This window comes from Vicugna pacos, unplaced genomic scaffold (genome assembly GCF_048564905.1).
Source record: "Vicugna pacos unplaced genomic scaffold, VicPac4 scaffold_20, whole genome shotgun sequence".
NCBI lineage: Eukaryota > Metazoa > Chordata > Mammalia > Artiodactyla > Camelidae > Vicugna > Vicugna pacos.
The window spans coordinates 31,418,592-31,490,680 of record NW_027328741.1 but is presented as its reverse complement, the minus strand read 5'-3'; the positions used below and the strand labels follow the sequence as shown (position 1 = coordinate 31,490,680).

Here is a 72,089-nt window from a genome sequence, read left to right as displayed (position 1 = left end):
TGAAGCTCTTAACTTGCAAAAGCTATTCATCTACCTCAAAGAGTTTGAAGCAGACTATTTCATGAAACTAGAAAATGAGACTGTGTATGTTCCCTTTCAAATGTTTACTTAACCACAATAAAAGGTTAGATAGATTTCCCAAGGGAACGAAGTTAGGGTACCTGCTACAATGTGAAAATTTAAACATGCTTTCAACCTCACTTATACTCATTTATCATGTTTGACACAAAAGTCAAAAGCCCTTTTTAAAGTACTAGTTAAGCTTGGCTTAGAAAATATGGTGTTTTTCTTTTTTTAGGCAGGAGTAAGGTATGAATGAAAACCCTGAACCAAAGGAAGGCAAGGCAAATAAAGGAACAGAAAAAACATTAGTGCAGTTCACCCTGGGCTGAGAATGCAAGGAAGGATCTTCAGTCTGGCATATCTCATTTGAAATTCTGGTTTCCTGCTTTCAGGGCTTCAAACTCATCTAAGCCTCATTAAAGTTATGTCATGTGACTACAACTTGGTGTCATAAATTCTCCAAACGAGCAGAATGTCTAGGCAGCAAAGAGACAGAGAGAAAGAGGGATCATGTACCAACACATACATTTAAAAATAACTAAAATATTTTGAAGTTTCTTTCTGCAAAATATTTGTAAAGTAAAACTTAGCCTTCAGAACTTTTATTTCCTTTCCATAACTGTTCCCTAAGACAGTACATGCATTAGCCTGTCTTTCTGAAGAAGGAAGATTTGCAGCCTGTCATCAATGAAGACTTATGCTTCTAATGTGTATTTTCTTGTTCAGATGCAGAAGTATTGCAGGTTTTACTAAAAAGGATAATACTCATTGAAAAAAATTTATGATCACATTTTACTTTGTTCGTGTTCATTCTCTTAAGATAGTCAGTTCAAAGGTATTCTATTACTATAATGCAATCTGAGGGTGGTCCTTCTATGATGAATGTGGTAACACTGTGATATGTTTATTCTGTGGAAAATCTATTTCAGTGTTTAATTAGAAGCTTTTAAACGTTTTACTCCTGGTTCCTTTGTAGAAAGACTCTTGGGAGGGGAGTTGGTTTTGTCTACATAGATGTTATCTCACACCTGTGTTTTAGTTTATGTAAAGTTCTAAAAATTTACACTGCTTTTCTCACACTTACTGCATGCTTAAAAATGTTAATAGCTTTGGCAAACTGCAAAGGGCTTCAATTTGGAAAGTGTTCAACAAATATTTGAAAGATCTGATGAGGTGGGTGCTGGACCTTTTAAATAAAACATGCTAGCCACTGGCCAAACCCTCACTGAGCACCCAGAGCAGAGAGAGATACAGGCAAAAGAGGCATGGCCTGAGGGGAGATTAGCAGGCTTGAATCCCTAGATCAGCTGTCAAAAAACTAGATCAGAGCTCAGAAGCCTGTTCACTCCCTCTGCTTCTTACAGATCTGCATGAAAATCTACTTCAAATTTGCTCACAAAAGCTCTATTCATGGTGTTTCAGCTAGCCTTGCAGGTCTGCATTTTTTCCCCTGTTCCTGAGTGGGAGTGGAGGGAAGTGTTGTTCGTAAGTTATTCATCAAGATCAAATCTTATAAATATGTAACAGCTTTCAGCATCTGGACAAGATTCAGCTGCCTATGGACTTGAACCGTGATTCCAAATATCGCTGAGGGAAACAGCCAAATACCGTGGCTGGGCAAGTCGGAACAGGACCCACGGAGCTGAAAGTTCCTGGGGCAGAAAGGCTGCACCTCTAAGCAGGAAAGGGCAAGAATTCGGTTTCCTTTTAAAGAAGAACACGCCTGATGCAGTCTGCCCTTGTGAGTTGCTGAAATTAACACTGCTCTTTCTACAGCCACTCTTCAGACTGTCGGTCCCTTCTTTAAAGTGACCCTGGGTAGATTTCAATGTGTCTGACAGACTGAAGCAGATTTTTGCCTTCTAATTACCCAGTTAACATTTTCATCTGTGTCTGACCGGGATGCTTTCCAGTTCCAATGGTACTGGGAAGATAAGCCAGCCTTTGAGCAAACTCGGCTGGCATTATTTCCAGTAAATTGACCATGTGGAATTAAGTTTAATTATCAATGCTTTCACTGTTGAAGGGAGATGAGCTCAAACAGTCAGAAGTGATCATTTCGGAAGCATCTTCATGCAGGGAGCAATTACCACCATGTGGGCTCCTCCAGCCCATTATTTTCTTACAGTGCTCCCTAATCTTGGAAACTACTAGTTCTAGTTTATAACAAGCCACTGTTATTTTTCACATTATTCTGAAAAGTTTCTAGGCTTAGGAAATGGGAATTGATATAATCCTATCTCACAGGGACATGTGGACAATGATTTTTATTGAATTTTCCACTTTTCTAGCCCCAAACTTGGGTTAGCAGCTACAATAATCTCCCTTGAGTCTCCAAGTCCATTTACCTCCCTATATTAAATTTGAAGATGCAATGATTCTGGTGAAATGTAACAGAAGACTTCATCAAAATATTTTTGCATGAAAGAAATGAGAATTCTCAGCAAAAGCATCTCTTTAAATCTTCCAAGCCCTTCTGTAGGTTTTCTTATTTCACAGGTAAAGAGTCTCACGTGTTATGACAATGGATTGTTTAAATATCTCACGGGAGAATTTCAAACTCGACTCATCCAAAGTTGGGGCAGAAGAATCTGAAACATTAGCTGTGGAGAAAATTAAATGGGGTTCTAACCTGAAGAGGGTGCTTAACTCTGGACTTCCTTCCAAAAGCAAAAGCTTTGCCCAGCAGTCGCCACGTTGGCCTGTACAGGTCTTCCAAGTCCAACTGCCATCTGTCTGGTTCAAGATACCGAATCAGGTCTTCTAAGGTACTGAAGGCAGTGACCGCATTATTAAGGAGGTCCAGGGGCAGGGCCATGGTGGGCAACATTGAAGGACTCACGGTTTCTGTGAACTGCTGAAAGGAAAACGGACCTATGTCAACTGTTTTAAAAGGGACAATGGGCTCCTTCCAGGCTCATGTGTGAAGTTAAGTAGGTGGCTGAAGACCAGGCTGAAAACCCCCGGAGGTGAAATTATGTTCAGCCCCAGTGAGCAGCCATTCCTTCACAAAGACTTCATGGAGATGAACTTGGACAGGGTCTCTGTGGGAAAAGATTTTCAACGGGAAAGACGTTCACTTTCCTCACCACAAGCCATGGTGGGTGTGGGTCTCTGGTGTTTGAACAATAAAGAATACATCTCAGTGGTTCAGGTAGGGACTTATACAATGGAAGCCCGTATAGAGTCTACCCAATATTTTTTGTTTCCACTTTTCACTTTCCTCATTCTGGAAAATAACCTGGTTGTTACACAAATGAGTGTCAGTTGAATTAAAAATTTATTATAAAGCAATTAACCTGTAAAGAATTACAAGAAAATACAGCTGAGAGCCTATGACACTGGAGAACTTGGCAATCAAGTTAAAAAACACCCAAAACATAAGAGATAACTTTAATAAATTTGCCTAAATTTTATGCTATACAAGAATCAAAATCCAGATACTGGGAGAACACTTTGGCAAACCATATACCTGTCACAGGATAGACTATGTATTAAAAAAAGACAAATAACAGAAAATGGGCAAATTTCAGGTAAGAAGCTTGAATGGCCACTGGATGTACAAAAACATGCTAAAATTCATTAGTTATCAGAGAAAAGCAACACAGAGATATTTTAAAAAAAGGAGATACCATTTCACTTCCATGAGGTTGGCAAGCACATAAAAGAAAGGACTGCCAAGGATGCAGGTAAATTGAATCTCTCTGCTCTGCCTGCAGAAGTGAGTGTAAGTTGGTACCACTTTGGTGGATGTAACTGATGGACACAGGATGCTAGAGTTGAAGGTGCATCTGTCCCAGGGCCCAGTAATTCACTTTGGACGTTTGTATCCTTTTATTCATACCCTTGGAAATACGTGCATGTGAATATCAAGTCATCACAGTATTGAAAAGGAGAAAAAGTGAAAACCCCCTAAATGTCCAGGTCTAGAGCAATAGACTAAAATACACCATTTGAAACAGCAAGCGCCAAAAGGAGGTGATAATTTCAGGAAATGTTCAATTAGAAACATTAGAAACTGCCTCCCAATTTTTATAGTGGACTGTGGAAGGGGAGTGGGAGATACAAACCAAAATCAAAACAGGACAAAAAAATAAGAAACAAAGGCTCCACTGAGTTTTTTTTTTTAAATTAATTAGTTTATTTGCAGGGAAGGGAGAAAAATCATATTAAATAAAATATTTATGTTGACTATGTTGACTGGTGCTTATCAGAATAGTATTTACAGTAACAAAACATTGATAAAGATCAAAATTTACGATAGTGGAATAGTTAACAATGCTGTACTCTTAAGGTGAAATTACTGTACAGGCATTAAAAATGAGGACTTCTAGGATATTTTCTTTATTAAAATAAACAAATTTCTTCCATACAGCACAGGGAAATATATTCAATTTCTTGTAATAAATTTTAATCAAAAAGAATATGAAAAGGAATATATGTATGTATATGCATGACTGGGACATGTTGCTGCACACCAGAAACTGACACATTGTAACTGACTGTACTTCAATTAAAAACAACAACAAAAGAACAACAAAAACAGAAATGGCCACTAGGTAGTAAATTACAAGAAATCCAAGCCATATAAAACAGAACACTAATATACCATGATTCTTTGACATACATTAATTGAAATAAAACAAAAAATTCAAAAGTGTCAAATATACCAAGAGTATTCATCTCTGGTTTTAATGAGAATGGGTGATTTTAATTTTCTTCCATATACTATCCATGTTTTCAGCATTTTCTGTATAATAAGTCTGGATTCTTTTTGAGGACCAGGTAAAAATGATAACATTTGCTATAATAAAAAAAAGATCCTATTAGGTCCTCCCATTTCTTGGATGTCAGGTAGAGACCGACAACCATGGATGACACAGAGCAGCCTTGAGCTGTTCCTTGCTTCAGTCTGTCCTTACTGCTTTTATTTCGTGCTGCACAACCTTGGGTTAATCTACCTAAAACAAGTTATTGCTGGTCATGTAATGAATTTGGACAAATGCCTAGAGTGATCTCTCATCTGGAGGATAAAATCCAAATTCCTTTCCCTGCACTCGGGATCCTCACTCTCTGACCTCGCTCGCCTTTCCCACCTAATCCTCAGATCATCAAAGACAAGCACGTTGTGTCCCGATCGGTCTAGTCTGTTCACGAGCTGCCGCACAGGTCACATGTGTCTCAGACCTTGTACCTTCCCCCCTGCCCCTGTGGGCAAGACTCTCTCTCCCTCTTGTGAACTACAGAAGAAATCTTTACACTTGCAACAGCCTTTCTTGAAATGCAGTGTATCCCTGAAACCCTTCTCAGTGCCGTCACCATCCCCTACATCTCAGCTGTGTCAAACTGGAAACACCTCTTCTCCTCTCCAGGCTGTCCCAAGGGGAAGAGGCTGGAAAAGCAGAAGCTGGTCTGTCAGTCAGGAAGAAGGACACCTGTCCTCTGGGGCAGACCCTGCCCTTGCTGGGACTCACGCTCTGTGGGCGTGGGGCCCCGCTTTGCCATGGTGGGGAAGCGGGGCAGTTTTATAGAAAAAATAATTGGCAGAAATTAATGCTGCAGTCTTGGGTCAACACTGATTTTATCGTTATTTAAATTTTTTTAATTTAAATTTATTATTTATTAATTTTTTTTTACAATGTTGTGTCAATTCCTGGTTTCAGTCATCCATGTACATACATATATTTGTTTTCCTATTCTTTTTCATTCTAGGTTACTACAAGATGTTAAATATAGTTCCCTGTGCTCTACAGTATAAACTTGTTATGTATCTTGTATATAGTCATTAGCATCTGCACATCTCAGTCTCTCAACTTACCCTGTCCCACCCCATTCCACCCTGGTAACCATAAGTTTGTTCTCTATGTCTGTGAGTCTGTTTCCATTTTATAAATGAGTTCATTTGTGTCTTTTTTTAAGTTTCACATATGAGTGATATCATATGGTATTTTTCTTTCTCTTTCTGGTTTACTTCACTTAGAATGGCATTCTCCAGGTCTATCCATGTTGCAGCAAATGGCATGGTTTTATTCTTTTTTATGGCAGAGTAGTATTCTGCTGTATAAATGTACCACAACTTCTTTCTTATTTTAAATCTGTATTTTCAAAAATGTTAAGGTTCTGGCTAAAATCTTAGCACTAAGCTATTTCCAATTATTCTCTCCAACCTGTAAGAGTAGAAACCAAACTGAGTATATTTGTCTTCACTCCTAGTAATTTTCTCATTGTCCAAGAAATGCAAAACTGCTTTGATAGGGAGTGCTATTATGATTGATAACTACAATATAGCTGTAAATAAGCAATTATCTAATAAAAGTTTTCATGATGAATTTAACCATTCTGGTTAATATTGATTCCACTTATAATCTGAAAAAGTTACTGCAATTTCTTTTGCAGATTTTTAAAGTATAAGCCAAAATGTATATGTTTATATAAAGGGAGAATTAAGGCTCAGAGATGCTCAAACAATAACTGAGTTACTTCTCACGACTATGATGATACAAAATAAAGGGAATGTGTTGATTTGCATGAAGGGAGTAAACAGCACACAAAGCCAATACAAAATGTGTATATTCAGTTATATAGTGATTAACTGAATCACTTTGCTGGACACCTGAAACTAACACTGTTAATCAATTACATTTCAAAAAAAAAATTTTTAAGTATATATTGTTCATTGAGGCATCAGAGTGCAGATGTGTATTTCAGACATGATATAACATTGTTATTAAAGGTATGGATTTGGCTTATCTGCTTCCACATCTGCTGGAAAGGTACATAGCATTCCTTCAGAAGCAATGAAATGTTCCAACTGAAGGCAGTATTGGGGAGAGAAGGTTGAAACAAGTTCTACAAAAGGAAGCAAAACAAAATTAAGTCAGTGATGTGGGACAAAAAGAATATGCACATCTTGGGTTCAGTGAAGTATCAGACATCAATCCCCTCCAATGACAAAGGCTGGAAAAAAATAACTCAGCAAATGCTACTGCAGGCATATACTAGTTGCTGCCATTAACCTCGATGCTTTTAAATATTTAAATTAAAATAAGATACAGTTTTAAGAAGATCACCACACACCCACACATTTCAAGCACACCCAGCAGTCCCCACCCAAAAAAGCAGGAGCGGAGAATAAACTCACTTCCCCTGGATTCAAAGATTCAACCTTGGGACAGAACAGAGAAAGACAGTCCTTTTATTTTTTAAGGGTTTTCTTGTGACTGTCACCCCACCCACTTGTTCAAGGAACAATCGAGTTGTTCACTTGTGAAGTTCTGCTTTTTGAAGCTGTGTACAGGGATTTTCAGAGAAAAAGAGGAGCAATGGAACAAAAAATAAAAAGAAGTTGGAGGAGAAAAACACCGTTTACTATTTTATGTTTTAATTTTTCCTCTAACCAAAGCCTCCCTGCCCTCCTTTACTTACTGTCTAGAAAATTCCAACAATGTCTTAGCTGTATAAAAACGCTGACGATTGGGCCAAGTGCCTCCAAGTGAAAACTGGATTTGTACATCCCCCACCCCGTATCTCAGTTGCCATGAAAACTGATGTGCATTCTGAAGTGATAGATTGCTCTGGGGCTACTGAGTGAGTGACCGTGGTCAGCGATGGAAGGCAGAGTCTAGGTTCTATAACATACATCACTAACTTAATCCATGCCCCTGCTTAGTAAGCCAGAAGGAAGCTTTTCTGCTCTGATGTGCAGGGTGGCAGCAAGCCCCTGGGTGGATGACGCGTGCAGGCACAGCACTTTGGGAGGACAGACGGTGGAAGACCAGAAGAGAGATCTGAAACCTTGATGCAGCTGAGCTGTCCTGCCCAAGCACGCATTTCTAAACCGTCAGGGGCACGTGGCCATGATCCTACACATGGTGAGGCCATGTCAGTTCCTTGGGGAGAGTCACCCTGAGTGGCAGCTCGATATGAAAGAAGCCCCTGGTCGGGAGTCGGGGAGGCTGCAGGGACCCAGAAACTGCGGCACCAGGAGAGGGACCTGAGCCAATCCGGAAGCCCCATCAGCCTCCATTTCCTCCTCTGTAAAGCATGGCTGCTAAACTCAGTCACCTTTAAGTTCCTCTTCAGCTTTTAAATTTAAGAATTCTAGGTAATCGCCAGATACAAGAGGGTCTGTTTTCTCCACTTCCTTGCCACCACCTGCCATCTCTTGTCTTGATGAAGAAGACATTCTAACATGTGTGAGGTGGTATCTCAGGGTGGTTTTGCTTGGCAGCTCACTTGTTATCAGTGACGTTTAGCATCTTTTCCTGGACCTGTTGGCCATCTGTACATCTTCCTTGGATAAATGTTTCCTAAGTTCCTCTGCCCATTTTACAATCAGATTTTTGTTTTGTTCTGTTTTACTGGTTATTGAATTGTGTGGCTTTTTTGTGCATTTTGGGTAACAACTCCTAATCCGGTGTTTGGTGTGCATGTGTTCTGTTCCATTCCACAAGTCGCCTTTTCAGTTTTGCTGATTGTGTCTTCTGATGTGCGGAAGCTGCTCAGTTTGATGAAGTACTACCAGTTTGATTTTTGCTTTTCTTGCTGTGCTTTTGGTGTCATTTCCCCGAAATCCTGTGCATCATTGGCGGGAATGTAAATCTGTTGAGCCACTATGGAAAACAGTATGGAAGTTCAGCAAAAAAAAAATTACAAACAGAGCTACCATATGATCCGGCAACCAGCAAATCCCACTGCTGGGTTTGTAAGAAGAGGAAATTTGCAAGCAGAGGTCCTTGTAAGAGGGAAATTTGGGCACAGAGATGCACAGAGGTAAGTCCCCATGAAGACTTGGGGAGAAGGTGACAGTCCCCAGCCAAGCAGAATGCACCTGGAGGAAACCAGTCTTGATCTCGAACTTCTAGCCACCAGAACCACGAGAAAATAAATTTCTGTTGTTTAACCCCTGCATCTGGCGTACTTTCTAATGCCAGCCTTAGCAGGACTAAAACATGCTGTCATGGAATTCTCAACTCAGTATCTATTACAGGAGCAAACAAAGGTTAATGGTATACCACGTCCATTAAATCATTGAACAAATATTTATTAAAAAGTCCATCACGTGGGTACGGCATGCAAAACAGACCAAAATTCTTGCCCTTGGGCAGCTGAACCTTTACAAGACAGGTACTTGCATCACAGGAGAGGTTTTGCCCTCGCCCAAACACAGCCAGATGGAGAAGTTTTACCACAGATCACCTAAGCAACTCAAGATGTATGCAACAAATCCTGCTGAGTGTGACCCATTAAAAGTGACCTTAATCTGAAAGAATAACTGAAACGCCAACATATTTCTGCTTTTCTTAGTGAAAAATAACTGTCAGCCCAGGTGATTGGACCCTGTAATAACCACGTGAATCCCTGTTTACAGCTCAAGACAGCAGCCTACAGGAGGAAGTTCCCCTGCTGACTTCTCCCGTGTTCATTAAAAAAAAAAGCAGTCTCTCAGCGTGTTTGTACTTGATCGTGGCCACCTTAAATATGTTACGTGTGGATTATTGTCTCTGCGTAGAAAAAGGAAAGCCTACTTCCTATTTGGGGAAATGCTCTCAGAACTGCCTGCCTTTTCACAATAAATCCTTATCTCTAAAAACACCGAGCTTATCTTTTTGTTGGCATTTCTGTGTTGAGGGCAATCTTAAAAATACAGCCTTTACAATGAACCTTACCTGGGCAAACACACTCACATACACAAATGTTTACCCTGAGTAGCATTGTCTGTCACCAAATTTTTAGGGCTTATGAATATTGATGCTGCTTCTTCCTTTCTTGTTTTTTTTTAATGTTTTAAATTAAAAAAATTTTTTTAATTTTATTTTTTTAAATGTTGGGGGAGGGGGAAGTAATTAGGTTAATTTATTTATATGTATTTTTTCTTCTTTTAAATTAAAATTTAATTGAAGTGTAGTCGATTGACAATGTTAGTTTCAGGTGTACAGCAAAGTGATTCAGTTATACATACACACACATATATATGTTTTTCTGAGACACTGGGGATTGAAGCCAGGACCTCACACTGCAACCACAAAGCTATACACCCTCTCCCTAAAGCTGCTTCCTTTTTTTTTTTAATGTTTTAATTTATTTTATTTAAAAAAAACTATTATTTTATTTAAAAAAAACAAAATTGTAGAACAGATAAACAAGATTACACTGTATAGCACAGGGAAATATACACAAAATGTTATGATAAAACACAGAGAAAAAAATGTGACAATGAGTGTGTATATGTCCATGTATGACTGAAAAATTGTACTGAACACTGGAATTTGACACAACACTGTAAAATGATTATGAATCAATAAAAATGTAAAAAAATAAAAAATAAAAATAAAAAAATAAAAAAAAACTAGGGGGTGATTAGGTTTATTTTTATATATGTATTTTATTTATTTAACAGAGGTGCTGGGATTGGACCCAGGACCTTGTGTATGCTAAGCATATGCTATACCACTGAGCTGTACCCTCCCCCCAAAGCTTCCTCTTTTTTCTTTTGATGTTTTAATTTTTTAATTTTATTTTTTAAAATTTTGGGAGGAGGGGTAAATAGGTTTATTTATTTTTATTTATTTATTTTAATGGAGGCACTGGGGACTGAACCCACGACCTCAAGCATACTAAGCACACGCTCCACCACTGAGCTCCACCCTTCCCCCTGAGGCTGCCTCTCTCTTAGCCAGCTGGACACAGGCCACTTCAGACTGATAAGCAACCTGCCGCCTCATTCATACCTAACAGCAGGGTTAAGTATGCTGATTAGGTTTTATTGTGGTTACTAAAAACAAGACAGCACCACAAGAATAAAGCAGTAACAAACCGAAGAGGAGGAAAAGTCTACCCTGAAAGGGTCTCCCATCTCAGCTCCCTAATGTGAGCTGATATACTGAATGCACGTCTGACTTCTTTAAAGAGGCTGAGCAGCAGACGGGGCACGCAGACACCAATTTCCGCCAGGAAGTGCTGCCGGGAGGCGGTGGAAAGACACCAGCATGCCCTGGAACAGTCGAGTTAAACACACTTCTTGGTCTTCCCCTCTGTTCTTATCTGAAACCATCCAAATAGTCATCTGGGTTACTGTCTGAAATTACTTTTAAGCCAGCAGAGAAGATGGAAAGCTGGCACCCCTACTCAAGGATGCGTTAGAACTGTGAGTGCTGCAGCTTGAGTGTGTTTAAGTGAGAAATCCCAGGGAAGGAGGCAGCTGTGTCACATCGCGTCTCAAGACTGGGAGCATCTTCCTCCCAGTGTGTGGCAACTGAATAAAACCTGGCCTGTCTAAACAGTCCTCTCTGGTGGCGGTCCAGTCTGAGCAGGGCGCGGTGTTTACCCTTCAGCACCGAAAAGCAGGCATCTTATGGCTGGAACCTAGAGCTGACCTCCTAAGGCCACGAGCATCGGGGTTGTGCCTGGGCTCAATTATGGAAAAAGACGTGCCCGCTTTGTGGAAAATGTTGCCCCCCTCCCCCCTAAAATGAATGCTTTGTTATAAGCACAGTCTTACTGAATTAGTGGATGAAACAACCGTGTCTAAAGGCATGAAACTCCAGCACCACCATGATCTGATGACACTTACAGACGACAACACCATTACCTCATCACCTAAAGTCCAAGGTCTGCAGTCACCCCGGTTAAAGCACTTCACCCCGACACCAGCGCCTCAGGGTGGAAGTTCTCGAAGCCAGCACCCTCCCAGGGCCGGCTGGACTGCACGCCGGTGCAACACACAGACATCCCCCTTCCTCGGTAAAACTGTGGATTGGACATCCAAATCTTTACGGAAAACTGGGATTCCAGGGGTCAACTCAACTATCTGGTCCCAAGGGCATCTTCCACGTTGGCATCTGCGGGAAGCCAAAATCAAGGGGTTGTTCCTCCTAAGACTTTGAAAATTATTCCTTTGATTCAAAAAATGTGACAAGCCATGCGAAGCTGAAGCGAGATGTCGCCGCTGCTAGAGTCTGACAACAGAGCCCACCTCATCACACAGAGGGCTTGGGATCTTCCGCGTGACAGCGCTCGGTAAACGCCCCCAGTGAGGGGCCGCAGGTGCAGGAGAATGCAAACCAAGAATTGCTGGAAGGAAAACGCACCTCCCCCGACACACCGCAACGGCCGTGCACCTCAAACCAGGATCCTCAGGGCTCTTGCTTGCAGAATCTTCTCTTGTTGTTCGGTATTTATTCAGGTATCGCTTAAGGGCTGTTCAGGGAAATTTGCAGGAAGTTTCGTGGGGATCGAGCTGAGAAATGGCACCTGTATTGGTAGGTATTTTCGATTTTCAGTTCAGTAAGCTTAATGGTCATAGAAGACCCTCAATCTCTGTGGGCAGAAGACTTTATTTTAGAGAAGAAACACTACTACTGAGTTTTTTATTTAAAATAGCTTGACAACACAAAAAGTGTGAGTGAAGTGCTGAAACTGGGAAGGATAATAAAAATAATCCCTCAGGACATTGCTTTGAGGGGAAAAATGAGATACACTCTAATGGGAGGTGAACGTCTGCCCAGAATTCTTTCCCGGGGTGGGTCCCGTCTTCCTTTGTTTTATCACTGCTCCTCCAGGAGGTGGTCACAGCCAGACTTCAGTCCACACCGCCCTTCCTCAGTTGGCCCATGACACTGACTTGAAATTAATGCACATCTCTCTCCCACGTGCCTGCATGCTCCTTCCTCCCTGGCGGAGGACAGGTCTCCGGTCTCCTGGACACTCTGGATCCCTAACGCTTTTTGGGATCTGGCCAGAAAGTATTCACGAGGCTGCAGGAGTACACTTGATGAGGTGATGACCAGCACAGAGTCAGACAAAGGAAGGGCGTGTGTCCAAGTGCCTGACTGTGGTAGCATCCACGGGAGTTGGGAGATGACGTAAGAGGGTGTAAGGGAGGGAAGGACCCGTTGGGGGGTTGAACACCGGCTCATGGGAAGGGCTGCCCGGGACATAATCGTCCAGTGCGTGCACAGCAGGCAAGGATGGGAGGAAAGGGAAAGTTCAGTCTGGGGCATTCTAAGGAGGAGTCGTGGGGCATGGACATGCAAACCACCCCCTCCCGTGCATTAAATATAGAGAGTTACTCACGTACACCGTGAGTCACGGCCACGACTGAGACACAAATAACATGAGAAGAAACCAGGACCAAGGAGCGGAACCCGGGTGTCCCGACACTCAGGTGCGCAGTGGGGGCAGCAGAGCCAGTGCTGGGCCTGGGCTGAACCAGAGGACCTGCGTGACTGTGATGATGCAGCCGGAGAGGGCAGTGCTAAGCAGTGAGACTGAGGCAGCCGTAACGCGGCGGGAAGACAGAGGAGAGGGATGCAAGAGGCATGGAGTCACCACCAGGGGCCTTCTGTGTCCTAGGATCTGCTGACTTTCATTGAAGTCGTGAGGAAGAAAGAGTCCCTTGAGGAACGGGAGCACAAATGGAGGACGGGAGGGGAACAGGTGAAGTCTGACTGTGAGAAAAAAGAACAAACAGTGGATTCCTGAGAAGGAAGATAAGGAGGCTTAACAGAAAAAGGAGAGAAGTCTGTGTGTGTCTGCAGTCAGAAAAGAAGAGCCCTCCACTAGGGAAAACAGCATGGAGAGCCCTTAAAAACCTAAAAGTAAAGCTGCCATGTGATCCAGCAGTCCCACTCCTGGGCACATACCCAGACGGGACTTTAATTGGAAAAGACCCCTGCACCTCAATGTTCATAGCATCACTATGTACAACAGCCAAGACATGGAAACAACCTAAATGTCCATCAACAGATGACTAGATAAAGAAGCTGTGGTATATTTATACAATGGAATACTACTCAGCCATAAAAAAGAATAAAATAATGCCATTTGCAGCAACATGGATGGACCCGGAGATTGTCATTCTAAGTGAAGTTAAGCCAGAAAGAGAAAGAAAAATACCATATGATATCACTCATATGTGGAATCTAAAAACAAAAAAGATGAACTTATTCACAAAACTGAAACAGACTCACAGATATAGAAAACAAACTTATGGTTACCAGGGGGAGAAGAGGGTGGGAAGGGATAAATTGGGAGTTTGAGATTTGCATACACTAACTACTATATATAAAATATATAAAAAACAAATGTATACTGTATAGCACATAGAACTATATTCAATATCCTGTAGTTACCTGTAATGGAAGAGTATAAAACGAATATATGTATGTTCATGTATGACCGAACTATTATGCTGTACACCAGAAATTAACACAACATTGTAAACTGACTATACTTCGATTAAAAAATTAATAATAGATCAAAAAAAGAAAACCCAACCTGAACTAAGATTCAACAAGGGTCTGTAGAAATCTGTTTTAGAGGTTTTTAAAGACAAACTAATACAACAAGTTTTTATAAAGAGAGGTAAATTTCCATGTAAGAAACTCCTTAACTGAGTCGGGCACTTGGCTAACTTAGTCATCACAGTGAATTCAATGTCACCTCTTACTCAATGTGAAAAAATTCTGACATTAAAATTCTACTTTTATATACTTTCTGAGCACTTAGCTTCCAGGAAGAATACTGGGTTGAAACTACTCACTTCGTGGGGAACTGGAAACTTCGAATGCAAGCAGTATAATTTCAGAAAAGTCAGTTAGAAAGAAGCTCATTTAAGTCTGAGAATATGAATATTCATGCAGTGGCTATGACGCCACTTCCCCAACTCCCCGTTTTTCACAAATGGTTGCTTTATAATAATTTATCTTTCTAAACGTCTTTCCTATTCACTGATGTGGAAATACTTTCTGTCTTCTGATGATTTTCTGCAGAATATATGGAAATAATTACACACTAGTCCCGTCAAAAGTGTGGTTTTAGCTGCTTTAATCAACTGTGGTTTCAGCTCTCGCTACTGCTCCTCACCATCTAGGAAGTGGTTAGTTTTGTTCTGGGGTTTACGGTGTAGAATTATATAATTGTAGACACTGGGCTAACCTCTTCCTTTGATATTCGGAGCACAGTCTAATCCCCTACCAAATGGGTAGAGCACTTCCCCAGCGGACTTTGGAAATCCTTAGGTTTTACTGAGCCCACTGTTACAACCCAAAAGCATTTATTTCCTGAGCCAGCCAAGCTGAATGAAGTTGCTCAGATGGGAGGTTTTCCCTGCAACCAAACACAGGGGGCAGAGAGAGACACTGACCCACGTTAAACAGCTGTTGAGAAAAATACGATTCTCTGCTTTTACTAAAGACTAATGTACAAAATCAGGAGGAGGCCCATAATTCTTCAGTTGGAAACTATGGATTCTGAAATGGTACATGAGTTCCACATTTGTTTTTAAAATTATTTATATAAAATTTTACATAAGATAGGAGACTCAGATAAGTCAAAAGTATCTTTAATTTCCTTCATCAATGGTTTATAGATTTCTGTGTATAATTCTTTCGCCTCCTTGGTTAGATTTATTCCCAGATATTTTATTAATTTCGGTGCTATTTTAAAGGGGATTGTTTCTTTACTTTCTTTTTCTGTTGATTTATCGTTAGTGTAAAGAAATGCAACTGATTTTTGAACATTAATTTTGTAACCTGCTACCTTGCTGAATTCTTCGATCAGCTATAGTAGCTTTTTTGTGAACCTTTTATGGTTTTCTATATATAGTAACATGTCATCAGCATATAATGACACTTTTACCTCTTCTTTTCCAATTTGGGTCCCATTTATTCCTTTCTCTTGCCTGATTGCTGTGGCTAGGACTTCCAGGACTATATTGAATAGGAGTGGTGATAGTGGGTATCCTTGTCTTGTCCCAGATTTTAGTGGGAAGCTTTTGAGTTTTTCACAATTGAGAACTATGCTGGCTATAGGTTTGTCATATATAGCTTTTATTATGTTGAGATATGTTCCCTCTATACCCACTTAGGCGAGAGTTTTTATCATACATGGATGTTGAATTTTATCAAATGCTTTTTCTGCATCGATTGAGATGATCATTTGGTTCTTGTCCTTTCTCTTGTTGATGTGATGTATTACATTGATTGATTTGCATATGTTGAACCACCCTTGTGTCCCTGGGATGAACCCCATTGGCCATGATGTATAATCTTTTTTATGTGTTGTTGGATTCTATTTGCTAAAATTTTGGTGAGGATTATGGCGTCTATGTTCATCAGTGATATTGGCCTATAATTCTCTTTTTTTTGTAGTGTCTTTGCCTGGTTTTGGTATCAGGGTGATGGTGGCTTCATAGAATGAGTTTGGGAGTATTCCCTCCTTTTCAATCGTCTGGAAGAGTTTGAGAAGGACTGGTATGTGTTCTTCTTTGTATGTTTGGTAGAAATCCCCGGTGAAGCCAGCCGGTCCTGGATTTTTATTTGTAGGAAGGTTTTTAATTGCTATTTCTATTTCCTTTCTAGTGATCGGATTGTTCAAGTGTTCAGTTTCTTCTTGATTCAGTTTTGGTGGACAGTATGTTTCCAGAAACTTGTCCATCTCCTCTAGGTTATCCAGTTTGGTTCCATATAGTTTTTCATAATATTCTCGTATGATAATCTGTATTTCTATTTTGTTTGTTGTAATTTCTCCATTTTCCTTTCTTATTTTGCTAATTTGTGCTCTCTCTTTTTTCTTCTTTGTGAGTTTGGCCAGAGGTTTGTCGATTTTATTTACTTTTTCAAAAAACCAGTTTTGCTTTGGTTGATTTTTTCTATGGTCTTGTTAATCTCTATTGTATTTAATTCCTCTCTGATCTATATTATTTCCTTCCTTCTGCTGCTTTTGTGGGTCTTTTTGTTCTTCTTTTTCTAATTGATTCAGGTGGTGGGTTAACTTGTTTATTTGAGATTGTTCTTCTTTTTTGAGGAAGGCTTGTATCGCTATATACTTCCCTCTTAGCACTGCCTTTGCTATGTCCCATAGGTTTGAGTGGTTGTGCTTTCATTATCATTTGTCTCAAGGTATTTTTTAATTTCAGCTTTGATTTCCTCATTGATCCATTGTTTTTTCAATAACATGTTGTTTAATCTCCATGCTTTCCTTTTTTTCTCCTTTGTTTCTCTGTTGTTGATTTCCAGTTTCATGGCATTGTGGTCAGTAAAGATGCTTGAGATAATTTCTATCTTCTTAAATTTGTTGAGGTTTCTTTTGTGCCCAAGTACATGATCAATCCTGGAAAATGTTCCATGTGCACTTTAAAAGAATGTATATCCTATTTTTGGGGGGTGTAAAGCTCTGAAAATACCCACCAAATCTAGTTTTTCTATTGTAGTATTTAATTTCTCTGTTGCCTTGTTTATTTTCTGTCTGGAAGATCTGTCTAGTGATGTTAATGCAGTGTTAAAATCTCCAACTATGATTGTATTCCCATCAATATCCCCCATTATCTCTGTTAGTAGTTCTTGTATGTACTTAGGTGCTCCTTTATTGGGTGCATATATATTAACGAGTGCAATATCTTCATCTTGTATCACTCCTTTAATCATTATAAAATGTCCCTCTTTATCTTTCTTTATGGCCTTTGTTTGAAAGTCTATTTTGTCTGAAATCAGTACTGCAACACCTGCTTTTTTGGCTTTTCCATTTGCATGGAATATCCTTTTCCATCCTTTCGCTCTCAATCTATATGTGTCCTTCTCCCTAAAGTGGGTCTCTTGTACGCAGCATATTGAAGGTTCTTGCTTTATTATCCAGTCTGCCACTCTATGTCTTTTGACTAGAGCATTTTTCCCCACGGTTAACATCTGTAAATATTTTCCCTCAGTCCCAAGGGTTAAGAAAAAAGTCTGGCTTCTTTGTCTGCTTATAACAAATGGGACAACAGGCTGAAATTCTCAAAAGTAGGCTGGTGGGTGGGTAGGTAGGAAGATTCTTAAATAAGTATTAATAGCTGTATATTTACAAGTATATAAAAGAGGGAAAACATACAGATTTCATTGGCGCCATAATCCAAATAAAGGAAGGAAAAATACACTTGTATTAATATAACTTATTCAGAATACGAATAAAATGGAAATATTGGTGGGAAATTTGAACCAATATGGAATTGAATTAAGACCTAAGTGTTGCCCACTCCATGAGAAATGCTTAGCTCTAATTATTTAGCATCACGTTTATCCCAAGGAAATTTTTCTGAAGGTACTGAAACACATCAGCAGCAGTCACCTTACACAGATGCAAAACAAAGTAAAGATCTCAGAGCGGATGTTTCACAACAAAAACCAGCGTGTCAAAATCAGAACACCTAAGATGAGCAGAGAAATGTTGTGAAACGAAAATACCTTTCAAGCAAAACGTCTCCATTGAGTGACAAGTTATTTATTTATTTTTTACCCCAAATGCTCTCTCTTCAGGCAGAAGTGTCATTCATACACAAAGAGTAAATGCCACTAAGGGCCCCACTTCACAGTGTGCACAGTTTAGGAAGCCTAGAGACCTGTCTAAACAATGAAGGATTGTGCTTTCCAAAACCTTACATCTGTGTTTCCAGTTCTGCCACGGAGCGCACAGAGAACAAGTTCACACTCCCGTGTTTTATGAGCACCACCCTGAGACCTTCCACAGCAGCGCCAGCCTCTTCTTTGCTTTCCCTGAACATGTGCAGAGGGCCGGAGAGTCTGCAAGAACAGACCTTCACCTGTGCTCACAGCCCCGAGCACCAACCAGTTCCGGGGGTGGCTGGACTCTGGACTGTTGACTCTGACACCACAAACTGATCCCTAAATTCCTGCACTAAAAGGCGGATGAGTTCTTCAAAAGCCAAGTGGGAAAGCAAACTAAACCAACAGTGCATCACCACAAACAAGTTGTCCATTTTAACATCGTATAGGGAGGCATTTAATCAGTAGTTCCTATCATGACTGAGGTATCAGTACAATCCTGGAAAGTGACCCCCAGGGACAAGTTCCGAAAAGGAGTTACGTTTTCAACAGGTCAACATGGATGGCCAACATTCAACCCAACACTGAATATGGGCTTCCTAAAATCCATTGTAGGTATTGTAGGTTATAAAGGAAGGTGTTCTTTAATATCAGTTTGGGGATTTTAAGAATGAATTCTTACATATTTTAGCATAATATGGTATTTTCCCAGAAAAGCAAGTAAAATGGTCAAAAGTCATACACTTTCATGGACAAATGGTACACCTGTTTATACGCTAGGTCAGATTTTTCAAACTCAAGTTGTGACATGTTTAGTGGGTTGTGAAATCACTTGAGTACATTGCACCAACATTCTTAAAAAGAAGAAATGAAAAAGAAATTACAAGACTGAATTCATATGTTAACGTTAAGTATTAATTCATAGTACATACATGTACACATTCACATATATTTTAAAATGCAATTGTGTGTTTGTGTGTGTGCATGTGTGTGCCCATGTAGATATGGCCAGAAATTTTAAATATGCCTATTTAGGGAGAGAGTAGCTTGGACCCAGATCATGCCAGTGAATCTGACTTAAAACAAAACAACACGTTTGTTGACTACTTCACTCCAAACACTGGGCTAAGCATTTGATATTTTATCCTCAACAAGGCTGTAAGGCAGAAACTTTGGTCATTCACATTCTGGGGGTAGGAAAACTTGCCCAGGGTTACAAAAGTAGTTTAGAGGAAGAGTGAGGATTCCAGACTCAGGGCCACAGGCACATAATCCCCTCGCAGTGAGACCTCGGGAAAGAGTCTAGGACAAGGTCAGTGATCCTGAGGTCAAGGGCACCTTGGCAGTAGCCACGACCTCAGAGGAGTAAATACTCCTGCTGAGACAGGCTGGGGGGCAAAGTTCAACAAATACATTACCTCTGTTTTCAGGTCAGATTCACAGGCATGATCTGACTCCAAGCTACTCTTGCCCTAAATCAGTATATTTAAAAATTTTTGACCATCTCTACAGTAGCACACATGTCTGCAAGATGTAACAAACCATGGTTTGAGCCAAGCCTTCACGAAGGTGTGTTCTGTGTGGGTCACGATGGTTCGTGAGGAAAATGAACCGTAGCTCATTTGAAGCTGGGTGTCTTCAGCTGATCTGTTCACCATACCGGGGAGGCTGGCACGGGGCTGGAGGGTGGTGAGAACTGACAGACTCAGCACTCTTCTCTCGCAGCACAAGGAGACAGGCAAGTCAGTGCACAGCCTGTGTTGGAGGGGCAGGTGGTCGCTTAGAAAGCAGGACACCTGGTTCGAAATAAGGAGTTGGTTTAACTTAAATGGCCAATAAGCACATGAAAAAAATGCTCCATATCACTAATTATCAGAGAAATGCAAATCAAAACTACAATAAGATATCACCACCTTACACCAGTTAGAATGGCCATCATTTAAAAGTCCACAAAAGATAAATGCTGGAGAGGCTGGGGAGAAAAGGGAACCCTCCTACACTGCTGGTGAGAATGAAGTTTGATGCAGCCACTGTGGAAAACAGTGTGGAGATTCCTCAAAAGACTAAAAATAGGTGTACCCTATGATCCAGGAATCCCACTCCTGGGCATATATCTGGAGGGAACTATAATTCGAAAAGACATCTGCACCCCAGTGTTCATAGCAGCACTATTTACAATAGCCGAGACACGGAAAGAGCCTACATGTCCATAAACAGATGACTGAATAAAGAAATTGGGGAGAAGAGGCAAGATGACGGAGTAGAAGGATGCTCGTAAGTCACCCCCTCCCACAAATACACCAAGACCCACATCTACAGACCCACTCAGTCAACCAGAGCACCTGCGGAACTCCGACAGAACATTGCCCTCTTCAAAAGGTAAAGACACCAAAAATCTGGTAGGAGAAAAGGAAAAAAGAAAGAACAAAAGGCAAAGCAGTGCGGGACGGGTCCTGTGGGGATGGAGCGGCAAAGGAGGACTGGCGCTCGCTCGCTGGGTCTCCCCTCTCCAACAGTGGGACAGAGGGGGAGCCTCCGAGGCTCAGATCTGTGCAGAGCAGCCCTTGACTGACAGAACTAAGTAGAACGGGCACAGAGCGTCCCCCCGACACCCAGCCTGAGATGCGGGCTGGCAGCAGCGGGCAGGGCCAGGCTGCACAAGCCGGGCGGAGGACTGGGGTGGCTGCACGGAGGCAGCCCTGGGGGACTGCAAGGGGCTGGGCGCCGTGGCTGTGGGTGTACAGGACAGAACAACCTGGGCCCTCCATAAAACAGCAAGGTTGATGTGCTCTCGGGGGAAGGGTGCATACCCCCATCTCTGAAAACCCACGGAAACTTTTCAGGGGAAGAGAGGCAGGGCCCAGGCACAGCCACCATATTCTCCAGCGCTTAGCACCCGGGGGGTAGCAGGGGCGAAACCTGCATCCGCACCGAAGGGCTTAGCAGCCTCAAGGGCCAGACTGAGACGGGCCTACAGCCCTGGGCAGATAGGATCCTTCCATCCTGGTCCGTCAGAGAACTTGCTCCACAAAGACAAACAAGGAGCTGGGTCTTGGCTCGAAGCAGGGACGAGGCTGCCCCTCGGTCTTCCCCGAGCCCACCCGCGGAGCACCACCAGGGCGGAGCGCACAGCTGCACAGAGCAGCGGAGCTGCCGGCGGCGCAGGCAGAGGGAGAGCGGCCCCCCACCTGTCAGGCAGGAATACAGCCCCTGACCGAGGGGCTGGGAGGGGGCACGACCCGCCCTCCTGCCTGGTCAGTCTGCAACATCTCATTGCGGCATCCGGAGGGGCAGTGACCCGCCCGCCCACAGCAGAGGAGAGCTGCACCTGACCCCGTGTTAGGAGGAGGCACGATCTGCTTGCCGACAGGTGCTGGGAGCAGCACATAAGAGGGCGCCAACGGAGGGCCTCTGAAAACAAGCTGAGCTTCCAAAACAGGACGAAGACAGAAAGACTTCACATTAAAAGCACACAGACTCCAGGAGAACACCGACAACACCCCCATTTTATTTTTTAAATCTGTTTTTACCTGTTCTATTTTCTATTTCTCTCTTAATTTTTACTTCTTAATTCATTTCTATTTCTCTTGGGTTTTGATGTCCTGTTATTGATTAGACACAGGCTTCAAACACATATATTCATATCCCCACCCCCCTTTTTTTTTAAAGGTTTTAAAAGGACGTCTCCACCCGATTAATACTCTGCTTCAACTCACTCTTCTATTATTTATTATACACTGTTTTCAAACTCTCATTCTCCCTTCTTTTAAAATTCTTTCTCTCTCTCTCTTATTTTTTTCTTTTTTTTCCTAAGTTCTATTCCTAAAAAGGCATTAGATAGATAAAATCCTTAAGATCCAAAATAGACAACTGATACTCCATAAACCACAGTGCCAGAGAGGCATGAGCAAGATGAAGAAGCAAAGAAACCCTTCCCAATTAAAAGAACAAGAGAAATCCCCTGAAATAAAGATCAATGAAATAGACATCTATAGCCTACTAGATCAAGATTTCAAAAAAGGAGTGATCAAATTGCTGAAGGAATTAAAAGAGATAGTGTTTAGAGATATAAAATATGTCAAAAATGAAATTGAAGCTATAAAGAGCCAAGTAGAATGGGTAAACCCATTGACAGAGATGAGGAATGATCTAATAGCTGTGCAAAGCCGACTAGATAATGCAGAGGAACGAATTAGTGATCTAGAAGACAGGGCAATAGAAAGCACCCATTCAGAAGAACTACAAAATAAGCAAATAAAAAATAATGATAATAGCATAAGGGACCTATGGGATAATATAAAGCATCCCAATCTTCGCATAATAGGGTTCCCAGAAGGGGAAGAAGGATCAAAGGGGATTGAAAAGGTTTTTGAAGAAATCATGACTGAAAACTTCCCAAACTTAAAGAAGGAATCAGATATCCAAGTACAGGAAGCTCAGAGGGTCCCAAACAGGAAGAACCCAAATATACCCACACCAAGACACATCATAATCAAGATGGCCAGACTGAAGGATAAAGAAATGATTCTAAAGGCAGCAAGAGAAAAGCTAAGAGTGAATTACAAGGGAACCCCCATAAGGCTCTCAGTTGATTTCTCTACATAAACACTACAGGCCAGAAGGGAGTGGCAAGATATATTCAAAGCGCTGAATGATGCAGCCTAGGATACTTTACCCAGCAAGGCTATCCTTTAGGATAGAAGGAGAAATAAAGAGTTTCACAGACATAAAAAAGCTGCAGGAGTTTAACAACACTTAACCCACACTAAAGGAAATATTGAAAGGGCTATTCTAAATAGAAAAGCAGCAGGATGCTACAGAAATGAGAAACTCACAACTGGAAAGGCGATAACTCATGAATTACAAATTAAGAAAACACGAAATTATAAAAGAAGACATACAAATCACTGAGAGTGGGAGAGGGAAGCAGGGAAATATAGAATATTTTTCTTTCTTTTTTAAATCTTTTTAACAGTAGGATGGGTTTGAGATCATGTTACTATCAGTTTAATAAAAACAGTTATAGTAATGGGTTAATAGATTTACAAAAAGAGATAACAACAAGTCAAAAACTTACAAGGGAGTCACAAAAATTAAATAAAATCCATGATAATACAAAGGAAAATTACCAAACCACAAAAGGAAGAAGAAAGGAACAAAGAGGATATACCAATTCAACTGCAAAGATAAGTTCAAAATCGCAATAAACACACATCTATCATTAATTACTGTAAATGTCAATGGACTAAATGCTCTAGTCAAAAGACATAGAGTGGCAGACTGGATAATAAAGCAAGAACCTTCAATATGCTGCGTGCAAGAGACCCACTTTAGGGAGAAGGACACATATAGATTGAGAGCGAAAGGATGGAAAAGGATATTCCATGCAAATGGAAAAGCCAAAAAAGCAGGTGTTGCAGTACTGATTTCAGACAAAATAGACTTTCAAACAAAGGCCATAAAGAAAGATAAAGAGGGACATTTTATAATGATTAAAGGAGTGATACAAGATGAAGATATTGCACTCGTTAATATATATGCACCCAATAAAGGAGCACCTAAGTACATACAAGAACTACTAACAGAGATAATGGGGGATATTGATGGGAATACAATCATAGTTGGAGATTTTAACACTGCATTAACATCACTAGACAGATCTTCCAGACAGAAAATAAACAAGGCAACAGAGAAATTAAATACTACAATAGAAAAACTAGATTTGGTGGGTATTTTCAGAGCTTTACACCCCCCAAAAATAGGATATACATTCTTTTAAAGTGCACATGGAACATTTTCCAGGATTGATCATGTACTTGGGCACAAAAGAAACCTCAACAAATTTAAGAAGATAGAAATTATCTCAAGCATCTTTACTGACCACAATGCCATGAAACTGGAAATCAACAACAGAGAAACAAAGGAGAAAAAAAGGAAAGCATGGAGATTAAACAACATGTTATTGAAAAAACAATGGATCAATGAGGAAATCAAAGCTGAAATTAAAAAATACCTTGAGACAAATGATAATGAAAGCACAACCACTCAAACCTATGGGACATAGCAAAGGCAGTGCTAAGAGGGAAGTATATAGCGATACAAGCCTTCCTCAAAAAAGAAGAACAATCTCAAATAAACAAGTTAACCCACCACCTGAATCAATTAGAAAAAGAAGAACAAAAAGACCCACAAAAGCAGCAGAAGGAAGGAAATAATATAGATCAGAGAGGAATTAAATACAATAGAGATTAACAAGACCATAGAAAAAATCAACCAAAGCAAAACTGGTTTTTTGAAAAAGTAAATAAAATCGACAAACCTCTGGCCAAACTCACAAAGAAGAAAAAAGAGAGAGCACAAATTAGCAAAATAAGAAAGGAAAATGGAGAAATTACAACAAACAAAATAGAAATACAGATTATCATATGAGAATATTATGAAAAACTATATGGAACCAAACTGGATAACCTAGAGGACATGTATAAGTTTCTGGAAACATACTGTCCACCAAAACTGAATCAAGAAGAAACTGAACACTTGAACAATCCGATCACTAGAAAGGAAATAGAAATAGCAATTAAAAACCTTCCTACAAATAAAAATCCAGGACCGGCTGGCTTCACCGGGGATTTCTACCAAACATACAAAGAAGAACTCATACCAGTCCTTCTCAAACTCTTCCAGACGATTGAAAAGGAGGGAATACTCCCAAACTCATTCTATGAAGCCACCATCACCCTGATACCAAAACCAGGCAAAGACACTACAAAAAAAAAGAGAATTATAGGCCAATATCACTGATGAACATATATGCCAAAATCCTCACCAACATTTTAGCAAATAGAATCCAACAACACATAAAAAAGATTATACATCATGGCCAATGGGGTTCATCCCAGGGACACAAGGGTGGTTCAACATATGCAAATCAATCAATGTAATACATCACATCAACAAGAGAAAGGACAAGAACCAAATGATCATCTCAATCGATGCAGAAAAAGCATTTGATAAAATTCAACATCCATTTATGATAAAAACTCTCGCCTAAGTGGGTATAGAGGGAACATATCTCAACATAATAAAAGCTATATATGACAAACCTATAGCCAGCATAGTTCTCAATTGTGAAAAACTCAAAAGCTTCCCACTAAAATCTGGGACAAGACAAGGATACCCACTGTCACCACTCCTATTCAACATAGTCCTGGAAGTCCTAGCCACAGCAGTCAGGCAAGAGAAAGAAATAAATGGGACCCAAATTGGAAAAGAAGAGGTAAAAGTGTCATTATATGCTGATGACATGTTACTATATATAGAAAACCCTAAAAGGTTCACACAAAAGCTACTAGAGCTGATTGAAGAATTCAGCAAGGTAACAGGTTACAAAATTAACGTTCAAAAATCAGTTGCATTTCTTTACACTAACGATAAATCAACAGAAAAAGAAAGTAAAGAAACAATCCCCTTTAAAATAGCACCCAAATTAATAAAATATCTGGGAATAAATCTAACCAAGGAGGTGAAAGAATTATACACAGAAAACTATAAACCATTGATGAACGAAATTAAAGAAGACTTTAAAAAATGGAAAGATATTCCATGCTCTTGGATTGGAGGAATCAATATTGTTAAAATGGTCACACTGCCCAAGGCAATCTACAGATTTAATGAAATCCCTATCCAATTACCCAGGACATACATATTTCACAGAACTAGAAGAAATCATATTAAAATTTATATGGAACCATCAAAGACCTAGAATTGCTGAAGCATTACTGAAGAGAAAGAAAGAGGCTGGAGGAAGAAATAACTCTCCCAGACTTCAGACAATACTATATAGCTACAGTCATCAAGACAGCATGGTATTGGTACCAAAACAGACATATAGACCAATGGAACAGAATAGAGAGCCCAGAAATGAACCCACAAACTTTTGGTCAACTCATCTTCGACAAAGGAGGCAAGAGTATACAATGGAATAAAGACAGTCTCTTCAGCAAATGGTGTTGGGAAAACTGGGCAGCAGCATGTAAAACAATGAAGTTAGAACACTCCCTTACACCATATACAAAAATGAACTCAAAATGGATTAAAGGCTTAAACATAAGACAAGATACAATAAACCTCATAGAGGAAAACTTAGGCAAAACATTATCTGACATACATTTCAAACATTTTCTCCTAGAAGAAATAAAAGCAAGAATAAACAAATGGGTCCTGATGAAACTTACAAGCTTCTGCACAGCAAAGGAAACCAGAAGTAAAACAAGAAGAAAACCTATGGAATGGGAGAAAATTTTTGCAAGTTAAACCGACAAAGGCTTGATCTCCAGAATATATAAGCAGCTCATATGACTCAATAAGAAAAAAATAAACAACCCAATCCAAAATGGGCAGAAGACCTAAACAAGCATTTCTCCAAGGAAGACATACAAATGATCAAAAAGCAAATGAAAAAATACTCAATATCACTAATTATCAGAGAAATGCAAATCAAAACTTCAATGAAGTATCACCTCACACTGGTCAAAATGGCCGTCATTCAAAAATCCACAAATGACAAATGCTGGAGAGGCTGTGGAGAAAGGGGAACCCTCCTACACTGCTGGTGGAATGCAGTTTGGTGCAGCCTCTATGGAAAACAGTGTGGAGATTCCTTAAAAGACTAAGATTAGACTTACCATATGACCCAGGGATCCCACTCCTAGGCTTGTATCCAGAAGGAAATCTACTTCAGGATGATACCTGCACCCCAATGTTCATAGCAGCAATATTTACAATAGCCAAAAAATGGAAACAGCCTAAATGTCCATCAACAGGTGACTGGATAAAGAAGATGTGGTATATTTATACAATGGAATTCTATTCAGCCATAAAAACCAACAACATAATGGCATTTGCAGCAACATGGACGCTCCTGGAGAATGTCATTCTAAGTGAAGTAAGCCAGAAAGAGAAAGAAAAATACCATATGAGATCGCTCATATGTGGAATCTAAATCACAAAAACAAAAACAAACAAACAAAGCATAAATACAGGACAGAAATAGACACACAGACAGAGAATACAGACTTGTGGTTACCAGAGGGGTGGAGGGTTGGAAGGAATAGACTGGGATTTTAAAATTGTAGAATAGATAAACAAGATTACACTGTATAGCACAGGGAAATATACACAAAATGTTATGATAACTCACAGAGAAAAAAATGTGACAATGAGTGTGTTTATGTCCATGAATGAGTGAAAAATTGTGCTGAACACTGAAATTTGACACAACATTGTAAAATGATTATAAATCAATAAAAAATGTTAAAAAATTTGAAAAATATTCCTTCCTCGTGCCTTTCTCTTTTCAATTTCTAAGAAACAAAGAAAAATTTAGAAGACACCAGTGAAGAATATTGGCAAATCTTCTCTTTGTCACTCCTCAAAGTGCAATTAATTCTACCTCAAGTGGAAGGAAATATCTGTATCTCAACCACATCTTCCTTTTCCCTATGAGACAATGGTTTTCAAACTGTGACCTAGAACAGTATTTCCACCACGTTCATGTTACTAAGAGTTCTTCACAAAAGGCTATACTTCCAAATAAGCTCAGGAAACACTAACTTCATCAAATATAAACAAGTTTACTTAGTGTCAGATTTCTATGAACATTCTGTATGAGTCACCAAGTGGTGGGGTGGTGAAGCATATAAGATGCAGTCTTCCTCAATTTATTTCATTATGATCTTTTTCTATGTCTATTAATTACTCACAGAGTTGGGGGTCATGCTACTTTGGGAAGATTCACTAGTCCATGTGGTATTTTCTGCTCCCCCCATCCCAAGCACACAAAAGGCCAAAGAATGAAGACTGACATATGACAGGCATTGATTATTGATTATTGATTATCAATGCCTATCACAGGCATGATATTGCCTTTGATTAAGGCACTGGCTACAGTGGAGACCTGCCTATGAATCAGGGTATCCCCCACAGCTCACTGATTTCCTTACAGGACACAATCCTCACAACAGATCAGTAGTTATCAACTCACTTGGCAGGCTAGGTTTCATTAAAGTTTATTTGGAGTATGTGACAGTGTCACAAGAAGCCGTCTGTGCCCCCAAAGTAAGTAAGTCAATAAAACAGTAGCAGTAGACACGCAGATGTGGGTCTCTAGGCTGCAATGTCTGAGGGCATCACGAGGCAATACAAGATCAATACAAATCCACGTATTCAGTGATTGTTATGATCCAGACGGTGTATAAAGTGCTTAATAATGTATTGCCTTCTGTAGTGTTTCCGAGAATCTCATCCCAAATGTGGCTTTATCATGGTATGTTGATCTTTGTTTCAAAAGAGTCTTTTATTGAACATCTTATTCTGAAACACTCCCATTATCCAAAAAGTAAATAAAATAAAATAACAAATACTTCTCAGAAACAATACTATAGGATAAATATTGTCCTTGGTTTACATGCAGAAAAACCACTTCAATAATGCAGATAATTCATGAGGGTTCCCATATTCTTATTCTCATCCCCTCCTCCAAGATACAGCGGAGAAGGGGGTTTCCATGCCTCTCTGGGTCTCACTGCTTTCCCTGCAAGCTGAGAGCACTATAATTTGTGGGACACAAACAGTACTTAAAACCCATTGCAGACAGAGAAAAATATCTTATATCTCTTATATTTGGAATCTATAAAAAAGCCAAACTTGTTTACAAAATAGAAGCAGACTCCCAGACATAGAAAACAAATTCATGTTACCAGAGGGGAAGGGGTGGGGGGGATAAGTTAAGAGTTCAAGATTTGCAGATACTAACTAATATATACAAAATAGATAAATAAGAATTTCATACTACATAGCACCGGGAACCATATTCAATATCTTGTAGTAACATGGAAAAGAATTTGAAAACGGATATGTGTATGTTCCTAAGTGGCTGAAGTACTGTGCTGTACACCAGAAATTGACCGAATATGGTAAACTGACTGTACTTCAATAAAAATTAAAAAAAGAAATCCAGTGCAGAATTATAGGATAAATTAACTAAGCTATTATTTCTAACACTTTCATTATTATACAAAGCAAACATAAAGATCTTTATTCTGAAAACATTACCACAGAAATACAAAAAATAACTCTGTGATTATGTACATTTTCTCAGTCAATGGAAATCTCACAGTATTGAAAATTTGTAAGGTATTTGTAAAGTACTGGTAATGAAGCATCAGGTAATAATACAGAAACCAACTTTTTTTTTAACATGCAGCAATGTTTAGGGACTGTCTCAGGTGGGAAAAAAATGCTTTAGTCAGTGTCAACATGGTAAAATAGCCTCTATTCATTGAGAATTTATTATAACAAGGCACATAACTAGGTTCCTGCCTTTACTATCTGATTTAAATTATAATAGGATGCTCAGATGCTGTCTCGGAGTTTTTAGCAGAGGCCCCTGAATCATGGACAAAATACTCCGTGGCTGAACTTGCTGAATTTTCACACAGAGTATGTGGACACCCCCTCCCTAAGGCCATGGGAACATCTCACCCTGGAGTCTCCAGGGTTGGCAGATCAGATCATTCACCTCTGAACTCTTTAACCCTAGGGAAGAGGAAGTTGTGGACAGGAGGTGAAGACAATTCAGGGAGGATTTCTTTGGAGAGAATTGTCAATAGGCTACTCTTTTCCCTTTACAAGTCAAAGGACAGAGCCTGCTCTTCCAGACTTTGGAAGGACCAGTAGTGCCTGCAGTCCCTATGAGTCAGATATTGGCCTCATGGAAGAGGGAACATTTTGGGTTGTCCTAAAAAGGGACTGCCTCAAGTCAGCCTTCTGGAGGGGTGGGATAATCACAGCCCAGATTCGAGGTCAGAAGCCAGAGATTTGCAGGGCTGTCCAGCCAGAGGAGGACCTGGCCTCACAGAGGACTGAAGGGCTGAACTCGGGGGTCACAGGTAGTTGGGGTGAGGGGCGCTCTGGCTCTGAGGAACCCACCAAAACATCCTCCAAGAGAAAGAGCCAGTAATCAGGCATCTGTCATTAAAGGATGCTGACACCGGATTTCAACTTGTCCCATCAACTTCTCCTGCTCTCCGGCCCCTCTTACTTCCACTCTGGCCTTTGATCTAGGACTGGCCACACACAGCAGTGAGTGTGGGAAAGGAAGTGCCACGATGAACCAAGAGTTGGGTTTGCCCCCTTTCACCACTCAGGCTCCAGAGCCCAGGATGAAGGAAGGGAAATGTTTCAATTTGGAAAAGGGTGTGTCATTGGACATTACAGTGGACTTGACATTTTGATACTTGGAAAAGGAAATAATTTGTTTCTCCTGAGTGAAAGGAAAAACTCTTTGACCTGTCTGTGATGTCAGGGAGCAGTAGGAAAGGCTGGAATAACACAGCAACATTTTGAAGGGGCAATAATGAAAGTGAGTAAGGCTGCCTCCTATTTCTCTCCTGTGAACATCAGCTCCTTTACGAAACTGGTCACAAAGCTTTGGTGGCTTTGGCATCATTCTCCCTGGCTTATCAGCTGGGTTAAAAGACAGCCCTAAACAACCAGGACCTACTGCCAAGCACATGGAACTAGATTCAACTTTTTTTAAGGACCTGTAATGGAAAAGAATCTGAAATGTATGTATGTGTGTGTGTGTATGTGTGTGTGTGTATATATATATATATATATATGTATATATATATATATGTTTATGTATAACTGAATTGCTTTGCTGTACACCTGAAACTAACACTGTAAATCAACTTCATTTCAATAAAAAATAAAATTTAAAAAAAGACAACCCTAAAATCATAAAACTCAAGTGAGAGATCTAGGATTCTTAATCCAGGATTAGAACGTGGGTGACTTCTCCACAACTCCAGCTCTTCCCTGCTCCATACTGCCTCCACTCCCCTTCCCATTACCACAATGCAATCTCCTGGAAAGGAAGAAATATTGAGGAATCTGAAACACTATGCACTTATCCTATAACACCTTGGTTTGAAAATGTTGCTGTTTCCACTATGTGGTTTTTGCCTAAGTTGTTGTATTTATTTTTATGTACCTGGTAGGTTGGTTACTTTTCCCAACTTTGGAGAAGTTGCCATTTGTAGGAGCTTGTCCCATATGTGTCCCAGCAGAGCACACCACTCTCATCACCAGGGCTCTGTGCCCTAGGGGTACCACTTACGAGGGCTGTGAGGGTCTGTCTGTTGTGGTGGGATGACTGCAGGGGAAGCCTTGTAGGTTTGGTTGACCCCTAGTCCTGTTAGTTACCAAATCACTGGTTGGTGGAACATGATCAGGAGGTGGTTGACTGTGGAATCCTTGGGGGCCCGGGGGGTAGTGTTGGGTTACTGATGGGTGGAGTCAGGGTCAAGGAGATCCCAGGGCTATTGCCCACCCACTGGTAGTCCTGGGCTCATGACAGCCTACTGGTGGGCAGAGCTGGGTCTTGGGGTCTGGTTGCAGGGCCCAGGGATCCCAGAGCTGGTGTTGGATCCCTGGTGGGTGGGGTCGGTTCCTTACACAGTTGGCTGCAGGGGTCTGAGTGTCTTGAAGCTTGTGTTAGCCTTCTAGTGGGTGGGCCAGTGCCCAGCTGGTCCCTGGGCAGGGTCTGGCCTGCTAGTGTGTGGCCTGGGTCACACAGGCTGTGAAGCTAAAGTTTTCTCACAGCTGATGTCTGCCCACTGGTGGGTAAAGCTGGGCCCTAGGCTAGAGCAGGCTCACTGGTAAATGGGGCCAGCCCAGCCAGGACAGGGCAGGGTCATTCACTCGAATAGATTTTATGAGGAGGCAGCAAGATATGTTTACAGTTTATGAAGTAATTCCACATGCCTTCTCTAGTTTAATCTTTACAGTGTTCTTATGATAAGGTAGCCATTATCAGTACTTCCATTTATCTTGTTATGGGCTTGAGGGGTACACCAAAAGGGTGATGAACATTAGTACATCTTAGACCTGCTATCCTAACTTCTGAGGACATTTCTATAGCATGATACTGTAATGTCATCTACAAAGTCTGATGCATTTCCTCAGTGAAACGCTGTCTATTTTTGGTCCCTTCATCCCAAAGTGAAAAGACACAGACAGACCAAGAGAGGTAAGATAGAAGGGGCACCCTTCCTGGGTCTCTGAGAGGATGGGAAGACCCTGGCAGGGGTGACCACTCTCCCCGTTCAGTGGTGGTCCATCACTGCACTCAGACCTGAAGGCTGCCCAGCACTCAACACACACAGGAGTCAAAACCATCCAATTGAGCTGCATGGATGCGGTTCGTCGTGATGCTACAAATGTACTGACCTTACTAAGAACAGGCAGATCTAGACTGTGAGTCTACCTCCAACCACAGCATTTCCCTGTACATTCCTGACTGGGGAAGGACTTCATGTCAGGGTTCAGAAGGCACTGGCCTATGTACAAACAAGCCCCAAACCAGAGACGCTTAGTTAATCCTCTAAACGTCTACCAGAAAATTGAGTCCTGAGAAAATACAGTCTTAGCCCATTCGGTCAGAAGCCCTTTCAGGTATGAAAAGTATCGGAGATAAACACTAGGGCCTTTATTACTGTAAACAGGGCCCATCTTCAGTTCCTGACACACACATAGTCCTTTGTCTCAAGGCTGTCCCCCAGAGTGGTGTGTACAGCAAAGAGCTTCATTCCATTTATGAGGTTAAACATAAAGCCCCACATCATGTTTTTGTACAGATGCCTATTGAAGGGAGCTAGATGTGCATGTAAAACCCAGCACAAAAATTTTTAAATTCCCATTTTTGGGAATTGGAATATTTGCCAAGGAGTCAGCAGAAAAAGAAAATGTATTAGTGGGATGATTTAAACAATTAGTAACTGATATTAAATAATAACATTGTTTTGAAAATAATTGGTCTGTGAGGTGTCTGAGAGAAACAAAATTAAGTGGGTGTGGGTTTGAACGGTAATAGAAGATCACATGCATGTTTTAATGAATCCACATGGGGTGACCAGATGAATAAATAACTGGATGAATGAATGGGTAAAGAGGTGCCACCAAGCCCCCACTCTCAGGTGGCCTGGAATCTTTAGGAATCTACACAATTGGTCTGTTCTCTTTGATTCCTCTCCCAGTGTCCTTTGGAGATAAGAATCTAGGCCCTACAGAACTTCCTCTTTGTGACCATCCTGTGGATGACACCTTTGACCTCCTTGTTCCACAAGCTGTAGATAAGTGGGTTCAACATGGGGATGACTGCAGTGTAAAACACCGACACCACTTCATTGAGATCCAGGGAGAAACTTGCACTAGGCCACAAGCAAATGAAGACAAGAGTACCATACAGGATGGAGATGGCCATCAGGTGAGACGAGCAGGTGGAAAAGGCCTTGTGCCTCCCCTCGGCAGAGTGGATCTTCAGGATGGCGATGAGGATGCAGACATAGGAGACCAGGATGATCAGACCGCTGAAGACTCCCATGGCTCCTGACACCACAAAGACGACTAACTTGTTGAGCCTGGTGTCAGTGCACATGAGGGAAAGCAGGGGGGACATATCACAGAAGAAATGATTGATGACATTGAGGCCACAAAAAGGAAGGCAAAATGCATTTGTTGTGTGCATCATAGTGTTCACGAACCCAATGGCATAGGGACCAGCTACCAGCTGGATACAGAATCTCCAGGACATGGCAACTGAATACAATAATGGGTTGCAGATGGCAATATAGTGGTCGTAGGCCATGGACGCCAGGAGAAAACACTGCCACCACAAAGAACCCAAAGAACCACTGCTGCAAAGCACAGCCCAGGAAGGAGATGGCCTTCCTCTTCACAAAGAAGTCGGTGAGCGTCTTGAGGCTCATGGCTGAGGAGAAGCACATGTCCACAAAGGACAGGTGGCTGAGGAAAAAGCACATGAGTGTGTGAAGGCAGGCATCGATCTGTATCATAAAACCGTCCCCAAGTTTCCAGTTAGGTTGATGACGTAGAAACTCAGAAAGAGCAGGAAGAGAAGCACCTGCAGTTGGGGTTGTAATTCAAACCTCTGAAAATGAGCTCAGTGACCCGCGTGTAGTTTTCACTGGCCATGACCGATGCTGGTTTCCATCACGGAGAGTAGACGCATCACAACAGATTGGGTGGACGTACTTTCAAAAGGAGGACACAGGAGAACATTGGAGAGGATATGACTTAGCTACACACTATGGCTAAGGAAATACAGGCAAGATAGAAGCCAGCGCAAAAGATCAGACCTGAAGCTACAATATTTTAAGACTCTATAGAACCCTGTCAACATATGGATGAGAAAACACCAGCCTAAAAGCTCGAGTTCCTGTAACTAACCGATAGCAGAGATAGTTCCAGAATAAACACTCAGTAACTGCAGCTTCAGTGAGTTCACCAGTTGGACGCACACCTGGTGAAGGGATGCAGGAGAATGGAAATGAGGCAAGCTGGAGAAGAAGGAGCACCCACTCCGTTTCAGGCTGAATGCTGTGCACTTGGTGATTATACAACCCAAGGCTAAGTGTATGTCCTTCATTGGCCCGGGAATCTACCTGTCTGACCCTGGGAACACTGACTTTTCTTCACCTCTGGGGCAGGATTAATAATAGTAACAACTATGTTGTAAATTGTTGTGAGGATTAAATGAGATAATGCATGCAAAGCATGTAGCAGCATCTTATTAAGAACCGAGTTAAGTGCAGAATAATTGTTTATATTTTTCCCTTATGTAGTCCCATTAATAATCTTGAAAACTAAATATCATTATTTCACCTTATTTTTTAATGCTATCTTTGATTTTTAATTTTATCATTTTTTTATTTATTTTACTTTGATGGGGGAGGTAATTAAGTTTAGTAATTAATTAACTTCATTTTTTATTTATTTTTTTAATGGAGGTAGTGAGGATTGAGCCCAGGACCTTGTGCATGCTAAGCACACACTCTACCACTGAGCTTTACCCTCCCCCCATTATTTCACTTTACATAAGAGGATGACTGAAGATCAAGGCATGCTCATAATGCTAGCAAATGGCAGAAATGGGCTTAGAACATATATTGGTCAAAACTGACTGTGCCCTTTCCTTTTTCACACTGTGGAAATGTTTCCTGTGTCTTCACAGATCCTTTCATCTCAAAGAGATTCAAAATTCATTGCAGTATAAGTACAGGCAATGCATTTTTGGCTTCCGAATCCTGGTGTTAGGTTCTATCCACTGGTCATTGGTAGGAAGGCCACTGGATAATAGAGTGTCAAGCTTAATATCCCCTTTATGGAAACAGTATAGGGAAGAAGCTGGGAAAAGGGGCTAACTTGTACCACCTCTATATCATACATATGTCCTTTTTCACCCACTATAAGGGTAACCTTGGTTACATCAGCTGATCTCTTTGAACCTGAGTTGCTGCATTCATTCAGTGTGGCTAAACCCTTGATCTCCCAGAATTCTCATCCACTTAGAATGAGAGGGTTGATGAGTGCTCAGAAAACTTCTTACACTTTACCTTTAACTTTTTTTTTACTAGTCCATGAACATTGGAATTCAACAGCAGCCTTATGCTAGACAGTTCCCTTCACTTCTCTAACTTGAAATTGATCATTTGACTTTAGCAAGGCCTCCTCTGAGGGCAACTACTACAGCTAATATGCCATCCTTCACTTCAGGGGAATTAAAGAAAAAGATGGATTAGCCAGTCACACTGTCCACCCATCACACGCACCTCTTGCTCAAGTCTCTTCAAGAGTCTGACAGCTCCTCCAGGATCAGCCACTATTGTCAGTGCTATTTCTCAGTCTTCCACTTGACAACTGCCCAGAGGTCCTCAATGCTTCCTTGTCAGTCTTGGTTCCTAAGCCTGCCCAAGCCTTCCATGCACATTTTAATGTCTCTGTTTTTCTTTGTCGCTTGGTGCTTAGGATAGAATGCAGTGCTCCATACGGGGTGGGGGACACAATCAGACCTCAGGTCTGGAGCCCAAGGATAATATCAGCACAGCCCATGACAGCCTTGTCTGAGCAAGGACATCATCTGGTGGTTTAGATCGGGCTGTGAGCTGAATTCAGTGCTGCCTTCCCCCCGACCTGCTGCTGCAGTGTCCCTGTCCCATTTCATACTTACTGATTATACTTTGACCCAGTTACAGAACCTAAACCTGTTTCCCCATGTCATCCCTCCTGAGACCTTCCTCAGTCATCAAATAATGGTGAGGATCACGCTGATCTTGACCAGGAACCACAAAGATCACTTATTTCAATCCCACTTTCATTTGTGTTCTCCTAGCTTGCTAAACATGAGGCAGAAAGAAGAACAGATAATGTGCAGAAGGTCACAACTTACGCTGTAAAGGGCTCCCTCTTCTTTAAAGGTGGCATGAAGAACTAAAGCAAAAGCGAGCCAGTTTCCCAGGTTTCACCTTCCCTTGACGTGGCTACTTCCACACACACAAAAATGGGTCAGAATTTTCAATAGTCATTTAATTTTATTCTGTATTTTCTTCCAAAAAGAAAACATGGAAGACTCCACTGTAAGACATATTCAGCATCTTCATCAATTAGCTAAAAGCCCCCTGAACTAGTTGCATCATTTTGTCTTTCTTGTTGCTATGGAAGATGCTCGCTCCCCAAAGTGTACTATATCCTGGGGATGAGCTGCTAAGGGAAAGCCCAATTATAGTTTTGCTTCATAGCATAAGGAAGTCCCATGAGATCTATTTTCTGGTGATTTTATGTTTGTTTCTGCCTGGATATAGGCTCTCCATTTTCTCTAGTTCCAAGCTAAGCAAGGAGAGTCTATGGAATCCTTTGTAAATGAAAGTAGCAAAGATGATGGTGACACTAGAGGACATAGCTTTCCATGTCCTTCTTTCTTGTGCATTAATAGTTTGGGAACAAGGGCAAAGAATGTAGAAAATGGACTTTCCTCATACACAGCATTCACCACACATTGTGAAAGAAGCTCATTCTCCCGAGACTTTGTCCAAAACAGGTAAAGAGTTTTAGATGCATCAGGTAGTCTGTCAATTTCATTTGCTTAAAAAAATTTCACCTGAAGCTCTCTGCTCTGTTTCCACGTCCAGTGCACTGTTATCATCTTGGGATGTCCTTTAAACATAATTCTTCATGTGTGCATCAAGGGTAAAAACATGCATAGAAAAGATGGGTGTGTCTGTGCCTGAGCAAGAGGAACACGTGCTGTCAGTCAGCCTGAGCACTCAGAGAAGGTAAGCCATCAGTAATCGATCATGAAAAGCACCCCTAAGCCAGGACATAAAAACAGGAAACACAAAGCAGTGGCGCCATTTTTTTCCTCTCTTGCATTGGCCCACTCCCAATTCTCGGGGTGCATCACGCTCTTTATCTCCTGTTAGAAATTCATTATTTGGGGGGTGAATAAGAACCAAGGTAATTTTTATTCCCCTACTTTCATTAACAGAAGGACCAGGCAAGGATTGCCTTAAATTCCAGGGCTCACAGCTGGAAACTCAGATGTTTCAGATCATTTAGACTGATTAACCACATTGGCAGAAATGACACTTGGCAGCAGACAGTAGAGGAGTCATCTGTGGCAGGAAATCTGTTTAGTGAAGATGTTGAAGCATTTATACTAATTAGTCTTTTATTATCTTAATACTGACCACTGCTTCATAAAATGTTTATCTATATTTATACAGGTGCCACCCAGATGAAAATGTAAGTATTTTTTTCTTGTACCATGGGAGAGAATTACAGTGGACACCCAGGGATTTATGGAAATACAGTTTAAGAAATAAGAACTTAACCAATAAAGTGCTATGAAAAGTATTTCTCAAATGAGAATTGTCAGAGTGAGGAATGTCGGGGAAAAGAAACCGCAGATTGAATGAACTGACTCCCATTGACAATTTATATAGAAAATTTCCATTGACAAATTACCAGATTTTTATATGGATTTTTTTCAAATTTATATTTCATTGAAAAACTAGATGATCAATGTACATAAAACATTTCATTAGTAAATACACTGGGAAAAATTCCAAAAGTGGTAAGTGGGGCATAAAGTTACAGGCATACTGACCTAAAAGTAAAAGACACTGTAGAACAGTAAGAGTTAGAACTGGGTGATACTGGGACCTAAGCAGAAGACTGAATAAAACAGGTAGCATTAAGATATCATACAGATGACAAGGGAGACAGTGGATGAAGGTGCTTGAGAACAAAGCAGGATTTATCTGACGTCTGTGTCTGCCATTTCCTGTGAGGCTTCAGGAAGTCACTGCCCTTTAAGGACCCTAAGTTTTCCTTGTCTCTTGAATGAGGATAATTCCTACCTTACAGAGTTATCTCAAAATCATTTTTATAGGACTTACAACACCACTTGCTACTTAAGAATTTTACATCACCTCTTCTTAAAGAGTGTTTTAATAGCTCAACTGACAGTAGCATTTTACAATTACCATTATTAATATTCAAGTATTATTTCATGAAGAAAAAATGATTGCTCTTTAGGTATTTAAAATTCCTGAGTAATTAGATTAAAATACAAGTATGCAAAACCATAAAACATAAAAATAAATATTTGCCAAACACTCCAATCTATGGTCAATATGTATTTAAAGATGAAAATAGTAATAAAATATTTTTAAAATACATAATTTTATTTTTTAAATTTGCAAAGTATAGACTAGAAAATATTTGTAGCTAATGTTAAAAAGTCTGTTATTATCATTATGGTGATGTAAGGAATTATAAGAATGTTGATGGAGTAAAAATCTCTGAACCATGTGTTTCCAGAAAAAGAGTGCCATAATTCCGTTATGTGTAATAAGAAAATAATTTTCCTCCTTTATGCTTTTGTTTCGCAAAATAAGAAAATGAAAACCACAATGTTAGAAGAGATGAGGGATTTTAAATTTTTATGTGCCATGAACTTTAAAGAATCTTTAAGACATTTCTTTTCCTGTACAGAGGTCCAAACACACAAAACTTGTATACAATTTCACAGCCCTTCACAATTAACTCTTAGACTTTCAAAAGCTTTTTTCCAAGCCTACTATTTTCACAATTCTTTTGATTACAAAAAGAAACATTAGTGGACAATTTCAGTGTGATTGACACGCTGATGCTGCCACCTAGTGGCACAGTTTAACAACATCTTAAAAAGGAATGACGTCAGTCATTGCACATGAAATAGTGCTTACTCTTTATTTGAACAAGTCTATACTCACAGTAGATCGTGTTAATAGGAGATGAATAAAGAGCAGAAGGGGGGCAGCTAATTAAGAATGTGAAATAGTGCATTTCATGGTGCTGAAAGTATAACAAACTTTAACAAACTTTGACCTTCATGTTCAAAAATAATACTAAATATTTAAAACTAGGTTTTTAAGAATTTAGAGAATAAGGTCATTTTGAGGGGACCTTTATTAACATGAAATTGGAACCGGACTAATACCAGCCTTAAAAATTAATGATGTTTTTCATTAAAAAGTCTACAAACAATAAATGCTGGAAAGGGTGTGGAGAAGAGGGAACCCTCCTACACTGTTGGTGAGAATGTAAACTGGTGTAACCATTATGGAAAACAGTATGGAGGTTCCTTAAAAAAATAAAAATAGACTTACTATATGATCCAGCAATCCCACTCCTGGGCATATACCCAGAGAAAACTAATTCTGAAAGACACATGCCTCCTAACGTTCAGAGTTATTTACAACAACCAAGACATGAAAACAATCTAGATGTTCATCGACAGATGACTGGATAAAGATGTGGTTTATATCTACAATGTAGTACTACTCAGCCATAAAAAGCAATGAAATAACGCATTTGCAGCACCATGGATGGCTTTAGCAGTCATCATTCTAAGTGAAGGAGTCAGACAAAGACAAATGTCATAATAGACAAACAACAAGGACCTACTGTCTTTATAGCACAGGGAACCATATTCAATTTCTTATAATGAGCATAATAGAATAGAAACTGAATATATATATATATAACTGAATTGCTTTGCTGTATACCTGAAACTAACATTGTAAATCGGCTACACTTTAATAAAAAGAATAATAAAAATTATGATGTTTTATCACATTCCCTCCAAAATGACCTCAAATAGATTTAACAAACTTCTAGTGAATAACATCTTTGGTGTCACATATTGTCCTAGACCCCGATGATAAAGAAGTAGTGTTTACCCGGGACATGTGATAAGAGAGGATTCTTCTCTTTCTAGGCTACTAAAATTTTACCAAATTAATCAGGAGCAGATGGTGTCCTATGCCTTCCTAAAATTTATAAATATGATCATATGGAATTTTTATTAACCTAAAAAATCAAGAAGAAGAATAGAAATATCAGTCACAATGTCTTGGATGTTTATCTATAAAGTCTTACCTAATGTTATATTAATACAGTGGCCTACATAATGTTATCCCCATCTCATAGATGACTACAAGAAATGTTTTGTTTAAAGTATCTGTAATGTTAGATATTGATTCTTACTTTGAATTTTGCAATATCGCATCCTAAACATAATTGCGACATTCCCATTTAAATTCACTCTCCTTCTCTCTCCCTCTTTCTCTCTCTCTCTCACACACACACACCCAAGCATATTAAAAATAAATTTTATTTTCATAGTCTTTCTCGTGTTGGTAGGGGATAGGAAAGTGTGAAAATGGTCTCTTTCTTGTTCCAGAACATCTTCTTTAAATATTTCTCTCTCTTTCCTCAAAGTTCCATTTCAAATATGTTTATCTGCCTGACCAGATCTCCTGTTTCCCTTCTTTGGCAACAGAACCACTCTTTATCATAGAAAACTTGTCCTTCCCATACCTGGTGGGGCTGTCAATCATGAGACCCCGCCTTCCCCAAACCACAGTGGTAAGCACTTTGTCCAGTAGGGGAAGTCAGTGAGGGAACCCCAACACTCTGGACACGGCCACCAGATCAGTAAGCAAGAACTGAGCCAAACTCATAGCATTGGTTTCTCTTGAAGGGTGTCAGATGGACTATCTTTTGAATTTAATTATCTTTTAATGCACTAAACCTAACAATCAAGCCAAGAGTCAACCAAGGTGCAGTGTGGATGCTCCGTTCCCACTCTGTCTTCATTTGTGTCCATTTGAGTTAGGATTTCCTATTCCTGTGACAGAAAACTCAAAATAACAGTAACTGTTAAAAAATATTTAATATTTAAAGGGATTTATTTTCTCTGTCATAAAATATATCTAGAGGTAGCCAACATAGGGCTGATATGGCTGATATACAATATCAGGAACACCAAAGTTTCTTCATGGTCCCAGATGACTGCTTAAGGTCCAGCCATTAAAGCTGCTTTCCAGGTCACACAGTATAGCTTGTCCTAGTGGAGTCTCCAGACATTGTGAGATGAATAAAATCTAAGACTCTGTGACCCACATTTGTGCTCTCATCACCCCAGCTCCCCAGGGCTGTAAGAGTCAAGCATTATGGGAGAAGGATGCTGGACTGTGACTTGGATCAATTACGGAGCTGAGACTCAGAGTGGCCACTGGATAACCATAAATGAATTCCCTAGCATTACCATTATGTAACTGTCCTTCTCCCAGATTACTCCAGAGGTGTCCAGCATCACTCACTCATCCCAAGGGTGCGTGGGGCTACAAAGCTCCCTGTGGGCCTCAGGCTCAACCAGAGCTACCTGGATTCCAAAAACTCAGGTGTAGTAGGATATGGATCTTTTATTTTTAATGTTGAATATTTTTCCTAGTCCAATATCATAATTAAAAGAGATCAGAATTGTGAGTGTATCTTATAGCATCAAATTTAGATACTAGAAGTTCAACTGCCAAAAAAGAAATATTCACTGGGTGTTGAGGCAGGGAGAAAGGAGGAAGTGTTCTAGTACCTTTCTTGGGTGCAGAGATCCAATAACTAGGTTTGAGGGCATGTCTGGGGTTCAAAGTCAGGATGAAGTGCAGTCTCCTGGAAGCAGAATTTGACTTGCTGAGCATGGGGTTTGAACTTTGACTCTTTTCCTGGGAAAGGAGGGAACAAGCTGGCACCCAGATTACAAAAGCAAATTCTGACAGGCAGCCACGCCTCTGCCCAGCTACTGAGAAGCACTGCTAAGTGGCCTAGAAGCACAGGAACATTCCCAATCCATTTCATTTGCATAGCTCTTTTTTCTTTTTTTCCATTTCCTGGATATGAACTTAGATCTTAGCAAAAAAACATCTTTATAGTTATTCCTTTTGGTGATAGGACTTCCATGTTAGAAACCACACTCTTTTAAGAAAGCCAGGAAAACAGGAAAGACTAAGTCATAGACAGAGAAGTGATCCCTATGTGGCGTAGAGATAATTTATGATAAAAGCAAGGGTGGAGGGCTGCGCCCTCCAGCAGCTCAGTGGATTCTCACAATAGCAGCAAAGAAGTAGAGACTATCCAGACAGTTAGACCACTGATGTGTGCGATCACTCCAGGACAATCAAAAAGCAACAATCTGGATGCTGGGAACCCTGGATTAAGGGTTCACTTTACTACTTTATTATTCTATATGGGTAAAAATTCTATCATAAGAATGTTTTTAAATAAAAATATGCTGCATGAGGTGCCAGAATATTTGGTGGTGAATAGTTGGGAGATGTTTCATAAATGACCATGGAGAGTAGCTGGAAATCAACAGGGGTCATGAAGTACGGTGGTGTTCATGAATGTAACAGCATAAACCCTGCCCACGACCCTGACACAGCATCTGTGTCACATGGCAAGGAAACAGAGCTCTGGCTTCTAGAAGATATGTATATACCACGGGTGATAAGAGGAGCCCCTTACCAGCCACAAGAATCTAAAGAACCTCTGCTCTAAGGCACAGATCAAAACACTGATAATTTACCTTCCAGCAAGAGAAAGAGATGTCACTTTATTTCACTACTAGCAGGAAACACATATACATCTGAAACTGTTCACCCTCCATCTAATTAACTGCTTCCACAAAAAAATATTATAAATTAAATGGAGGAAAGTTTTTAGCTAGCACCTGGATCCTTTTAATTACATCCTATTGGCACTATTTCTGTCTCTCTGGTTATGTGGCAAGGGATTGGTTCCTTCTGTCTGAGACAGTTGCTTCACTGAAACTATAATTAGCACCAGCCAGTAAACCACCTCAACGTCTTGGTATCCAGTTCCCTGCATAGCTTGCTCACTTCCGAACCCAAGCCACTCCATGCCCATTCCCTGTAATGCACTGTGTTTATAATAACTGCAATATTCAAAGCAAGTTCAACTAACCCTGGAGTGAGGAAGACTGATTGTGGCTGTCATCTCATCAACACTGCTTAAGAGAGCACTTGCTTATCCAGAAACTCCATTAAGAAAGTTATTTGGACAGAAGTCTACACCCTAGTTTTTCACTACTGTATCACTACTCAAGTTTTCCCACTGTTTTTTTTTTCCTTTTCAGATGTAGCTCTTTTTATTAAATAGTGATAAATTTTACATTTTTAGATCATACACAACTATCAAGGCAAAAATGCCAGCAGAATCTAGTTTGTACCCAAAAGATGCTTTTCAAAAATCACTAATCTTTCTTGAAATGATTATAATACCTCTTGAACTCTTCAAAATATCTTGAGAGTCAGGACAGGGGAGAAAGGTGTTAAATGTTTTTAACTTCATTCTGTTGTATTGATTTTTTTTTAATTTGGAAACAACAATAACAAAAAAGACTAACATGAAAATAAGATACACATTTTATCCGTTTTAGTTTACCTCTAACTTCTCAACACCTATTGTCTCTGATATTTTAGAATTTTTCTCATTTCCTCATTCACTTTTTTGCACCTTATTTCTAATTTCTGTTGTAAGCTATCTTTTATTTAAAAGAATGAGGAAAAACTGAACATCAATTAGTGAAGTTATAATTAGAACTAAACTCAAATAGGCAGAGACGCATCTGGAAATTATTACCAGGACTCGTCACTTGGTGGAAGAATAAGAGTATAAGATTTTTTTTTTTTTGGTTAATGTTGTTCTTCATTTGCTTGTCTACATTTTCTTTTCCTTTCCTGTAATGTTCATGACATTGTATTTTTAGAAAGCAAGAATAAATCAAATAGGCATAAAAGATATGAAAAAGAATATGATATGGGTGATTCATTTAGTTAAAAAAAGCTTTTGTAAGCTAAGTAACTACTCTGTTTACTCTTTTCAATTCCATATTTAGAAACAGGGAACATACATGCTGTTTCAAAGACTCTCACCCAATGTGGACATTTACATTGGTCTAACTAGTGCAAGAATGTTAGTAGCTAGGTGGTCCCCACAGTTTTAGATTTTATCCTATTTCCAGTAATGAAGGTGTCTGAGGAAGCAGAAGTGCTCTGAGTCCACGGAGGACTGGGGATTTTTATCATTTGTAGGGACATAAAGAAATGAGCTTTTAAAAAGTTACCGAAATAAAAATCATACAGAAGAATGGAGGTATGACATTCCCCTAAATTCTGCAAATTCTTTGGCCTCTTTGGATGATGACAGGTTATCTAGCCATGTCTGAAAAGAAGCTTTTCTCTTCTGTATTTTAGATGGAAGTCTATCTTCTGATGCAAAACTTCCTTCTAGTGATGGTCCTACACATGGCAGCTTTCACTTCTTTATTTCTCAAGCTGTAGATGAGAGGATTCAACATGGGGATGACTGCTGTGTAGAACATGGACACCACTTTATCGAGGTCCAAAGAGAAAACTGCCCCCAGCCTCACATAGATAGAAAAGAGAGCCCCGTACAAGATGGAAACATCCGTGAGATGGGAAGAGCACATGGAGAAGGTTTTGTGCCTCCCAGCAGCAGAGGGGACCCTCAGGATGGCAAGGAGGATGTAAAAATAGGAGATGACAATGGTCAGGCTACTGACCATGAGGACAGCTCCAGCCACAACGAAAGCTAACAACTTATTGATCCGGGTGTCCGCACACTCAAGAGAAAGCAGAGGGGACAAGTCACAGAAGAAATGATTGATTACATGGGAGCGACAAAAGGGAAGTCGAAAAGCAGCTGTTGTGTGAGTCATGGTGTTCAGAAACCCCGCAGTGTAGAGTCCCGCCACCAGCTGGATGCAGAGCCTTCAGGACATGGCAACGGAATACAGTAGCGGGTTACAGATGGCCACGTAGTGGTCATAGGCCATGGACGCCAGGAAAAGGCACTCGATGGCCACAAAGAACCCAGAGAACCACTGCTGCAAGGCACAGCCCAGGAAGGAGATGGCTTTCCTCTCAGCAAAGAAGTCAGCGAGCATCTTGAGGCCCACCACTGACGAGAAGCAGATGTCCACAAAGGACAGGTGACTGAGAAAGAAGTAGATCGGTGTGTGGGAGCAGAAATTGAGCCGGATGAGGATAATCATGCCCAAGTTTCCTGTCATAGTAACGAGGTAAAAGAGTAGGAAGAGCAAGAAAATGAAGACTTGCTGCCGAGGATGGTACTTCAAGCCTATGAAAATGAACTCTGTGATCTTTGTAGAGCTCTCAGCAGCCATCAGTGGGTTTTGGTCTCTAGAGTTAGAAAATGAGAATTGGTAGCGAATACAACTTTAAATTTCTTGAAAGCATAAAGTGATACACAAGAAAAGAAATTACAGATTTTTGATTTAGGAACACTGGTGTTAAAAAAAAAAAGCCTAAATAAAGTGCTGGCAAATAAAATACATTACAGTTCTAAAGAGCAACATGGCTTAAATGTTTTAAAGAGAAAGTTAAAGTTTAACTAAGAATTTGGTCTACATTAGAAAACCTATAAAACTATTCACTATATTTACATATTAAGAAAAGCATTAGTATTATTTCAATACAATTTTTATAAGAGTTTGATTAAATTTGGCTCTCAAAAAAAAAAACTTTTCAGTATGGAAAAAAAAAAAGGAAACTATTTAACGTAGTAAGAAAGAACCTTCCTGAAGCTTTCAGAGGAAGCATGTGTAGAGTAAAACATGAGGAACATTCCCATTATAGCCAGAAACTATATAAAGATGCTCACAATTTATACTATTGAACAATATATTGGAGATTGCAGCCAAAACACTAAAATATGAGAAGGAAAGATATAAGAATGTAGAAAAAAGAGAAGAAAATACAGTCAGCATTTGCAGGCAAAATAGTCACCCACGTAGAAAATGGATGAGTCAACTAATAAGATTTTTCTAAGAAAAAAATTGAAGAGTTCAACAAATAGTTTAGAAGATCAATGTAAAAAACTCAATAACAATTGCTTATGAGTTGTAATGAAAAAACTCATATTCATCAACTCAAATTGATCAACTAATCATAAAATAAGCCTAACAAGGAATCTTCCAAATTTGTATGAAGAAAAGTACAAACTGTTGAACTTTACTGAAGCAAAGGAAGAAATGCCTAAATCAGTGAAAAAAATGTGTTTTATGTATTTCTTATGTATAAAACAGAAACAGACTCAATTATAAAGATTCATTTCCTCCTGAGAAAGTAAAAATTAACTCAGACTCGGGGAGTAAGGACTTGTGTGGCCATCCTTTGGGCGGGAATAGCAGACACAGGTAAGTCATCTGTAAGCAGAACAGGACACAGTACTTCTCCCGCAGATAACATTGCAGCTGCCAGCATTTAACACTTTCTCTGAGTGACAACCGCCTTGTCACTCAATGAGAAAATGTATTTTCTAAAAGTATAGGCTAGCTAAAAATGTTCATTGTTAATTATACCAGCAAGATGAAACATGCCACTCTGACCAGGAAGATCTAAGTAAGTCACTTTGACATGGCTAAGGAGTCTCAATTTCCCACACAGGCACAGAGCTTCTCAGGAGGGACTTCCAGACACCACATTCCACATCCATCCACACTTTGTAGTTTCTAGGGAAACAGGACCCTGTGTCTGCACGGTGGGCGTGTTGTGATATTGCCTCCTTAACATACAGCCTGCTTTGTTTTGAGCTTATCAAAAGTTTTCTTGATTTAAATTTCATGTAAACTCCACCCTTTTTAAAAATCCCACAATAACTTTATTTCCTCTTTGCTCAGTGAGATACCCATGGTGCTTCTGGTGTGTGATTGTCTCATTGGAATGGCTCAATAAAGCTGGCTTGGTCCAACTACAGACTTGTTCCTGGCTGTCTTAGGATGACTGAGCAAGGACACTCACCAAACTATGTGGCTAATTTAATGCAATTTCAACCAACATCTAAATATAATTTTTAATGAAACAATCTGCTTGAAAAATTTATGGAACAAAATGTATTTAAAAATAGCCAATATAGTTTCTAAAAAGAAAAATTAAGATATTCAATGCTGATTTAAAGCTATCATAATTAAAAGAGTAAAGTGTTTTTACTAGAACAAAGAGATGAATAGAAAAGGACAGGAAACCTTTAGAAAAACCACAGGCAGACCTAGGCATGTATGTCAACTGACTATGAATAAATATTTTATTCCAAGTAAGGAAAGCCAAGATTCAACAAGTCAATATTCATAAAAAAGTGTTACAATAGTTGAATGGCCATTTGAGAAAATAAATACTGTTAAAATTCTACCCCACATCACTTAAATTTAAAAAATCTTAACTATAAATGTATTATATGAAAATAGTGAAGAAAAGTGTTATGATTTATTTTTAATGGTCTTCTTATACAGAACATAAAAACCACATGAAGAACATGTTGCAAATTTTACTACATCACAGTTTTAAACAAATGTATGCCAACATGCATTCTAAGTATCAAGACACACAGATTGGGAAAAAAATATTGAAACATATATTACAAAGGATTAAAATCAGAACACACAAAGAACTATCATTAATCATCAGTTAAAATAGCAAATGCTCATTGTAATAATAGGCAAAAGATATAATGCATGCCACAAGAGTGGACACCCAAAGTCCCAATAAGAATTAAAAAAAAAACAAACTTAATTTTGCAAATAATCATGGAAGCCAAATTGAAAAAAAAAAACCTCATACTATTTTCACCTGTCAAATTGACAAAATAAAGAAATTTAAGAATATAAAACACTGATGAGACAGCCAGAAAAAAATGGCAATCACTCATGATGCAGGGTGGGGCCTCTGGATGGAAATTTTTCACTATTTTGACTTTTTTTGAAAAAGAAAGTACCTAATGACTCACAAATTCCATTACATAATATCTACCCCAAGGAAACGCAATGGAAAAAAAATGATGTCTACTTCATCATTGTTTAAAATGATAAAAAAAAAAACTGGAATCCGCATAAATATTGTCCACAAGAGCAATAGCAAAATAAACCTTGGTACAGTCATTCTATGGAATACTGTGCAGAAGTTTAAATAATAGGTAATTTTATATATGGAAACATGGTTATTTTTCCAAGACATGTGAAGAAGAAGCAAGTTACAGAATGATCTCTGCAGTATGGTTTTAGGAACAAGTTTTAAACCTTAATATGTTCATTAATTATAATTATTTAAATGTGTGCAAATAGAATAAAATAAAAGAGTCTGTAAGGATATACACCAAATTTGCAATCATAATTTCTGAGCAGAGAGGGGCCATGAAATGGTATGTGATGGATAATCAAAGGTGACTCCATGTGCACGCAAATTTGATACAAGGAGATTTTGGTACAAGGAGAAACAAAACCAAAATCTAAAAAACAAAAACAAAAACAAACAAACAAACAAAAACAAAGCATAAATACAGGACAGAAATAGACTCATGGACAGAGAATACAGACTTGTGGTTACCATGGGGGTAGAGGGTGGGGAGGGATAGACTGGGATTTCAAAATTGTAGAATAGATAAACAAGATTACACTGTATAGCACAGGGAAATATACACAAAATATTATCATAAATCACAGAGAAAAAATGTGACAATTAGTGTGTATATGTCCATGAATGACTGAAAAATTGTGCTGAACACTGGAATTTGACACAACATTGTAAAATGATTATAAATCAATAAAAAATATTTAAAAAAAGTGTAGTAATCTAGAACAAGCCCCTAAGGTATTCCAGCAATTTTAAAGAGAGAGAAGAAAAGAAAACAGCTACAATCAATTTGGGATGAAAAATGTGTGAAGCCTAGGAGGTAGAAAGTGAGAAAGTGAGAAACAATTGCAAGCTATGCATATGGAGTTCTAGATTTCTAAAATTCTAACAAGCTGAGAGAACTCCAAATTCACCCTTTACAAATAAGAAAACTGAGTTCCCAAGATATCTGAGCCAAGACCAGAGAAGGTGGCCAATACACCATCACTTACCAGCACGCTGTGCTAAAGCCCATGGTTGGCTTCATGATACAACACAACTGAGGTTGCAATGAATATGGAACAAGAAACAAGTATTTATAGAATATTCAAGTCTTACCAGACTCTGCTCCAAGTGCTTTGCAAACCTCAGCCCACTTGATTTCCACCCAAACCTGGATAAGAAACACTTTGTTATCCCCAATTTACAGAGCAGGCAGTAGAGGTTGTAAGTGCAGAAGGTGGAGCCTAAAGCCTGAGAGCGAGGATCTCATAGAATTATCTGAGTTTAAGACACTGCCCTGGCTGAATACAGTCTATACTTTCAATGATGTCTCTCTCCCAAAAGGGAACCTAGACCTCTCTATGTCCCAACTCAATTCTGCATGTTCTTCATGGGATACAGAATCATCAGCCACTGTCCAAGTGCAGATTTAATGCTGAAGGATCTGTTGATTACAAAGCAAGCAATGAGGTCTCAGAGAAATAAGAGTTCAAGCTTACTCAATCACAGGGACTCTCAAACATCTGCAAACTGTGCTCTTGTTGATAGTTTTTCCATTAACCTTCCCATTCTGTGCTTTGAGCATGATGCCCATAAGCCAGTGCAATATTGCTTCCAGATGGCACCACACCTCAGGGTTTAGTGGGAGGTAGCTGTGCCCAGCCTCTCTCCCATTCAGGGCACGGTTGTTGCAGAAAAATGTGTTACAGCTCAGTGTTACAGCTCAGTTTTGACAACAACATGGATCCAGGCGAGAGACCAAACAGTACTCAGAGATGGAGAACTCAGGTTTATTACACCAGAGAGCCCAGAGGAGTTAACACTTAAAGCTCTGGACCCTGTCTGTAGGTTTATACAGGCCTTTTATAGGCTGCCAGTTTTACACTTTGCAACATCATATGCAAATAAAGTACAACAGAAGTTGACCAACCAGGAATAAGCTCTGTAGAAATAGACCAATCAGGAGTGAGTTCCATGCAAATAAAGTATTACAAATGGATCAATCAGAAGTTAGGGAAGTGGACCAATCAGAAGTGAGAGTAATAACCAATCAGGAGTGAGAGTAATAACCAATCAGAAGTGAGCTCAGGGAACCAATAGAATTCTAGGTGTAAGTTAGCTGCTTTAGAGGCAAAAAGTGAGATTAAAACCTCTGGGCCAGGGAACCGGACTGTGATGGGAGGAGAGCAGCGGTCCTGCCTAGGGGTCCTGCCAGTCTTTCTATGGAGCTTCCTGCCTCACAGTCACTGGGTCCTTAAGAGGGATTTAACTTGACTGTAACCTCTTTGTGCATTTTACAGGATTTCACATTACTTCTTAGACTGTGTGCAACATTCTAACCAGATACGTGTGTATGTACCAAATAAACACATTTTAAATGTCATACATTTTTATTTTCCCATAAATCCATTTAACTCATTTTGAACTTCTTGAAGATAAACAGAGAAGCAGAAATGATAATAATAAAAAAAAGTCTAAACTTACATTTTAACGAATTCCTTTCTTCTTTAGAAAATTAAAATTAAAATGGAGTACAATTTGCATTCTTTTTCAGCATGCATTTCATCTCCTCACCTCCCCTCGCCCCACTCCCCACCCCCGTACTCTGCACAGAGAAGTCAGACTTTCTAGGAGCCACTTGGTTTTATTATTAGTTTTCTTCCCAAGGAACTAATGATTCCACTCGGAAACATAATATTCTCGTGGTTTACAGTTTCCAGAAGTAGTTACATCATTTTTTGTCCTGGAAGAATTTATGTCCCTAAAGTATGCCATACCTTGGGGATTGTATTGCTAAGAAGGATGTAAATTAAAATGTTCTTGCTTTCTTTAAACACTTTTAAAAATCCACTGGGATCACAGTAATTGTTTAGATAAATGCCTTATTTCTTACCTCCTTCTTAAACTATTTAAAGAATAAATTTTAGTGCAATGATGTAATAATGTCTGCATTTTTCTCACAAGAAGTACCACAAAATTTCTGGAACTGCTCAACTAAAGTACAGTATAATAGAGGATCCACCACAAGGGTGCCTTATTTGACATTATAATTGTTTATCTTTTTCCCAACACGGACAGGAAAATCACTGAGAATCAGAATGTATGAAGAGTTTCTATTCTATTCGTGCAGGTTTTTTTCCTGAGGAATTGAAAGAGGTTTCACTGACAAAGGCAAGCCCGATGCTACATTTTTAAGCTTCTATTGATGAATAACAGAGAGAAAAATGTACACATCTTAAGTGTACTGCTCAGTGATTACTACAAAGTGAACACAAACATGCAAGCACCACCTACGTCAAGAAATACACCATCTCCACCATCCACATCATGTCTGTGAAATTTATCCCTGGTTGAATAAATCTCTAGTCCATATATTGCATTGCTGTTAGTATTCTAATATATTGATATTTCACAAATGATTTATCCATTTCTGTGTTGTTGGGCATTTGAGTTGCTCTCAGTTTTTACATTTTGGGAATTTTTCTCCAAAGATCATCCAGTGAACACCATGTCCTTTGGTGTTCATGAGCACACATATCTCTTGGGAAGATACCTGACAGTAAAATTTCTTTGTTATAAGGTATGTATATATTCATATTGACTGATATTTCAAGGAGTTTTCCAAAACCCATTATTTACACTCCCATTAGTAGTTCATGAGAGTCAGTATTTGTCACTTTGGCCATCTCAGTGAGTGTGGAGTGGTATCTCATTGTGCCTTTAACCACCATTTCCCTGATTTCTAGCGAGTTTGAGCAACCTATTGCAATATTTATAGGACATTTACATAACCAGTTTTATGAACTGCCTGTTCAAATGTCTTGCTCACATTTTTTGACTGGATTGCCTGTCTATTTTAAAGTTAATATTTATCCATATATTCCAGGTATATCAACTATATGCATTGTAAATACATTTCCCTTGCTGTGGTTTACATGTTTATGCTCTTCAGTGTAAGCCTAAGTTCTCAATTTTAATGTGATTCAGAGAATCAATATTATCTTTCATGTTTAGTATGTTTGTACCTTATTATTATTTTTTTAATTTGCAACCACCTGTAACAGAGATATTCTCCAATATTATCTTCCGGATGCTTTAATTCCTTGCCTTTCACATCTTGATCTCCAAATCATCTGGAGATGATCTTAGTGTGTATTGTGAGATGGGGGTAAATTCCATTTTTTTCCATGCAGACATCCAATGGATCCAACATTATTTTTTAAAATCATTTTTTCTGTCCCCAGTATCAGCTTTGTCTTAAGTGAATATTGTTGAGAAAATGAGGATGCTAATTATACAGGAAGAAACCTGCTGTCAAACCAATTTACTCGAAGTATATCAGTATTTTCAAATGAAAATACACTGAAATGAGCAGAAACTTTATCAGAATCAATTTGCAAATACTGTCTTCCCAAAGTACACTGCATGAGAAAGCAGAAGTTATTATCTTTAACAGCTTTACATCATTGTATTATTTTATTTCGGCAAGGAAGGGAGATAATTAGGTTTATTTGCTTTTAATGGAGATACTGGGGATTGAACCCAAGACCTCATGCATACTACGCATGTCTTTTAAAGAAAGCCTTCAGAGATGACAGTGTGGGTCTCATTGAGTCTTGACTTACAATGATACAAAAACATGGTTTATCCCCCTCATTTCTTGGATATGTTGCTATGTTCCAATAAATAAAACACAGAAATATGTTTGAAAGAATATTGTATGTGGAAAAAATTAAAATGTGAGTCCAAATTATGAGGTCATGGGCAATCCATTGATTCTTCATGGCTGTTTGGCTCATTGTCTGTAAAAATGGAATTAATATCCTGCCTATGACACAAAAATCAATAAATAACAATAGTAATAAGTAACACTTTATTAAAGAACTGGAATGTATTCTACATTTCACATGCACAAATCATGGCAAAACCCCTGGAAGTTATTATTATGAGCAAAAAGTATAGGGGATGTAAAATACCTTGGTAAAACACCTCCTCTAAACATGAAAGTAGTAGTAGAGAGTGCTATGGTTGCATGATTCCTGAATAATTCACCTTTTCAATTTTATTGATATACGATTGACATACAATATTGTGTTTGCCCAAGGTGTATGACATGATGACTCAGTATTTATATATATTGCAACATGATTACTGTAATAAGTTTATCAATTCCCTAACAGAGTTATAAATTTTATTTCTTGTGATGAGAACTATTAAGATCTACTCTCTCAGCAACTTGCAAATATACAATGCAGTATTGTTAACTATAGTCACCACTGTATGTTACAGCCCTAGACGTATTTATCCTATAAGTGGAAGTTTCTACATTTTGACCATAGTATACTTTTTAACAGTTTGTGATTAATGAGTCAAGGTCAAGATCACAGACAATGAGAGATCTCAACATATTATAAGCAAAATAGAAATACTTCTAAGTCACTGGTTATGATGATAATATTTATTCAGGATATAACAAAGAACCTCTCATATCCTAGTCATAAATTTTTGTGTGTATATGAGTAACAATGTTTTTTTAAAGTCTTGGGATTCAGTAATCTACTTATCTGAGTTTAAAGTTCTAAAGTTCATCTCTGCTGAATAAGAAATAAGAAAAAACAAAATGAGAAAATTGTAACCTAAAGACATTGTGTGACTTATCGATGACAGAGTAATAAAGAGTGAATCTCAACACACAATTTGCAGTTTTTCCATCGTACATAAATATTAGCTCTCACTCTGCAGTACAAATGATGTTCTAATTTATTTACCTTCTCAATCTATAATACAAACAATGTCATAGTTCACTTACTCAAAAGAAATTTCTTCCTTTCAAATGTTCTTCTGAATGAATCCTTGACCTCTTTGTTTCTTAGGCTGTAGGTAAGTGGGTTTAACATGGGAATCACAGCTGTGTAGAACACAGAAACCACTTTGTTAATATTCAGGGAGAAACTAGAACTCCAACATACATAGATAAAGAAGAGTGTCCCATAAAGGATGGAGACAGGTGTCAGGTGTGAAGAGCAAATGGAAAAGGCTTTCCACTTCCCATCAGCAGAATGGATCCTCAGGATAGCGATGACAATGTAAACATAGGAGACCAAGGTGATCACACCACTGAGTACTCCTAGAGCTCCAGCCAAGATGAAAAGTAAAAATTTACTGATCTGTGTGTCTGCACATGCCAGAGAGAGAACAGGAAGGTCACAGAAGAAGTGATTGGTGATATTCTGACCACAGTAAGGCAGGTGAAAGGTGAAAGTTATGTGGATCATGGTAATTTTAAGACCCATGGCAGCATAAGGCCCTACCACCAGGTGCATACAGACTTGCTGGGACATGGGTGTGCACAACAAGGACTTACAGATGTCCATATACTGATCATATGCCATGGAAGCCAGAGGGAAACACTCAGTCACTACAGACCAAAAAGCCAGATCTGGGCAACACAACCAAAGAAAGAGAAGACTTTTTTCTCCACTAGGATGTCAGTCTACAATTTGGGACCAATGACAGAAGAAGAGAAGCAGACATCTACAAAGGACAAGTGGCTGAGAAATAAGTGCATTTGGGTGTGGAGTCGAGAATCCATCCAAATGAGAGTCATTATCCCCATGTTTCCCAGAAGAGTGACAAGATAAACCAATAGAAATATCATAAAAAGAAGAAGCTGGTGCTGGAAGTGATTTGTTAAGCCCACAAAAACAAACTCAATCACCAAAGTGTGATTTCCATTATCCACTTCTCTGATCTAATCTGTAACGAGAAAGAGAGAGATTTTTCCTTTGAATCAATTCATAGTTGGACTTATTTTTAAAAATAAATACAACTTCTATGTTTTTACATTTTGCAGAGTAGACTGACAGATGACAATCCTGTCTTCGACCTCTAGGTGGTCATCATAACTACCTACTAACTATCTGTGTGATACTGAGTAAGTCGCTGAACCTCACTGGGCTTTTCAGTTTCTTCTTGATCAAAACAGAATTTTTGAAGGGAATCAGAATTTTAGGTGTAGGAGTTCCCCTTGGAGATTACCCAAGGCAAGTCCAGATTATTAACTGTGTTCAAAAGCCCCTGCTTTTGAATGGAGGATATTTTAAGACATATTTCATAGATAAGGTATTATGTGAATTTGATGAATTCAGGCTGATAGCTCTCACTCTCACCTTGGGTGATGGGTGTTAAGAATCTATCTTCCTTGTCAATTCCTTTAGATTCTAGAAGAATAGTGTTGTATCTACAGGATAACTTCTGAAGCCTAAGAAGGAGTGCAAGCTCAGACAAAAGAAGCTGGTTTTTGAACAGGATTCAAAGGCCACAACAGTGTCTACTCTGTGATGCTTTCTCCAAAACACCTCCTGGTGTATCCTTTTCATCCTTAAGATATTATTTTTCTTTCCCAGCTTCTGATAATACTCCACTGGTTACAACACTGACTCAGTATTTAAGAACCAGTCTCTTACTATGGACTAAAAACTTCAAAGGAGTTTGACAAGATTAACCAGTGTATATACTAACAGTATGAGGAATGTAGGTGTTTTAGAGAATAATGACTAAGAATGTCCTCAAATTGATGTTCGACACCAAATCTCAGATCCAGGAAGCTCAGAGAACACTAAGGAGGATAAATGTCAAAAACAAACAAATAACTATACCTAAGCATAAAAATTTCAAAATACAAAAAAATCAAAGGTAAAGAAAAAAGTCCTGAAGGAAGCCAGAAGCAAAAACAAAAACAAAAACAAAAAAAAACAACATCTCTTGAGAAACCGTATCTCATTAAAATTGATGCCCTCCTCCTAGGCACCAATAGTGTATATCAGGGGATTTCAGTGTCTGGAGGCATTCATTGATGTAGAATTTCTCTGCTCCTCATATTGGAATCCACCCTTTCATTCCAAAATATGGAGAACCACTTATAGACCTATGAGATGAACAAAAAAATGTAACTCCAAGTGAATTTCCATCACACCTAATATGAAGAATCAGCTGGGAATACTTCTCACTAATAAAAACAAAGCAAAACCAAAAACATTATCCTAATATGCAACATGTTACACTTATAAAGTCTGAAGGAAAAGAATATGATGCTGCAGTGTTGACAGGGTAATTAATCCTCCAAATGGAAGCCACACTTATGTAGTGCATGAAAAACAAGCAGAGTTATACATGTAATCATGGTACAAAGAGTATTCTAGACAGAAAAAACATCAGGGCATCAGAACTGCAGTAACTAGAGCTTCAGAGGACAGTTGGTTTTGCATATATTTGCACATATTTGCATATATTTACAGAAGGAACTCAGCCATTGAGGAAATTTATAATTACCACTTGCTTCCTACTGTTCTTCTCCCAATCCCCTTTCAATGGATGTTAAATCATAAATGCTTAAGGAACAATTAAAAGATAGAAAACACTTCGAGCATCATACTAGGAAGTGACCATCTCAAAAGGTGACTTGTGATTTGAGACACGTTACACAGTGAAGACCCAGAATAGAGGCACTTTAAGGCAAAATTTGACTGGGAAAGAAACTGTTGTGTCCTTCTAGATAAAAAATAGGAAAAATATCTTTTCCCTTTGTCACACCTAGGCCCAAGTTTTAACAATTCTTAGTAAAATGGTGCTGGAAAATTTTACAAGACTGACAATTAGCGATGTTAGTTTTATATGGATACATTTAAGGTAATATTTACTGTTCCTTTCAAATCTCATCACACTTGCATTGTGTCACTTTTAGCATTCTGCTATCATTTCAAAGGTTTTAGTCAAGAGAAAGCATACCACTATGTATAGAAGTTATAGACTATGTGGGTGGAGGAAAATGCATATCTTTAGAGGGAAGAAGTGAGAGACAGAAGCACAGAGTGGCTGAGAACCTCTCCATTTTACTTAGGTTTTGAACAATATTTCAGTAACCAATGTTCAGAAGTGTTTCATAAAGTCAGAGAATGGTGGAATGTAGAAGCAGCATTTAGAGAAGGCTACTTAAGTCCATCCTCCTCAATTTATCTATTTACTGATAAATTTATTCATTCAGTTTTGACACAGACTGTGGCTTTTCAAAAGTGAATCTTAATTACAAAGGTAGACATATTTGTTATAAAACAAGTTCAACAACCCAGATGAGGATGGAGCACCACCCCACCCTCCTGCTTCCAATGGGCATGCCACTGAAGAAACCAGTGCTCACAGTTCAGTCTGTAGCCTTCCACACTTGTCTCTATCATCTTGTATAATGCGCATGCCAATATATTCTACACAGTAGGTAGACTCTGCCCCCACATTATTTTTACTAAGTGTAATCAATTCTGCAGATTTCACTTTGACTTGGGATTTTTTTCCATTCACTTATAATAGTATCAGGGAGTTTCTTCCAAACAAAAGCACAGATATCTAAATCATTCTTTTTATAATTAGCTGCATAATGATTCATAGGAAGAAGATTTGCTTCTCCTGAAACAAAATCAGACTGTATCCTTTTATCCCCCCTATAAATCATGTTGCAAAACTTGTGTCTGGTATTTATATTTCTATAGCATAAATTTCTGAATGTAAGATAGCTAGGTCAAAGATCAAGTGCATTTTACTAGAAATCATCAAATTAGTTTCTGAAAATGTACCCACTATAGTGAAGTGTAGAATACCCAAATGGTGACCTTACCAGCATTGCAACCTAATCAGCTTAGTGTTCGCCAATCTGATAGATGGAAAAACAAAAACAAAAACAAAACAGATTGCAATTTCATTTCATTTACTTAAGCAACTGAGAAGTTGAGCAATTTTTGTATATATTTATGCTTTTGGGCATTTGTATTTCCAGTTATGTCATTGCCCATTCATTTGTTGGTTAATTTCTCTACTGTGTTTCATATATATGTATATACATGTTCCAACATTTTCCTGTTGGGACACTAACTCATTGTAAGTCACTTGTTCTACAGCTGTTCTCTCACTTTCCATAGTTCAGCTTTTATCAAGGTCTATCATTTATGGTCCTTTATGGATAGACTTTGTTGATCTTTCTCTTACAATGTTTGCTTTTCTGGGCTGGAATAAAATGTCTTCTCACCTGTAAGAAGATACAAATTTTCTCCTGGACTTTCTTCTGGCATCTCTTACATTTCTACTTTCAACATGTATGTAAAATATTTTATATTCCCCAACATTTTGCAAAGGAGCAGACTGAAGAAGAACAATATAAACAATATGTCTAGTATATGAATGATCTTGAAAACAGCAGACCAAGGAACTAAGGGGAATGTCTCATTCTCAGTACTGTCTTCTCTTGACCACACATAACTGAATTAACAAGAGTGGTGCAGCACAATTAGAATTCTATTTTATCTATTAAAAATTCTTTTTTCCTTTCAAACTTCCTACTGAATGCATCTTTCACCTCCTTGTTCCTCAAGCTGTAGATGAGGGGGTTCAACATGGGGGCTACCACAATATAAAACAGAGAAATTAATTTATTGATATTTAGAGAGGAACTTGAACTAGGTTGGACACAGGTGAAGAAAAGAATCACACATAGGATGGAGACAACTGCCAGGTGAGAAGAACAAGTAGAGAAGGCTTTCCTCCTCCCATCAGCAGTCTGGATCCTCAGCATGGCCACCAGGATGCAAACATAGGAGACAATGATGATTCTCAGGCCACTGAGAACTCCTATGGCTCCTGCAAAGATGAAAAGCACCAACTTATTGATCCAGGTGTCTGCACACGCCAGGGAAAGCAGTGGTGAAATATCACAGAAAAAGTGATTGATGATATTTGGACCACAGAAGGGTAAGCAAAACATGTGAATTGTGTGCATCATGGTGCTTAGAAGACCCACAGCATAAGGGCCCAGAACCAGCTGCACGCAGACCCTCTGGGACATAATGAGGGTGTACAGCAAGGGCTTGCAGATGGCCACATACCAATCATATGCCATGGAAGCCAAGAGAAAACACTCAGTTTCCACAAAAAGACCAAAGAACCACATCTGTGCAGCACAACCCATGAAAGAGATGACTGTTTTTCTACAAAGATATCACACAGCATCTTGGGGGCAATGGAAGAAGAGGAAAATGTGTCTACAAAGGACAAGTGGCTGAGAAAGAAGTACATAGGCATGTGGAGTCTGGGATCGATCCATAGGAGAGTGATCATCCCCAAATTAAGCTCCAGGGTGACAAGGCAGACAAAGAGAAAACTAACAAATAGTACCATCTGCAGGTGGAGATGATCTGTGAGGCACAAGAAAAGGAATTCAATCACTGCTGTCTGATTCTTATTTTCCATTGGTCATCTGTAATTTGTTAATAAGAAAGAGAAACATTTTATTAGTTTAAAATATATCATTAAGAGTAACAAATAATATTTTAATTCAATGACAGAATATCTTAAACAGACTTGTTACAGAAAAGTATTGAAGTAATGTCAAACTGGAAGATAATATTCCTAGATACTAGTTCAGGACAGTTGATACAAAGATCCTATGTCAACTTGGATATTCACCCTTGACCTCTGCTCTCTCCCATCAAGAGTCCAACTCTATTATCCAAAACTCCTTCAAGTTCTAAGCTTGTACATGAACTGTTCCCCAAGTTTCATATTACTGTATGATGGGATTAAAAAAAAAACAGATGGAAGACCTTACTGGGAATATTGTAAAACTAATGATACTCAGATCCTAATATATGACATCTGGGAAAGACTAACCAGAGGAGTTCTTGATCTTACAGCATGATCAGTACCATTGTAATACTGTTAAGACACAATTCACATGTGTGTTTTTCAGTTTGTTCCCTACTTCCAGTTGTAAAAAGATGTGGAAATGATAACACACACAAATGACAGAGGTTACTCATATAAAATGATATGCTGTCACAGAGGGAATGGGGAGGCTGTGCCTGTAAGATGAAGTGATCTGGTAAATGTTGGACAGCAACACATCATGGAAATTGTGTACAAAACTAAGCACCCTTTGTACCAAAATCACATGGAATTACTTTATGTGATTGCCCATATTTCATATAAACTAATTTTAGGGCACTTATCCTGAAATCTGTCAGGCAATATCAATTATAGTAATAATATATGTAAAATGTCAAATGCATAACAGTTTATGCAGAGAACACATTCAAAAATATGTTATTTCTGACTCACTAGCAAGGAAGAAAAAAAAATCAACTGTTTTAAATTCCTAAGGGAAGATCACTATGTAGGATACTTTTTGTGAAAAAAAAAAACACTTTCAAACAACATTTATTACCACTGAAATTAATGTCTTCTTTCAGTAAAATAGAAGCAATATATTACTCTTAAGTCCGACAAAGACAAATATCTTATGGTATCCCTTATATTTGGAATCTGAAAAATGATACAAATTAACTTATTTATAAGACAGAAATAAACTCACAGATACAGAAAACAGATAGTTACCAAAGGGGGAAATGGGAGGAGGAATTAAATTAGGAATTTGGGATCAACAGCTACACAGTACTACATATAAAAGAGATAAACCCCAAGGATCTTCTGTACAGCACAGGGCACTGTATTCAATACCTTGTAATTACCTATAATAGAAAGGATCTGTAAGAGGAGAACATATATGTAACTGAATCACATTGCTGTACACCTGAAACACTGTAAATAACTATACTTCAATTTAAAAAATTTAAATCAATATACCAATCTTGAATTATATAGTAATTATATGTGGAGCTCAGTCTATGAAAAAATTAGTGAATATATCTATTTGATTTATGATATTTATCATTATCATGATCATTTGCTTAATGCTACATGGAGTATATTTTAAGCACAAAGAAAATTCTAGGCTTAGATATGAAGCCTTTTCCATTGCATGAATGTTTTCCTTTTTATCCATCCAAATATGCCAGTATAGTTGTGTGGAGATAGTGGGTTGAACAGACTGCTTCTGGTCTTTCGTTAAACCACTATTTACTTATTTAAATGTAAGTTATTTTCAGTCTTCTATTTTTAAAAATGCAGGATTATCTCTATGTTACTTTCACAGCTAACATTCTATGACCTTAGAATTCTTTATGGACATCACAGTATCTCTATCTCAAAAAGAAATAAACAAGAAAATCAGTTCAGGAAAAAATCACTGAAAAGACCAGTTATTTACTCTCATAAGGATGTGAAAAAATGCCAGTCTGCTGTCTTTAGAGAACCTGGGCTGGGGAGGGGGATAATACATTCCTAAAGTGCAAACTCATCCTGTTGCTTCTCCACCATATTTCAAAAACTTCAGTGTCCAAAATGCATTGTCTTCACTTCTCTAAGGATATCCTTTGTGTATCTCCATTAATTGCTTCAAGGGACGTAACCATTTTCTAGAAATAAGGATGGAATTTTCAACTTCCCTCATTGTGACAAACTTTTTTAAGAATATTTCTTAGATTTTCTAGATACTTGGCAAAGAAGACAAATCCCTCATCTTGAACATCTTGGCAGTTAAGAGATACTCTTTGACCTGCACATTGATTCACATGTTGTACAGAATAAGGGAATTTTTCTTTTGGAGTTTTCAAAGATTTAGAGCCAGGTCCCCAAAGAACTAAAAGCTCAAGAGCTTATACCTAGAGGGACAAAGTTAACATGGTCTCAGTGGCATTTGGACCAAGTGTTATTTACCAACTGTATCTATTCTCAAAGAGAAAACTGCTAAGAAAACAACATGTTTTTTCCCACTTTAGGATCCTCTACCAACAAAAGAGAGCTCTCTTTCCTATGAGTGGGGAGTGATACGTTGAGAACCCAGCACCAACTTGGAGGACGTAGCTTGCTGCCTAGTTTCTGGATCCACATTGCCTGCAAACCTTAATTTCATCACTTACTGGCTGTGTCACTTTGAGCAAATTTTTAAATCTCTCTGTGCCTCATTCTTTTAATCTCCAAAATTAGACAATATCTGATAAAAAAGAAAACATCAATTCAAAGTAGCATTTTCTTATCTCAAGGCAAAAAATGAAAAAAACAGTCACCAGACTCCTAAAGTACAACAGATGACTGTCAGCTTGAATATATGAGGAAATGTACAAAGAAGAAAAGGTCTAAAAAGATAAGTTTAATTTGGATAAACTGAAGTTAGGGGAAAGGCATTCCAGGCAGTGCTAATAAGATGAACAGAAGCAAGGAAGCTAAGTCAAGGCAGTTGTTTGAGAGGGGAGGGTCACAAGAGAGAGAAGAAATGTATAGTCTGGTACAGAGGGTGAACTGTCTCAGTCACCGGCTTCTCTGAGAACCTAATTGTTTATCCCATCAAGAAGATCTGATAACTCATTCTTTCAACCCCAATAACACTTCATTGCTAGCTCATTTTTAACCCCTATTAAGTATCTGTCTCAAAAGTTCATCAATAATTGGTGTTGTGTACATATTTATTGAATTAGTGGAAAACAAATCCACAAAACCTGTGTAATTCATAATGGCTCATATTTAGTAGATAAAATTATGCTATCTACTTTTGATTAAAGATGTCAGGAAAATAGTATTTATACCTGTTATTTGTCTTAAAAACCACTTAAAAGCAATGAGAAAACAACAAAAACAGATTTTTTTAAATGGCACTTCATTAAATCTACCAAAAAAAAGAAATATGGAAAATAAAAGGAAGAAGTATTCCATTAACAAAACTATAGGCAAGTAACATGCTACTATGCATAGAAAACACTAAAGACTCCACATGAAAAATAAAATATTTAGGAACAAACCTGACCAAGGAGGTAAAAGACTTATAAGCGAGAACTATAAAATATTAAGAAAATTAAAGATGATTTAAAGAAATGGGAAGATATCCCATGCTCTTGACTGGAAGAATTAATATTGTTGAAATGGCCATACTACCCAAGGCAATATGCAGATTCAGTGCAATTCCTGTAAAATTACCAATGACATTTTTCACAGAACAGGAACAACAAATTTTTTTTAATTTGTATAGAAACACAAAAGACCCCAAATAGCCAAAACAATCTAGAGAAAGAAGACCAGAGCTGGAGGAATCACACGCCCTGACTTAAAACTATACTGCAAAGCTACAGTAATCAAAGCAGTATCTAACTGGCACAAAAACAGAAGTCCAGAAATAAAACCATGCACTTATAGTTAATTAATCTACAACACAGGAAACAAGAATATATGATGGAGAAAAGACAGTCTCTTCAATAAGTGGTGCTGGGAAAACCGGACAGCTACCTATAAAAGAATGAAATTAGAACATTCTGTAATGCCATATATAAACACTCAAAGTGCGTTAAAGACCTAAATGTAAGAAAGACTGGACACTATAAAATTGCTAGAGGAAAACACAGGCAGAACAGCTGCCTGCAAATAAATAAAACTAGAACACTCTTTCACACCATACACACACAAAAAAAACTCAAAATGGCTTAAAGACTGAACAAGAGACAAGACTAAATTTATAAGCCTCTGCACAGCAAAGGAGACCATAAACAGAATGAAAATACAATTTACAGAATGGAAGAAAATATTTACAAATGATGCGACTGACAAGGCTTTAATTTCCAGAATATACAAAGAGCTCATACAACTCAATAACCAAGAGACAAACAACACAATCAAAATTCAGCAGAAGATCTAAATAGACATTTCTGCAGTGAAGACATACAAATGGCCAACAAGCACATGAAAAAATGCTCAGTATCACTAATTATCAGAGAAATGCAAATCAAAACTACTGTGAGGCATCACCTCACACAGGTCAGAATGGTCATCATTAAAAAATCCACAAATGAGAAATGCTGGAGAGGGTGTGGAGAAAGGGTGACCCTCCTACCCTGTTGGTGGGAATGCAGTTTGATGCAGCTGTTATGGAAAACAGTATGGAGATTCCTTAAAAAACTGAAAATAGTTTTATCCTATGTCCAGCAATCCCATTCCTAGGCATATATCTCAGGGAACTCTAATTTGAAAAGACACCTGCACCCCAATATTCACAGCAGCACTATTTACAATAGCCAAGACATGGAAGCAACCTAAATGTCCATCAACCTATGACTGGATAAAAAGTTGTGTGTATATGTATACACACACACACACACACATATACAACAGAATACTATCAGTCATTAAAAAAGAAAAAATAATGGTATTTGCACCAATAGGGATGGGACTAGAGATCATCATACTAAGTGAAGTAAGCTAGAAAGAGAAAGAAAAATACCATATATCATTTTTATGGGACATCTTTAAAAACAGTACACAAATGAGGTTATTTACAAGACAGAGACAGACTCACAGACATAGAAAACAAATTTATGTTCACCAGGGTAGGAAAAGGAGGGGAGGATGGAGACATAAACTGGGAGTTTAGGGTTTGCAGAGACCACTATACACAAATTAGATCAGCAACAAAGTCCTACTGTACAGCACAAGGAACTCTACACAACATCTTACAACAGCACATAATGAAACGAATAAGAAAAGGAATATATATATGCATAACTGAATCACTATTGTACACAAGAAATGAACCCACATTGTACTTCAATTTAAAAATTTTTAGATATCTTCATAAGAATGTTTGGAGTAGATGGGAAACAACATTTATTTAATTTGGTATTATGTAATTTAAATTTTGTACTACGTGCAATCACACTTTATAAGTGTAAAAGAAAACACCGAAAATCACGTTGAAAGGAATATTTAATCAGATGAAGAGATAGATATTCATATTATTTATTAACTGAATAAAACAGAGTAAAAAATAATATGTGTAGTATTATGATCTGACTAAGGAATTACTTCCAAATCTATTATTTACTCATGTCTTCACCTCTAAATCTAAAAATTTTACTTTCTTCCTATAGTTTTATCAAAAATAAATGGAACATGTAAGCGACTAGACATAAACCAAGAAATTTACTTTTCTGGAAAATGCAGATGCATTTCAACAGGTATGATGCAGGTGTCGGTAGACTGAGAGGTGCTAGCTTGCAGACCTTCTAATTTTTGTTGTCCCATGTCACATCACCATCTTTAGTTCTTTGCTATGTAATCCCTTTTGTGTCCAGTATCTACTCCCTGGTACGCAGCAAGTAGCAGTTATAAAGCTGGCACCAGCGACATGATAAATGAAACTAGATCATATCCTAATATTCCTAGCTGTTTATTTGAGACATATTTGTAGTTTCTCCTAAATTGGGGCAAAATTTAAAATGGGCCTTTATGACTTACTGGGCACTCCTGTCACACCTTTAGAATGATTCTACATTTTTTAGTCAGCAAGAAGGTTTCAAAGTCACATTTGAGATAAATTTCAGGCACTACAGAAAGTGTAGGACACACTCTGCTTCCCACTTTTACTCTGGTTAGCATGGCAGACTCCGTTTGTGCCCCACCCTTATCATTCCCATACAAACCAGTCAAATTTCACTGCCACCACCTGCATTTCTTTATTTCAGGATCTGTCTTTCCTCTACTTCTCCACCACCACCAAGATGTGCCAAAAAAATGAACATTCCCCAGGGGCAGATTTCAACTAATGACTGATACAAGGAAATAAGGAAGATGAGGCAAAAATTAATAGACAACAGACAAAAAGAAAACAAAAAGCAAGACAACAGATTTAAGCCCAAGCATACAAATTATCATTCTATAAATGCTCTAAATAGCCCAATTAAAAGGTAAAATTTTTTTATTGTGAATAAAGCAAGCTCAACAATATGACTCCCAACAGAAACTTTAAACATGAATGTAATAAGCCAAACAGAGAAAGACAAATACTGCATGATTTCACTTATATATTGAACCTAAAAGTAAACAAACAAACAAACAAACATAACATACCAAAACAGGAACAGACTCACAGATACAGAGAACAAACTCATGGTTCATCAGATGGGCGAAATAGGTGGAGGGTATTAAGAGGTACATGCTTATGGTTACAAAATAAATAAATGATGGGGCTGTAAAGCACAGCATTGGGAATACAGTCACTATAACACTGTAACTTTGTATGGCAACAGATGGTAACTTGAAATAGTGTGGTCATCATCTAGTAATGTATTTAAATGTCAAATCACTATGTCGTCTACTTGAAACTCATGTAGTATCATAGGTTAATTACCCTTCAACAACAACAAAAAAGAATCCACTGAATCAGCCTTCAAAAGCTGGTCAATGACAAGAAATGACCAACAGGTGGCAGTACATCCACATACAAAGAGGTCAGCGGAACTAATTTCCAGTCTCTTCAAACGTTTTTCCTCTCCCTGTTCAAAAACAACAGAATATCCAAACTCGAGCATCAGTATCCTGACCACACCACAGTGTCTCCTGTGCCTGTGTAAGCTCCAGAGATCCCTAGTTAGGAACTCTGCTACCAACTCAAATCAGAATTTCTCAAAACGGTTTGTCCCTGTAATCCTTATAGTTAATTAATTGATTTGCAAAGAGCAAAAACCACTTTTTAAGAAATTAAGGAGCATCACTGCATCTGAGATTTAGCTATTAATAATTTAATAATTCATGTTCAATTAATGGAGTCATTAAATTAAGAATTTATTCCTAGTATTTATCAAGTGAAAAAAATTACCTTATGTCCACAGCTCTTCCTCTCCAAAAATTATTTTTTTTAATAAAAAGAATTGTCCATTATGAGAGTAAAACTGTGAGTGGAAAATAATTGAGAACAACAATAAAAAAAAATCCAAAGTCACTTTTGAAAGATCTATCCTGTTTCATTGGACAAAAATAAGATTAAATTATTGTCTTTCTAAAGACAGAGTACATACATTAGAAGAGATTTGCCAGTAATGCAACCACCAAAGAAAGAAAGAGAAGAAAGAAGAAAGAAAGAAAGAAAGAAAGAAAGAAAGAAAGAAAGAAAGAAAGAAAGAAAGAAAGAAAGGAAGGAAGGAAGGAAGGAAGGAAGGAAGGAAGGAAGGAAGGAAGGAAGGAAGGAAGGAAGAAAGAAAGAAAAAAGAAAGAAAGAAAGAAAGAAAGAAAGAAAGAAAGAAAGAAAGAAAGAAAGAAAGAAAGAAAGAAAGAAAGAAAGAAAGAAAGAAAGAAAGAAAGAAAGAAAGAAAGAAACCACTCTAAAAAGAGAGGCTAAGGGTGAAAGTTCCTATCCACATGTATTATATGGGGTAAGAAACTGGAATATCATTCTTATGGCAGCTCACCCAGATGTCACTGAATATTCGAATTTTAGCCACAACTCCCTTATTCATTTACATATCCACCAAGCAAGTTTCAAAGTGGTGTATGACACCCCCCACACACATATGTAGATATTCTCCAGGGAATCCGAACGAATGAGGCCGTGCGGGTTCTGCTGTCCGTGGAAACCACACACCTAGTGCTGCAATTATAAGAATTCTGCTTTAGTTTTTTGGAGGCTTTCTGGTATCATTCGTTGGTTCAAGTCAGAACCCATCAATCCAATTACCCTTGACATCAAGATTCTGTACTTGACAACCTAACTAGGTCCTGGACTAGAACTGTCCGAAGTAAATATTTTTGTAAGATCTTTGGGCAGTCGCTCAGCTTCCTCTCATGACATTTCACATCCATGGACAACGTTCAAACACTCACAAATCCACTTTGGTGAATGTTCAGCTTACTTACACACACACTCACATTTGTCCTGCAGAGATGGAAAGAAATGGTCACCTGACCTCATCCTAGACTTAATGATGGCCAGTAACCTGCCATGTAGTCTCTTTCCCAGTCATATGGGCAATCAGACAGTTGGATGATATGAACCAGTAAAGCTGATTCCAATGAGAAGCAAATTTGGTGTAATACAGATTTAGGCCAAAAAAATTGACCTCCAAAAATCTGTTAAATCACACTTGTTTCCCAATTCAAAGGTGACTTGTTAATCCTCCATGCCACACCTTCTTTCTTTCGTTTGTCAAGACAGTGAAAGGTGATTATTTCACTGATTTCACACAAAGTACTTGCCTTCTAGTCAAGTGTATTTGGGTAAATGATTTGTCCATGGCCACACGGAAATATTTAGCTGCAGGGCATTCCAGAGATTACAGAATTCAACTACTTACTTTACAAATAAGGAAATACAGGTCTCACACAAGCAATGTGACTCATGATCATGTAACCATTGGGTGGCAAGGTTCCAGGCTGACCGTAGGGGACATTGGTGTCATGTTAAATGACCTCAATAAAAATAATATTGATATTTTATTGAGGGTAGAATTAACCCCAACTTAAACTAGATGAAAGTTCACTGACCTTTCCAGCTTCCAAAGTGGATCCATGGTCACAATAATCTGTGTGACATCATTTTAAGTCTCTGTGAAAGCCCCCACTTAGGAATATATACAAACACCTGATCACCTGACTCACCTACCGTCTGGCAATGTCTGATATGCATGATTTCAACAGCATCACTTTGTAAGCATAAGGCTTTATCACCTGATAGATTTGGAATGCAAACACACCTGGGAGATACTTCACCAGCCAGTCAACACTGAGTAACTCTTCAAAATGAAAGAACTCTTTTCTTCTAAACAGCTATTTCTTAATTCATTGATTTATTTGATCATGCATTTAATAAGTACCTATTTCTGTAAGAGACTTGCCAAGAGTTGGTGGAATTTATGCAAATGAAAAAGAAAGGACTGCTGTCTTCAGATTTCACAGTCTAGCCAGGGAAAGGGGGATTTAATAGTATGTGATGTGTCATAGAATCTAGGTTTACAACCTTCTCTCATCAGCTCCACAGCCCAGGCAAAGCATTTAGCCATAGCCTATTTGCAAATATAAAATAAAGCTCAGAAGTGGTATGAATATAGCCTTGGGGGGAAAAAAAGAGTGGAGGATGAACTCCCCTTTCCAGGGAGCTGGGCCCAGAGATTAGATGCCCTGTGAGCAGCTCATCACACAGAAGGTGGGGACTGGACAGAAGCAGCATAGGGCAAAGAGGTCAGAGATGGGACGGGGGAGAGGAAAAGGAAACTCTTCCAAAGCAGAAAGCTGAATGGCTCCTGAAAGTTGTAAGGGCCAGAAAATGAGAGGACAGAAGAAGAATATGCACTTTGAATTTGAGTTTGATAGGCTGTCACTAAATGTGAAAAAGCCAGCTCCTTTCTTTGAAGAACTGACAAATTTTTTTTTCAAAAGCAAGATGTTCACAAAAGATGTATGAATGCCTATTAACATATGAGAAAGATGTTAAAAAAACAAATCTGCATTAAAATAAAAAGGCATCATTGATCTATTAAAGTGGCAAACATAGCAGGAGACTCACAAAGGAGCCACTGCCCCCGCCCCAATTCCAGCCCTAAGAGGTTCACTACTCCAACTAAAAGTTTCTGCTGCATGAATTTGTGGTTAACCTGCACCCTCCACCGTCCCAGTTAGAAATGACCTGCCAGGGATTCTCCTGGTACAAGTATAGACCCCAAGTGCTTAACATGAAGTTCACCTTTACATCATCAGTATGGGAATGATGGACGTTTATAGAACTAAAAGACCTGTTGCTATTTGGGGGTTTGTGAGGATGAACACAGCATATTTTAAAGTTTGTGGCCTTCAGACAAATCCTCCCCCCACCAAAGTTGTCAAGGTCCTCAGGAAATCAAGTCAGCCTCACCGCATACAGCCCACCTGCTACAGTCTTACATCACGCCATCTGCATGAGGGTCCTCGTGAGAGCCTAGCCATCTGCTCGTACTCCATGCAGCTTTGTTGTTTTGTGTTCATTGTGAACACTGTAACTCATGTAAAGGGATGGACTTTATTTTGGGGGGAGGTCACTGTGATTTTTTTTAATTTAAATTTAATTTTCAAATTTTCAATTTAAATGTTCCTATTACAGCCATTATGGAAAACAGTATGGACAGTCCTTAAACTAAAAATAGACTTACCATATGATCCAGCCAACCCACTCTTGGGCATATATCTGGAGAAGATGCTACTTTAAAAAGATACATGCACCCCAATGTTCATAGCAGCACTATTTATAATAGCCAAGACATGGAAGCAACCTAAAAGTTCATTGACAGATGAGTGGATAAAGAAGATGTGGTATATATATATAAGGGAATTCTACTCAGCCATAAAAAAAATAAAATAGTTACATTTGCAGCAACATGGATGGACCTGGAGATTGTCATACTAAATGAAGTAAGCCAGAAAGAGAAAACTATCACATGATATCACTTATATGTGGAATCTAAAAAAATTACACAAATGAACTTATTTACAAGACAGAAACAGACTCACATACATAGAAAACAAACTTATGGTTACTGGGAGGAGGCGGGGTGTGGAAGGATAAATTGGGAGTCCAGGATTTGTAGATATAAACTCATATATATAAAATAGACAGACAAGGTCCTGCAGTATAGCATAAGGAACTGTATTCAATACTTTGTAATAGCTTGTAATGAAAAATAATATGAAAAGTAAGATATATGTATAACTGAACCATTCTGCAGTACACCAGAAACTAACACAACATTGTAAAATGACTATACTTCAATTTTTAAAAATTTTAAACATTAAAGGATAAAAGAAAAAATTTAATGTCCCTATAAAGAAAGCCAATTTCTGATGTTGGAGATAGAAGTGAAGACTCCAAGTAAGTAATAGTTCTCAGACTGAAAGCAACAGGTTTGTTTGAACGTGGAAGTGGAATATCAAGTTTGCTAATGAGTCCAAGGTGAATGAGTCCAAGTACGCTCTAGACAGAAACAGAAGAGTTTAACAGGACTATTTCAGTATGTGTTCTCACTCATGAAAAACATTCCTCACCAAGTGAGAGAGACAACAGTAGCAAAAGCTGAGCAGGTGTTTGACTTGCCATAAGAAGATAAACACAGGAAACAAAAGCCTCTTGTTGGGAATGTACTGCAGGACAAAGCCAGGAATGTGCAAATACACATTCTTAAATCATAAGTGGTAAAGGAGCTGGTGAACCTGGTCAAACAAAGTTTACCACCAAGTAAAGATTGGTAGAAGAATTTTAAGAATTGTTTTCTCCTTGTTTAATGTAAATTTAATTGAAGAAAGAACATTGGTTTTGGGTTTTGGTTTTTTTTTTCCCCTAAACTGAAAAGCTGAAAAGGCTCTTGTGGGGAAGGGATGGACCAGGATAAGTGCTCAACACACAAAACATACATGTATTAGATGAAAATGCTTTGGCACACAAAGATATCCAAGTTAAAATGAGCTTCTGGGTTTAGCAGGTTAACACTGACTGACTGACTCATCTTTGGGGCCGAGGGGGACAATGCTGCAGACTTTATTATTAAGCTGGATTTGTTCCACCATCAAGAAAACCCCTGGCACTGAAAGATAATAATGAGAACTTACCACAGGTGTGTTGACTGTAACAAAAGAAAAAAAAAAAGAAAGAAAGAAAAAGAAAAAGAAGCTTGGATAATGCCATGTGGAATAAATTTTAGAAATATATTTTTAGTAACTTTATAAATATTTTAGTCACATATTTATACAATTATTAATGTCCAAAGGAACCAAACCCCAAATGAAAAAGGAGAAC

General features: G+C 38.7%; 4 pseudogenes; all 4 read right to left on the bottom strand.

Moving 5' to 3' along the window:
• Nucleotides 1-33,501: 33,501 nt before the first annotated feature.
• Nucleotides 33,502-34,439, bottom strand: LOC140694178 (olfactory receptor 5G9-like; annotated as a pseudogene).
• Nucleotides 34,440-44,910: 10,471 nt separating this feature from the next.
• On the bottom strand, nucleotides 44,911-45,855 carry LOC140693657 (olfactory receptor 5G9-like; annotated as a pseudogene).
• Nucleotides 45,856-54,378: 8,523 nt separating this feature from the next.
• Nucleotides 54,379-58,250, bottom strand: LOC140693656 (olfactory receptor 5G25-like; annotated as a pseudogene).
• A 660-nt stretch (nucleotides 58,251-58,910) lies between these two features.
• On the bottom strand, nucleotides 58,911-59,869 carry LOC140693655 (olfactory receptor 5G3-like; annotated as a pseudogene).
• Between the last annotated feature and the right edge of the window lie 12,220 nt (nucleotides 59,870-72,089).